Source organism: Phragmites australis, chromosome 1, assembly GCF_958298935.1.
Source record: "Phragmites australis chromosome 1, lpPhrAust1.1, whole genome shotgun sequence".
In the NCBI taxonomy this organism is placed as follows: Eukaryota; Viridiplantae; Streptophyta; class Magnoliopsida; order Poales; family Poaceae; genus Phragmites; species Phragmites australis.
Genome location: NC_084921.1, coordinates 19,302,605 through 19,374,392, shown reverse-complemented (window position 1 = coordinate 19,374,392; position 71,788 = coordinate 19,302,605). Strand labels below are relative to the sequence as shown.

General features: G+C 49.3%; 2 protein-coding genes across 3 annotated transcripts; both read right to left on the bottom strand.

Moving 5' to 3' along the window:
• Positions 1 to 13,888: 13,888 nt before the first annotated feature.
• On the bottom strand, positions 13,889 to 39,255 carry LOC133912226 (disease resistance protein Pik-2-like). Of its 2 annotated transcripts, none has more exons than XM_062354856.1 (3): positions 38,310 to 39,255; positions 14,467 to 16,468; positions 13,889 to 14,380 (listed from the first exon to the last, which is right to left on the bottom strand). In XM_062354856.1, the coding sequence occupies exons 1-2, from the start codon at positions 39,125 to 39,127 to the stop codon at positions 14,479 to 14,481; spliced, it is 2,808 nt and encodes a 935-aa protein (XP_062210840.1). In that variant the 5' UTR covers positions 39,128 to 39,255; the 3' UTR covers positions 13,889 to 14,380; positions 14,467 to 14,478. The 2 variants fall into 2 exon arrangements, with proteins under 2 accessions (XP_062210840.1, XP_062210850.1); XM_062354866.1 differs by lacking the exon at positions 13,889 to 14,380 and having other exon boundaries at positions 15,123 to 15,339; positions 15,450 to 16,468.
• A 17,415-nt stretch (positions 39,256 to 56,670) lies between these two features.
• On the bottom strand, positions 56,671 to 69,434 carry LOC133912221 (uncharacterized). The gene is made up of 2 exons (XM_062354843.1): positions 58,172 to 69,434; positions 56,671 to 58,085 (listed from the first exon to the last, which is right to left on the bottom strand). The coding sequence occupies exon 1, from the start codon at positions 64,576 to 64,578 to the stop codon at positions 63,595 to 63,597; it is 984 nt and encodes a 327-aa protein (XP_062210827.1). The 5' UTR covers positions 64,579 to 69,434; the 3' UTR covers positions 56,671 to 58,085; positions 58,172 to 63,594.
• Between the last annotated feature and the right edge of the window lie 2,354 nt (positions 69,435 to 71,788).

Below are 71,788 nucleotides of genomic sequence, written 5' to 3'. Positions count from 1 at the left end.
TAGATCCTCTGAGTGACTGTGGAGGTGAAGGCGGAGGCGGAGTTCCTCTAGGTACATCCGACGGCTTCAAACTAGACCCAGACTCATCTGTGTCTTTGCCAAACAGAATATCGCGCTTGCGCCACATGACGTAATGGCCTACGTTTTTCCAGAGCCTCTGTCGGTGATATGGGATTCGGGGACCACCTCCTCGAGGGCCCGAGGGAAGCCATGTCCAGGAGGGGATGCTCGGGGCCAAGAGCAGTTGGTCCCCGAGTACCCAGAGTTCCCCGAGGACCCGAGAAGAGCTAGGTCCGGGAGTGGGCGCTCGGGGCCAAGGGCAGTTGGTCCCCGAGCACCCAGAGTGCCCTGAGCACCCGGCAGGCCCCATGCCGGTGGACCCCGTAGGGACTCCATGATGAGGTGTCGATCGGTGGGAGACCCGATGCTGCATTTAACGGGGAGAGTGGACGGTCACATCCAACCACTCTCCCCCACACCTGTCGTATTGAATACGCCAGTCCCTGCCACCTCCTGGCAGGAAGGCGTGGGAATAATTAATGCAGCGGGTCCCATGACATGTCCCTTCGCGGGGCCCATGAAGAAAGATGGCTTAAAGATATCTTCGATGGGCTTGAGGCTTATCGCCTATCGCCCCGTTGCATCAGACCGCGTCAAACCTACTCTGACCAGACGGGCATGAGAGAGTACTCAGAGGCTGGCCGGTGGGCGCCCCTGCGCCTACCGAAGTTGGGACGTGAAGACCGGTGGCACTGTCCGAGGGATGCATTTTTAATCCTCTGTAACATCAACTGTAGACCCATGATGGTTGCTTTCCATTTATTGTTTATGAGAACTTGTGCCCTCGTTCTAGGCACTCCCTGGAGGGCCTCCCCCCGGTCGATAAAGGGGGGGGGGGGAGCACTTCGTAGAAGGGCACTGGATGGAAAAAAGGAAGCTCAAGACTTCATACAGCCGATAGAACTTCAGACAGTTGAAAGAGAGGCCCCAAACCTTGTAACACAGAGAAAAACGAGAGAGCTAGAGATCCAGAGAAAGGCATTCGAAGAGCATTGATAATATACTAGACACACAGGAGTAGGGTATTACGCCTCCGTGCGGCCTGAACCTGTATAAACCCTTAGTGCATTCATTACTACTAGCCGACAACGATTCATCCCGCCTACGTCCCACACGCATTAACCCCACGCATGAGGTAGATCCAGGACCAGCCCCCCGGCCAAATCTCAAAGGGGGTCCCTCAGGATCCCTGCTTGCGGTGTTCATCCACCGACAGCCTCATTTCCCCCGCCTCTCCAGGGTAAACCAGCTTGCTTTTATGGTACTTCTGTATTACAGTGTCTACATGTACCCTGGCATATCCCTGTGGTATCAGACTACCGTTGAAGAGGGGCCCTTCCACCCATTGCTCAGCCAGACCCCTAGCCACCGTGGTGGGAACACCCAAGACTGGCACGACAAGCTTGCATGGTGTGCTTTCTGTGATGTCGTCTAGGGTGACGGATTGAGGCTTCTCCTGGAAGCCCCGTGGACGCGCAGCTACTTCGGGGAGCACCAGGGCTCGGCACCAAAGCGTTCTTGCTGCATAGCTACTTCTATTTTCGCGTATGTCGTCCTTCTCTCCTCTGTAAGTTGTTCTTTTAGCATGGTCATCATTTCTAAAACATTTTGTTTTCTTCGTTTCTTGTAAGTGTCGGCATTTTCCTCGAATCCGACCTTCCAAGGCCTCAAACCCTTGCCGCGTGTGCGACTGGTGTGCTCCCCCAGTGCCAGTGTTAGCTCATCGTTCTCCCTGTCTACCCGGAAGGAGGCCTGGGAACACTGGGCGTGGGCATCTCTAATCTTCTGCGTGACTTCCATTTCTCGTTCGCTTTTGAAGCATAAGGATCCATCAGGCGCAATAGTCACCCCTCTCCCATACAGGTAGTTCTTCGCTCGAGGAATCAACTCAAACGCGGTAGGTGTGACACCGCTTTTAGTTACGTCTTCTTCCATCTACTCCCACTGGCCAAGTTTTCTAACGTACCCACGCGAGCCGGTTCTGTGAGGGTGTATGTTCTTCTGGGAGTTAGTCTTGTTTGCTTCACTTATCTTTTTTTCTTCCTCAGAATCCCTGTACCCCATGAAATCATTCCAAAAATCTTTCACTGTCGGATAATCATCCCAGTCCGGCGTTCGACCCTTCAAGTGATAATCTCTGTACAATTTACCCTTAAAATTCTTGAAAATTCTTCCCATTATGACTAGGGCTTGATGCATCGCTATGGCCATGTTGCATCCTTCAGGGTACTCGAACTTCTGCGACAACTTGCCCCATATGAAATCCTTGATCGTATCGGGAACCACCCACTTATCACCTCGTTTGCCTCTCCAAGTTCTGTAAGTGATTGCGACGTGGTCCCTTACGAGACACCCGCACGCTGTCTTGAATGGCCCGAGTACTTGTAGAGGCTTTATGGGCTCTCCGACTGAATCGACCTCCATGATGACAAAACGGCCTTCAGGCATCTTGCTGGGACCTCGACCACGCCTCGGTCCTTCGGACGACTGACCATCTAGCGCAGAATCAGTGGTCTGACCTTCCAGAGCATCAGTGGTTGGACCATCCTCACCAGCATCAGTGATCGCAACCTCCGGAGCATCATCATCACAGTGATTCAGATTGAGGTATGCACTTGGGCTTCCCTCCTGAGCATCAGTCGCGACTAGATCCTGGTTAGAGGAGGGGCCTTGTATCAGGGGGCACGTCCGTGGGCGACGACTTGATTTTGTACGAGCTATTCCTACATAAAAATTCCATCTATTCAGATTTCTTGCAACATCGACAAGTCATATCAAGTCATAAAATACTTTAACATGGTACTAGCAGCTCAGTAGTCAACAAAACCAAGTATCCATGTCCATTCAGTACTAGCAGCTCAATAGCACTTAATATAACAAGTTTTGACGACAAGCAACCCGATACAACATACTTTACAAATAGTTTGGGAACCACCAGTACTAGAAGTAATATAGACACAAACACATTCAAATTACTAATCAGATTCACTTGGCAACCACCAGTACTCATCGCTATCGTCACATGGCGTCGCACTCTCAGAACTAGTGTAGTCATAGGGAACAACGTCGTTCGGGTCTACACTAGTATGTGCATCCTCGCCCTCAAGGTGGCCAACATCTTGACGGTCCAGGAGCTCGGTTGATTGAATTGCCAACCTTTGAAGGCTTCTCACTACCTCCTCAAGTTGGAGTACAAGTCGGTTCGCATCCATGGAGCACTTGCACGAACATAGATCGAAGCTTTCGTTAGCTATCTTTCCTAGGTCTACAGCTATATCATCGATCTTTTCGATGGTCCACGCCCATCCATCAGTCATTGTGATAGAAAGAAAAGATATTCGGCAAAATATCTTTTAAATTACCTATCCTATCAGCCTTCCAAACGAAACCACAGAACCTGCGAAAAAGATATAGGTACGATGATTAGTGAAATGTATGTCTAAATTCACAAGTATAGCTTAGTGGATGGCAATTCTACCCGCTAGTCGCAAGCGGACGTGGCAGTATTCTAGAATCTTGCTCCTTGTAAGTAGGCTAATACCTAAGTTCACTTAGAGATAACAAGTGATGCAACGATGCGAAGTTGCAAACTATTCTTCACAGCATAGCAAAACAGCAGGGGGGGGGGGGGGTCATGACATCTGAGAAATGTGGACACCAAAGCTCCAAGACTATTAAAGAACAGATGGAATTCAGAACAGACAATCTCAACTCTTTGAAAGCTGTTTGTATTACTATATGCGACAATGCTTTCATTCACGAACGAGCACATGTAGATGTCGTCCACAGCGCTAAGTGAGACACAATAATGTCACGAGGGACCAAAGGCAAAATGACAAGGCTACAGGCAGATGAATACGAGAGACCGAATAATCAGCAAGCAGTTACGTAAACATTGTCATTATCAGGAACAACAATGAGATGGATTGATTAGCTACAAAGCTACAAATGCAGCTATACATAGCACTTTGTACTTCTCCTTACTAACATACAAATTATGTATTCTCATCTCTGCAATCATGAGGTTGGCCTACCTTATAAAGTGGTTTGGAAAACAGAGTTGCCATTGAAAATTAAAAAAATTATGTGGCTTGTTTACCAAGGGGCTATTCTCACTCAAGATAATCTCCTTAGAAGAAAAGGAAGGGTAGCCCTAAGTGTGCTTTCTGTGATGAAAAGGAGAGTATCCAACACCTTTTCTTTGGTTGCACTCTAGCCAATTAGGTATGGAGTTTGGTGGGATTGGTAATTGGAGCCAAATGCATGCATGCCGGAATCAATTGAGCATTACTTTGTGTGGGTTAAACATTTTCTGCCAACCATGCATAGCAGTCGTCCTCAAACAAAAGATTATTCAAGAATAGAACTAACTTGCCTTTGAGTTCTCTGTAAATTTTCCTAGGACTTCAATTGATGAACTGGAGGCTGCCAGCGTCAGGGTGGCGACGGGAGGAGACGGCGGCCGACTACGGGGCGGCATGTTGGGGCTTGGTCGACTACGGTGGCACGATTGGAGGAGGCCGCCGGCGTCGGGGTGGCGACGGGTGGAGGCGGCGGCCGACTACGGGGCGGCGCGTCGGGGACGAAACGGCGGGGCGGCACATCGGGACGATGGGCGGTGCGTCGGGGCTCGGCGGGGTGGTGTGTTGGCACAACGCAGAGGAGCGGCGGCGGCTGAACTGGTGAATGGTGCGAATGAGGATAGCGCACGGCTAAGTGTTCGACGTATATATGGTGGAGGAGTATCAGTGCCGGTTGTAGTTTCTAACCGGCACTGATACTAGTATCAGTGCTGGTTATATACCATAGCCGGCACTGATCAGCTCATATCAGTGCCGGTTTCTTATTCCAGCCAGTACTGAAACTTGGAGTATCAGTGCCGGTTGTAAACCTAAGCCGACACTGATAGTAGAAGATCAGTGCCGGTTCCTTCGTTCAATCGGCACTAATACTTATTTTTCCCCCTGCAGTCCAATAAATAGTTTTAATGTTATAAAATAAATGTTGTAATCTGGAAAATAGTTTTAGAAAATGCAATTTAATTCTGAAAATTATTTTAATTCTAGAAAATGCAAATAAATTTTATAAAACCGTTTTAACTTGTTTTATGTTAAAAAATCTGCTTTCTAATTAGCATTCTGATAATTATTTTAACAGTCAAAGCATACACTTTCTGATATTTAATTAGCTATCTAACGATGTTTGAGGCGGTCGTTGACTGTAGATCGATTTCGAGTGAAATAACACAAAACATCAACTTGTTACAAAATATCGGCCTTACTTTTTTACATCCCCTGATACAAATTACAGTGAATTCACTAATCTCTTTACGTTGGAGGAGTAACCGGTCGGAACTTTGATTCCATGTAAGCAACTGCACAGGCTCATCTTCTCTTCCTTGCTCAGGGTGTAGCAAGCCGTGGGAAGTTCGTTTGCCCCGTTGCCTATGATTTTAGGATGCAGAATTTTCCTTAGCTTCATATCTTTCAGGTCCAACCGTGCATTGAGTGTATCTTTTGTTTTGCTAGGTATGTCCAGTAAGGTACCAATCAAGCTACCAAACACATTCTTCTCCACATGCATGACGTCGATCGTGTGTCGGACCATCAAGTGCTTCTGATAAGGTAGGTTCCAAAAAATTGATCTCTTCTTAAACATAGGAGCGAGTTTTCCAGCTAGGAATTTTGTACTGCATTTCCCCTTTCCAAGGACAACTCTAAGATTCTTTACCATCTTATATACATGCTTCCCAGTGTGAAGTTTCATGTTGCCTATCACTGGTGAAGTCTCCCTCCGCATTGCGCAATATTTCGTGTAGGTCATCATCATCGTTGCTGACAAAAGTATTTTTGAATGCCGACATATTGATGTCTTCGTCTACCGTCATATCGTTTCCTCTATCTTCCTCGACTGTGGGCTGCTCTTCATGCACAACCTCCTCATGTTCACCGTCCGCGGTCCAGCAGATATAGCCAGGCTTGAAACCCCTGCGAAGCAAGTGTGCACGGATCTGCTCTATGTCTAAGAATTGCTTCTCATTTTTGCAATCACTGCAGGGACAACATATATAGTGATCATCACTCTTCTTTTTTGGCTTTCTGTACGCCGCGGCAGCCCTAAAAAAAGCATCCACACCATGAAAGAACTCTTGGCCGCGACGGTCAGAGTTGTACATCCATGTCTGGTCCATCTACAAATTTATGATTATCATTAGTTTTACCAATCAATAAAAAACCAAAGAAATGATAACCATGCAATATTTCAAAATGCAAATCTAATTTATTGAATTACCTCGCATCTTGATTGCTCCATGTCAGATGACCCATCACCTTTCGGCACTTGGTCTCGGTCGGAGGACACACCTTCTAAATACTACCGCGTTCGCTTGCGACTAGCGGGTGGATTTGCCATCCCTACAGCACAATATTCATATTCAATATGTTAATCTTTTTTTTTTACTAATTCACTACTAGAAAATTTTAGCTAGGTTTTAATCTATTTAGAGGTGATTTAAATATTCTTTTTCTTAAATCACTACTAGAAAATTGGAGCTAGGTTTTAATCTATCTAGAGTAGTCTTAACACAATGTTTTTTCATTTTATGTGTTTTTAAATTAATGAAACGTAAATAGTTAGTAAAACATTAACCAAGAAATTATGTTAATAAACTGTTTCATGACTTGATGATGTTTTTCTGTACAGAGGATGATAAAAGAAGCTTAACAAAGTTGGTGGCATCATTTTTGAATTTCTCCTTAATTAGTTATGGAATTAATAATTTGCAGCACAATTAATGGAATAAAAGAATTTCAGTACACTTTTCAAGTGTGCTTGTATTTTTAACATGTATATTACATCAATGTGAACACAACAAAATTAGTTTCACCCTTTTCCGAGCTCTAACTATTTTTCTACGTATTTTATAATCTTAACAAATTTAGTTTCACTCTTTTACAAACACAACAAAATTAGTTCTACTCATTTTATTACAATCTAAGTGAACCAGCGAGGAATAGAGAGAAGTGAGGAGAGCATGAGCTACTTAAGAAGGAGGGGGATGTCACCATACCTTCAGCCTGGTCAGAGAGTAGCCGGAGGTGGTTGCAGTCGGCGTGGAGGCAAAGGAGAGCTCGTGAAGTGCCCGGCCGGTCAAAGAAGAAGGATGGAGAGGGTGCGGCTGAGCTCCTTGTCAGCCTTCCGCCTAAGGGAGGGGTCCACGGCGACGTGAGCCGCAGCCCCTCGTCCGGCTGACCCCAAGCGCAAGTAGAGCTCCAACAAATTGCGGGAGAGCTTTTTGCTGGCGGGAGAAGAAGGCGCGAGCCTTTAATAGACGTATAATTATTAGCACTGGCCGTAAAACGAATCGACACAGAAGTATGAGCTGGAACTGATGCTTCATCAGTGCCGGTTTGTGCCTAACCGGCACTAATGAGGCGGCATGAATGACCATTTCTATTGTAGTGAACAGGGAAAAAAATTCTCGTGACACTTGCTCAATAATGGAGCATGTAGGTTGTCAGCTGACAGGAGCAACAGAGTTTTATCGGTTTTTTCTATAAAGGAAAAAAGAATTTGTGTACCACTTGCAGGTGGCATCTTCTATCTTTCATCAGAACGGCGAAAGATTCCTCGTGGCACTTGGTCAATAATGGAGCATATAGGTTGTTAGCTGATGGGAACAAAAATCTTTTATCAGTTTTTTCTGTAAGGAAAGAATTTTTCCACATCTTGCAAGCGACATATTGTGTCTTTATCAGCAGGACGAAAGATTCCTCGTGAATTTTATCATGATTTCAAACAAATGATTTAGTATATTGAAGTTTTCAGTACAATGTTATATTATTGGCCCGTGCTGGCGATGGTGTCCACATGCAAGACCCTTCCCCCTGTATCAATCCCCAAATAAAGTAGTGTAAGCTTAGATGAACAAATTAACATTAATTGCATATCCTAATTACATGAATGCGCAATATTATTGCAGAATTAGGTACATTGATTTGGCGACGCCATCAGCGAGAACCTCGGTCGCTTTGGGAGGAATAGTGACAAGGATCAGTACGTTGACGTAGCTGCTCGTTGGGATTGTCGGTGATCGTTGGAGAGGTAGCCGGTGAAGTTGCTCACGACATGTTAGCGTTGATGATGGCCTTCGGGTCACAATAGTGCCACTTAGGATCGGTGTTCTTAGGTTTTTTGAATGTTTGGTGAGTCTCACCTCATGAATGATCAAGTCAGATCGTGGGTGGCCTCCTCGCCCCTTTTATTTGGTACTAGCGACTCGAGACCAAAACTGATTTTGGTTTCTGCCTTCGATCAAGGCGCGTAGGTTAGTAAGTCTTGGTTAGGTTAGTTAAGACATGATCATGTCAAGATCAATTTAACATTGTCCCACTTGATCAAATGGTTGATCATCATTACTCCACAATCAATAAAATAGTTATTGGTGATATGCCTAGAGGCAATCATAGAGATGATTATATTACATCAATGTTCATGTATTTTTGAATAATATGTTATTCGGTTCATTGGATAATTATCAATTACATTGATTAGTAAGTATGTGACTAGTTTGTGAAACTCTTTTGTTTTATTATGATGTTATTCTAAATGATCCCTAGTCTTATATTATTATGAAGGATAATAATGATTCACAGACTAGCACATGTATTGATCGATGATCGTGTTTCACAGATCATAGATATAGAGATATCAAATCAATAATATGGATACATGTTAGAGAACATAGTATTGGATATACCTATATTGAGATACTGCTGGGATTGTTATATGATGTTCCATCAGTTGTTATCGAAAGTGTATAAGTGTTTGATCAACATGGGCAAAATATATAACCATGACTTGTGGGTAAATTGTATGACCTCTGCAAAGTGTAAAACTGATTAATCAACCATGCACATGATCAAAAGTGGCAAGGAATCCTCATGTGATTTGAACTTAATGGTTTGGTTGGTTTTGGTCTACTGTTGTGTGGGATCCATAGTTGAAGATGTTGGTTCTGGTCAACTTTTGTCGTGGGAGCAAAGGTTGAGGTATCAGATGGATAGTTAAGTCAAGATGTGGAAAATGTTGAGGTTACTTTTTTTTATTGTTCACTTAATTTATTACTCGCTTTTAGTTGTTTTAAACTAAATGTTGTTTTCATGCAAAAGAGTCATGTTAGCCATATTGTTGTTTAAGCCTTCATATGCATATTTTCCTCACAACTTGCGAAGTACGACATATGCTCACATTTGCTATATCCAAACACACTCAGTTGGAGAGGACTTTCTAGAGTTCATAGAATATGGAGTATTCGAAAGTGGTTCTCTGTCAATTTGCCTATGGAGTCGTCAAGAGGAATAAAAACTACGTTTAGATCCGCTACAGTTTTATTTATTTCTTTGACCCTCGAAGGTCACTTTTATAAGATAATTTCTTTGACCCTCAAAAGATGGATATTATTTTCATTATCATCTATGAAGTCACTATGTATTGCGATTGATTCCTGGATCAACACGTAGCTGAGATTGCTCAGTTTTTTGGACTTGTATCGATACATATGGATATACAACATCAATAACAGAAAATAAAAGAAAAAACAAAAAGGGAAGCTGAGTGGGTTGACATGTGGCTCTAGGGCTGATGTGGCGATGATGTGGCTGCTGAGATGGCTTTGAGGTGGTAGCTGATTGGCTTTGGTGACTGGACTGCCATGTAAGCATCAGTGGCTGACGTGGCAGGGTGAGTAGGCGACACATGAGTTAGCAGAGTTGACATGGTGCCTACATGGAGACGAGGTCGCAATGACATGGTTTGGCTAACTAGATTAAAGGTTATTTAAATATGGACCCTTGATTTTTGATCAGGCAGTGGGGATATTTCCGATCGAACTGGTATGTCATCTTCTAATCTGAGTCGTATAAGTTGCATCGGATGATTAGGAGATCACCTACCTTTACTTTGGCGACACCGAGATGACGTCGATGGCTCCTGTAGTGGTGACTCATCGGAGCTATCTCGACCTGGCGCTCCAATGGCCACTTGCTCCATTGAGCGGCATAAAACAAAGAGAGGGTTCTCGTGTACTCAATTGTCAACTAGCTGGATGTCACGAGGCCTCACAGAGCTATGGCAATGGAGAGGGCCTTCGGTGTAGCATCGATGACGCGGAAGAGCTCTCGGCGACAAGATTTTTGTATCTCTTTTGTTGAGGAGGAGGGCGGTGTCATCCTAGGAGGGGCTAGGGGTCCGATATGTATAGACTAGGGTCAAGGTAGATTACGGCCAAGTCAATTAGGGTTTCATGGCGGCGGAGTCTATCTCCAGTTCGATTCCTTCATTTAAAAAGCCCTTGGTCATGAGTTGATAACCCTGAGGTCGCATCATTGGTCTGGAAGACGCAGTGTGTTGATGGCACAAATCCCCGTGAGAGCATGTAACGATATTTTCACTACCCCATCATCGTTGGCAACATCTTCCTAAGGCTCGTAAAGTTCCAATAAATAGATTCCTTCCATAGAACATTGCCCCACAGGCTCCTTTTAAAAAAATTCTAGGCAATTGAAGCATAATCCTTTAGCATGCGTATCATCCATCTCTTCAGCCATAAGACGTCGTAATTTGTTACTTGGTTTGGCTGGAGGTGAGGCGACCAGAGTTGATAACCCTGAGGTCGCATCATTGGTCTGAACAACACTAAAACGAGGTTTGCCAATCTGCTAAGAATAGATTTTCCAACAGCTGGTGGAATACTACCACTGACGTCCTCCTCAAGATGTTTCTCATAAGCACGAGCAAGGCTCGTGGCCACTTCAAGATTAGATGGGTTATGAAGTTCAACATCTATGCTAAGAGGTTTGCCAAGTCCCACAGTGAATAGGCTAATCTGTTGTTTGGGAAAAAGAGATGGAGTGACTCGAACAAGAAGAGCAAGAAAGTTCTTTTGATCTTCCTCCACTGATCCTGTTATGTGAAGAGAAGCCAATTCACCCAAAGAATTATTGTGGATGGGAGGAGCAAACTGCATGTCGATATAATGCACAAAACTACCCAATTAACAATGCATTCACTACTACAAAAACTATTTTTAGAGGCGGGTAGCAACCCATTTACACAGGTGTTTAGCCACCCGCCTTTGGTCGAAGGCTTGTGGAAATGGAAGATTTTCACAGAGGCAAAAGAGACTGCCTATAAAAACCGATTACTATAGGCGGTTCACTTAAGGAACCGTCTATAGTGATTCTCATTTCCATAGATAGTTCCTTAAGCGGACCGCATTTGATAATCGGTCCCCGAATCGATATTTTTTGGTTCGAAAAAAGTGATTTTTTTGCCCTACCAGGCAACCCCTGCGATCGCGTCGTCACAAGTCACAAGTCACACGATTTTTCACGCGAAATATGTGCGCGTGCGGTTCTTGGCACTCGAACCCGGGACCTCTCATCTCGTTCGAACCTCCTTACCATCCCACCACAGAAATACTAGTGGTACTAAAAGCATATGCAATCCTTTTGATCTCTCATATCAAAAACTTCAAATGATTATTTGGACATCTAAATTACTTCAAATGAAAAAGTTTTCAACTACAAAGTTGTGGATCACATCAAAAATTTCATATAAAGTTTGTCCTCATTTTATTTCATATGAAAAAATTATGAATTTTTGCAATCTATTACCAGAGGTGGTTCACATAAGGAACCACCTCTGAAAATGACCATCTACACCGTATCTGAAAATGACCATTTACGTAGATTAGCGGCGGTGCAGATTAGCGGAATTGATAGGGTAGGCAGCGGCTGCGGTATCATCCATTTCCTGAGGCGGTTCACATAAGGAACCACTTTTGAAAATGACTATTTACACCGTATCTGAAAATGACCATTTACACAGACTGTTCATATAAAGAACCGCCTATGGTAATAATCCCATTTGCACAAGCGGCTGTCATAAGCAGCTGCCTGTGCAAATTTGTTTCCACATGCGGCCAGAAACCACATGGATCTGTTTAGGTGGTTTGTCATTTGAGCCGCCTGTGGAAATGACCCCTGTGTGTTCCAAAAAATAGTTTTTGTAGTAGTGATTGATCCCTTTCAAACTGCATGTACCACTGCTAAGCATCTTCCCATCATGTGGTATGAGGCTAACCAAACCTTATCATCCTCAATTGTGTGATGTCTGTGAAAGAATTGCTCACACCGGTTAAGGCCTACGTTATGAGTTGGGGGTGCACAGGACACCGGGTAATTTTTCGTTTTTCAATGATCTATCATATGTACTAAACCCATATGACACCACCTAACCTAATAAGTGGGACACCCGGACCTCTATCCCAACAAGTGGGACACTCGGCTATTTTTGTTCTAGGTCCGCCACGTATTAAGCCATGGCAGGGGTCTTCGAAAAGGTCAGCTTGTGGAAGTGAGGAACAGTACAATCTTCATCTGAGTTCAAAGCTTTGCCCTTGATGTACCCACAGGTGGATGAATTAGTCACTCCCTAATTGCCAAGATTCTCCTCCCATTCATCCTAGCGAGCTTCCATGGTGTTAACCTTCTCCAACAGCAATTCCATTATCTTGCCCAATTCAGGCAAAGTGTAATTATCTTCACCCATTGAAGGACCTGACTTTCAACAGATGGGGAGCAACGATGGCTGTGGTAGAGCAAAGCAGCTGCTGCGGATGATGCAGAGCTATTGTGGCAGCAGTGGTGTAGAATAGCGGCGGCGGTGGTGCAGATTAGCGGAATTGATAGGGTAGGCAGTGGCGGCAGTATTGTGCAGGAGGCAGTGGTGGCGGCGGTGAGGGAACCCAAGGCAAGAGCGACAAATCTGATACCAAATATTGAGATAACTAGATCGCCCTGCTTAGCAGGCTCTGATCTTTTATTTGATTAAAAATTCTCCCCTATTACAAACTATACTCCCTCTATATATATATAGATGCTAAGGAATTCCTGTTTTGGACAGTCCAAACAAGGAAACTTATTTCTATAGAATGACTAGCAATAAAAGGAAGACTAATACTATAGATGAACTTTAGAGTCCGAATTCTAGTAGGAAACTACAACTGATCTTTCCCAATCTGCTTCCTGTGCCTTTGGTAAACAATAATCCCAAAGCGTGGATCCATAACAATACCATGATTACACATCTGTTTGCCGGCATAGCCACAAAGGGTTAAACAAGTCGAACAGAATAACGAGGTAAGCCTTCCGGATAATATTTTACCTCAACACAGCAGACTTCAGTGAACGCTATCCGCCTTCACTGCCTAGCTTGCCAAGATAACCAGCACAAAACCTGTAATTCGCAGTAGAATTGTTGGGATGCATGGCTATAGAGTCCTTGATTGCATTTGTTACAACCTTGTTGGACATCATGGGGACTGATGTATAGATTTCAACTAGGAAATACTTGAGATTATGTAGGTGTTCAGTGCTAATGTGTGCTATATGATACTAGTTCACAAGCAATGAACATCAACTCTAGGGTATATAGCTTCGTCATGTACCCTTCTCCAGGGCCGAGCATGACAATTTTGAACCCAGAACACAGGCGCGACTACTTTGAACTAGATCCTCCTATTAAATTAGAGTTCCTTTGCATGCACATGACAAATGGGAACTAAGGGAGCTCTTCTTGCAATTCAAGGAGGCCGAAACTTTCAAAGAAAAATAAAAGAAAGCCTACCAACAGTTCCAGATCCCAGGTTACAAGTGTTCAGATACTATATCTATACCTCAGGAGTAGAGACTAAAAAAAGATCCCAGGTTACAAGGTTGTGCCTGCAGGTATCCCCTATGGCCCCATCAAAGCTAACAGTTGGAACATGTGGTTGAGGGGCGAAATCAGGCCTTAATGAGCTTATTGAAGTTTGATGGAATAACAGAATTGAACAATGGCCAAATAAATATGAGAAAGTCAATGCTCTAAAAAGATTAGGACAAACGGGACCAAATTCAGGTTGATTAATCCAAAGGTTCATACCGTTATTTGAGTTCAAGAGAGGAAACAGTTGAAAATAACATTAGAGATGAAAGCACTCTAACAATAGCCTTTACAATTCAAAATAGCTATCCAGACTCGATGCAGTAACACTCAACAATTTGTACCATATTGGGATCCCTACCATTCACCCCAGTTGTGAACAGTAAAATTGTTTTGACGCAAGGGTAACAACTTCTTTCAAAGTTGAAACTTCCTTCTGACGCTTGGAATGTCGTGGAGATATCTTTGCATTCATTCATTGTTTCTCATGACATTTTAGTTGATTCGCTGCAAGAACTTGCACTGACCACCATCTGATAGTAACTAGTTCCCACTGGATGTTATCAAAAGAATGCGATTAAATTGTGTCTTTAAAGACTCGATTAAATGAACGGAAACGAGCATCGTTAGAACTGTTACCTCATTTGAGTGTCAGCAATCACCACCCTCAGATTCAAGCGCAGGGAGAACTTCGCCGTCATTCATCACCTCCCCATAGTAGCCGTAGATACCAGTAACAATATTTGTCTTGAGATTGTTCAGGTGCTTAGCGACGGCGATCTTGATTTTACGCTCTGCAGCCACAATGTTTGATTTTGTGGCACCATCCATAAAAATTTCAACTTGGACATGCTTAAGACTCTGGAGGTGCTCAATGCCAGAGTGTGTTCTTCCATATGATTTTGCCCCGCAGGCACTGAAAAACAACTCAAGGGTTTCGAGCTTTGGCATGGACCTTTCTTCGAAAGTCAAGCATGGTAATCCTGACCAGAAGCGGAATGCCAAAAGGCTTCGGAAACCTGTTCCCTTAACGACAATCCTCTCTTTACGGAGAGGGACCACCCAGAGCTGAAGATTCTGTAGAGCTGGGAGCTCTCCAAGAACGTGCAGATCTTCGTTCTCTAGTTCCCACACATCAAGTTTTAACTCTGCAAGATTATTGAGTGGTGCTATCCACTTGGGGCACCTCTGAAAATAAGAGTTCCACATCCAGAATTTTTGAAGGAGGTAGGGCGGTGACAGAGATGCCAAAAAATCAACAGGGATAACTGCTTCACTCTCAATGTTTAGCGATCGGAGGCTGTGGCGGCCTAATTTGGCGAGAGAATATAAGAAGTACTCCTTGTATCTTGCATCGCTTGGTTCAGCCAGATTCCATGATACAGAGAGCTCTCTCAAGTTCTTCAATTTGCCAAGTTCAAGCACTGCAGTTATTGAACTGTCACAAATATTGAAACGTGAGAGTGTCTGGAGCGCTTGCATGCTCCCGACACCTTCTGGTAACTTCCCATCCTGTTCAACAAGAAGATGCTTTAGATGTTGTAGCCGAGTAACTCCTTGGGGCAGCAACATTCCCCATGAGTACATAGTCCATTCTAGTGTCTCCAGACATTGCAACTCACCAATTTGTGCAGGAAGCTTAGAGGCATTTAGTCTCAAATATTTGAGCTGCTGTAGCTTGCAAATCATCTTCAAATCATCCACATCATACAACACACAGTCAAGATTCAGGACCCGTAAAACCCTTAAATCAGCAAATGACAGTGTGTGTTTGTGGCAGTTACCAAAGACGCTCAGTGATCTAACATGGGATAACGATGGCATTTCTTGTGGTGCCAACTGACCATGATATTGAATTGAGAGCCGGCGAACAACACCTTCTGGTTTTGATGACATTGTATTAGGACCAACGATCATGACAAAATTCTCCTCGATTGCCTTTGAAGTGATAAATTCCAGCATCATATCGTGCAGACTACAAGCCTTTACTCCATTATAGCCAATGTCCACTGGTAGGATCATACTCCTGTTAATGAGCTCGTTGAAATAGCTTTCAGCAACATCCTCCACAGTTTGCCCACGTTCTTCATTGATGAATCCTTCAGCTATCCATCTTCTTACCAAAGTATCTCTTTCAATGTACTCGTCCTCAGGAAATATACACAAATAGAGTAAACAAGTTTTGAGATGGTGGGGAAGATCATTATAACTGAGAGACAATATAGTTTTCATGCCCTCGAGATCAGGATCTTTTCCTAACGCAGATCCTATAGACGAACTGACTTTCTCCCATTGATCCTTCGTCTTGATCAACTTGCTAGCCAATAAGCTGGCTATGCTAACTATAGCAAAGGGGAGGCCACCGCATTTTTGTAGGATTTCAGCTGAAGCATGCTCAAGTTGAACAGGGCATCCATCCTCAGAGCCAAAAATTCTTTTGATAAATAGACTTGTTGAGTGGAAGTCACTAAGTGGTTCAACTTTGTAGCATCGATCACCAGGAAGAGAGCAACACGCATTGGCTACAGACTCGATGCGTGTTGTAGTAATTACTCTGCTACCATTATCATTCTCCGGTAGGGCGCATTTCAGTTGATCCCATGCAGCGATAGACCACACGTCATCAATTGTGATGAGGTACCTGTTCAATAGTATGTGAAAGAAAAAGGTTTACCATAGCTCTTGAAAAGAACAAGACAAGGCATGCATTGTCAAGTGAATCCATTAGATGGAAACATTTGTGTAATAAGAATTGATAGAATATCAATGCTATTAGAGTCCCATATAAAAATGTTTGTGGAAAGTTTAAGTCCCTGTCAAGACAAGTCTTTTTATGGTTTGTTGACGATTAGTAAACCACTGATCTTATGAATACAAGATTAGAGTAGGGGATACTCTCTTCTGCCGAATCATGCACCGGAAAATAGAGATTTATATAGGTTCTAGCCTCCCGAAGGATAATAGCCCTACACCTTATGTTCTTATATTAATCTTCGAGACAGATTACAAGTGGAGTCTTGGCTAGCCTAGATAGGATCTAAACCTAACCAGCTCCTCGTTTGTAGTCTCGATGAGATGTTGATGTAGATCGCGATTACAGAAGTCGTTGGAGGCTTGTGAAGCGCTTGTGGCTTCTGTTTGGGTTGTTTTTTTCTTTCGGCTTATGGCTTCTGGTTTCTGGCTTGTAGCTTATCCTCTGCAGGGTCCTCTAGCTCTGTATATATATGGAAGTTTTCGTGTATCCTTCGAACTTCTTTCCGAGTAGGATTATGTTATCCTTAGAGATAGACTTTCTTGTTTACGGGATATCCCGGTACATGCGGGCAGTTTTCATAGGTTTAAGGATTAATTTCTCAGGCACGGACGTATGTGTCGGAGGGTTAACTCCTGTCGTAGGGATCCTGAGGGACCTCTTTTTAGAGATTCGGCCGGGGGATGATTCTGAATAAGTTTGCCGGAGAAATAAATGGATATGAATGCGATGGCTGGTGGGGTGGAATGATCTAGTGCGGAATGAAGTAAATGCACTGGGGGTTTGGACAGGTTCGGGCCGCACGGAGGCGTAACACCCTACTCCTGTATGGATGCTACAAATGTCCTGAGAATGTCTCTCAGGAATGTGCTTGTTACAAGAATGTTTGTCTATCCTAGAGCCTGGGGCTCCTAGTTCTTCGGTCTGTGTGTATCTGTTGGCTTTGGGTGCTCTTGGACTTCTCGATCTTCTCTACTTCCTTAACTTCTTCAATCGTGCAGAGCTTGCCGGGCTTTTTCAGCTCGAGTGCTTCAACTTCCTTCGCTTGTTCAGAGATTTTTTTACTTCTCCGACTTTTTCTTCTTAGACTTGTTTTTGTCCGTGCTGTCGGCTGCTTTAAATACCCGCCGGTAGTAGCGTGCCCCGAATGGGAGGGCACGAGTTCCAAGGCACCATAAATGGAAAGGGCATCATCATAGCCTCTGTGCAAAGTGACGGGGTTGAAAATGCGCCCCGCACTTGGTCATCAGTCGCCATAATGGCACTGGCAACGGGCGCCGTAGAGAGGGCCCACCGGGCAGCCACAGAACGGCCCGTCGTGCCCGTCCTATCTTGTTCTCCTGCCACAGCAGCGCGGTAGATGGAACGCCTCGGCCCTTGCAACGTTATCCCGAGGCGCGCCGGATGGCACGGGATGGGACCCGTGCATTTAATGTCCCCACGCCCTTTTGCCAGAATATGGCAGGAGCTGACACCGAGCGTGGTGGGAGCAGTTGGAGGTGACAGGCCACGCGTGCTCTTAAATGCGGCCTCGGGCCTTTCACCTACTGACACCTCATCGCTGGACCCCTGTGGGGGCCACTGACGGAGGGGCTTCCTGGGTCGTCGCAGCCCCGAGCACTCTCTCCCGGAACTTCCTTCAGTGGGCTCTCGGGGTACTCGGGTGCCCGGGGGGCTACTGCTCGCAGCCCCGGGCACACGCCTCCCGGTACTTGGTTCTCCTGGTCGTCGGGGGACTTGGGCGCTCGGGGGTCGCCATTTACCTCCCCGAGCACTTTCTTCCTATCACTTAGTCTTCGCAGATCGTCGGGGAACCTGGGTACTCGGGGACCACTGACTGTGGCCCCGAGCGCCCTCTCCTGGGACTTAGTCTTTTTTACCTTGCGGAGGTGACCCCGCGGGATGGCGCCACATGGCGGATTGCTAGCCTGGCCTCGGGATTCGGGGATCCCTGGTTCCTGATTCACCGACAACAGCCCCTGGGCCCATTGGCAGGCGATGGCCCAGAGACTGCGGATGGGCCCTTCGTCGTCAACGAGGCTGAACCCAGCACCGACGCCACGCGGCGCACTCTTAGGCGCTGGCCCTTCCGGTCCGGGCTTCTGGTACGGCCCAGCGGGGAGCCGAACGGACGTGCGTCCAGCTGACTCCCGAGGTGCGTGATAACGAGGCGGGCGGCTGGCAACCGCTGACAACCGTGCGGCCCGAGGGAGATTCGCCTGACGGTTGCGCTGGTCGAGGCAGGCGACGTTTGAATTTCCCTGGAGTATAAAAGGAGGAGGGGAGCGAACCGCCCCCCTCTTTACGCCATCTTTGCGATCAAATCTTCATCTTCCTTGCGCTCCTGAGCCCTCATCCTCCCTTAGGCGATTAGAGCACCACTTTTCCCCCACCGTTCCAAATCATCCCCCACCCTGACAAGATGACGAGAGCGGGAGGAAGCCGCCGCGACAAGACACCTGACAGCATACTGCCAGTCTCGGCTCGTGAACGAGGAGGCGGCGGACAAAGTGCGGAAGTTGATGGTGCCTGAAGGCCAGCGGGAGGCCGCGGTGGTGACGCCGGCGAGCTTCCTGCCGGTGACGGACCGGCGGGAGCGCATCGTCCTCTTCACCTCCTTCATGGCGGCTAGGCTGGTGCCGCCGTTCTCAACCTTCTTCCTCTAGATCCTCGACACGTTCGGGATCCAGCTGGTGCATCTCAGCCCGAACTCCGTCGTCATCTTGGCGGTCTTCGCCCACCTCTGCGAGATGTTCGTGGGGGTGCCACCGTTGGTGTCGCTCTTCCGACACTTCTTCATGCTGCGGCCGGCCGGGAAGAAGAGGGGCTTCTCCACTGCTGACGTCGCTGGCTGCTGCAATTTTCAGTTGCGGGACGGCCTGGGGGAGCAGTACATTCCCCAGGTGCTGTGGAGCAAATGGGACGACTGGCGGCGCTACTGGTTCTATGTCGACATCTGCCCCCATGACCGCCTGACGCTGCCGGAGAGGGCAGCGGAGAAGAAGCCAACCTGGGAGGCGATGCCGCCGGCGTACGAGCGGATGGAGCCGGTCCTGGACCGCATTGACTTCCTGCGCTAGGTCGGGCTCACTTCGGTGATGGTGGTGGCGGACTATCTGTGCCGCCGCCCGGTGCCTCTGCGGGAGCGGGCCCGGCCCTGCTGGGTGTACACGGGCCCCTAGGACATCACCAGGACCCAGATCGGCGCGGAGTGAGACCTCGACGATGTGGCGTTGAGGGGCCTGCTCTGGGTGGTAACCGGAGTGGATGACCTGGGCCGGGCGGAGCTTCCATGGAAGGAGCTGGCACTCTGCGTCGACCCGAACCGGGTGGCGCTGCAAGCGACGCTGCCGGAGTTTGACGCCCAGGGGCTGGTCGACCGGCCAGGGCGCCGGAACCCCGGGACCATTCAGATTCCCAGGGTGGATGAGGCAACCGGCCGCGCTCCGAGCAGCCCCGACGGGGACGCCGCCAGAAGCAGGCCGCAGATGAGCGACGAGGGGGCCACAGATGAGAGACGAGGGGGCCGCAGGCGGCCCGACGCAGACCGGCAGCCCGGGCGCCGCTGGTGGCGGGCCGCAGGCCAGCCGTGGGGCTGCTGCAGGCAGCAGCCGCCAGGCCGGTGGAGGAGGCACCGCTGGCATCGGGGCGGCGACAGCGCTGGGGGACAAAGGGAAGCGCCCCCGGACTTTCATTCCTACGCCGACGTCCTCGTCGTCGCCGTCACCTGGCGCGAAGGAGGGAGGCCAGGGCGGCCAATCGTCCGGCGCGGGGCTGGCGACAGAGGCGGCATCTGCGGTTCTGGAACCAGACCTTGATCTGCTTGGGCTTGGTCTGGAACCTGGAGACCGCGCTGCGGCCCCACAGAGCCCCTCGCAGAAGAGGAGGAGGGGGGATTCCGGGCCAAACCGTCGGGCCCGGAATACAGGATCCTGGAATCAAGATGGCAATACTGAAGACCCAAAACTGCGTAAGTTTCTCCCCTTTTCCCTTAGCATGCCTTGCCCGAAGTGAGTTCGGAGACTGACCTTATTTTCCTTTTCAAGCCGCCTACGGACGCCGCTGGAGACCAAGGACGGCCGGAGGTGCCAAGGCCAGCTCCAGCCCCCGAGTCGAGTGTGCCTGAGCCGAGCGCGCCGATGGAGCCGTAGCCGCTGAGCATGCCGAAGGAGCTGGAGCCGCAGAGCGCGTCGGTCAAAGCAGATCCACAGGTGCCGCCCTGCCCCGAGCCGATGGCAGAGGCCGCGCTCGAGCAACCGGCACCGGCGGAGCTCGCCCCGAGCACATCGAGTGCGGGGCGGATGGCCTCGTTGATGGCGGTGCCTGCGTGACAGTATTCGGGGACCCCGAGCCCCTCGGAGGGGGCTCGCAGGGGACCCAGCGCCCAGCCGTCGCCCAGCCGGCCTGCAGAACCCCTCCCAGACGTGCTAGGAAGCGCCCGGGAGGTGATCAAGCGGTTGGAGGCAGCCGTGGCGGGGGAGAAGATGCAGCTTGAGGCGGGCCGCACTGCCCTTCTTGAGGAGAGGGAGCGGCTGGCCGAGGGCAGACGCCTTTTTGAGGGCCGCGTCGCCGCGGCGCACGCCATCAACGAGAATGAGCGGCGTGCGATAGAGGCGGAGTGGGAGGCCCTGGAGGGCATACGCACGGAGGCCGTGCAGGAGCAAGAAGAAGCCGCCCGCCTGGCCGAGACATCGCGGCAGCTGGCCGCTGAGGTACTCGCCAAGGAGAGGATGGTGGAGGCCTCCCTGGAGGACTTGGCCCGCCAGAAAGGTGAGGTTGAGTAGAGCCGCACCGAACTCCAGCGTCGGGAGGAGGAGCTCCAGCACCGGGAGGAGGACGTCGCGATCCGTGAGACCGACATCGGCATCACGGCGACGGATCTGGACGCCCGGGAGGAGCTGCTGATCCACCGGGAGACGGAGGCTGCCGAGGCGTTGGTGGCCTTAGCTGCTCGGGAGGAGCGGGCCGCCATGTGGGAGTCAGAGCTGACTGCCCGTGAGCAGGCCCTCTCTGCCCTTGCCGAGCAGGTGAAGCAGGCCGAAGCCCCGGTGCCCGGCGCCGCCTCGACCAACACGGCTGAGGGACTGAGCCTCGAGGAGCGGCTGTAGAACATGAAGGACGAGCTCGAGACCGCCAGGGCCGAACGGACCAATGTGAAGCTGATGATGGAAGACATCCTTCGGCAAGCACGGAGGTCCGTGAGGGTGGCTGGGCTCGGGCGAGTCCACGTGGGAGCGAAGGGGACGGGTATCGGCCACATCGCCCTTGGCTTCAAGAAAATCAGCCAGCGACTCGAGGCGCTTCCCTAGGCCACGCAGGAGCTAGCCGCCTGGGAAGGGCGTGGCTTGGCCCAAGCGGTGGCCGAGCACGTCCTGGCCTGCTACCGGAGCCGGGATCTGAACTTCTCGCTGGAACCAGCTCGGGAAGGGGTGGTCGAGGCTGAGGAGGAGGTCGCCCGGGAAGCAGTCTGGAGCGTCGCCGCCGAGGTGGCAGCTTGCTTCACGCGGGAGGCGCCGCCGACTCCGGACCCGGGGAGCAGCGGCGAGGAGGCCCCGCTATCTTCCGAGCTCGACGGCTCTGACTTAGATTAGGGTTTTGTAATTTTCTTTTTCTTTGACTTGATGTAAATATGGGAGTGATCCCTCAGAATAGCTGTCCTTTCTTGTGAATATAACGGAAGCCTTTCTTTGGGGTCGCAACTCCAGTGTTCTTTCAACTGCTTGATGAAGTCTCTGTTCTTTTCACTTGATGTCCCGGGGAGTACTTAGTCAGACCGAGCCCGACCTTTCCCTCCCCGAGAACGAAGTTGCCCCGACCACTCGTCGCCCGAGCAGTGAGGCCTTCTTTGCGCGTTCAGCCTTCGAGCCCTCGTGAGTCCGCAGCGGCTAAGTCAAAAGACAAAGGCACGAACTTCCTTGCTCGGGAGATAGGTCGATCCAGCACGGAGCACGCCAGGACCAATGAACACTTTCCCATTTTGCGACCACTCAAACAAGTAGACTGGAGACACGTGCGGGCGGAAATGCGACCAAGAGTCCCCACGGTTTGGTGGTGCCCGGGCTAGGACGGACCGGACTGAGCACCGACAGCCCGCCCCAGGGTCTAGGCTCCCGACCGCTCTTTGCTCGAGCAGTGAGATGACCCGAGAACCCTAGAGGCTTGGTAGTGCCCGAGGCCTTTTAAGCGGACCGAACACCACGACCACCATGAAGGACTTCGGTCAGACATCGCCGTTCGTACGGTACACCTTTCTATTATCTGTTCTATCGTTCCGAGAAAAGCGGACACGTGGCAGGGTTTTGTGCGTGAGGAGACCATCTCGCCGAACAGATTAGAATACGAGGGCCCCAAGGATAACTCGGGAACAATATATTTAATGACTGTAGATTCGTATGAATTTAACCACTCACCGGACAGCTGTCAGCTTTTCGGCCGACTGATCTAGGAGAGGTATGTGCCCCGAGCTCGGGGTGCCCCGGAACTTGGTTCCTTCGGCTGGAACACCCGAGCACTGGGGAGCGTGATGGGGAGCCCGGGACCAGGTGATCCCGAGCACTCACGCCTGAGCAGTAGGACCACCTGAGGACCCCTAGGCCCGAGCAGCGACCTGGGCAACGAGGCCCGAGCGGTCGAGCTGCTTTTGCTTTTGATTGTTGATCTGTGATTCGAGAAAAATAGAAAGATTCTTTGCTTGGTGCGCTCTGTTAGTGCGGTACTCATTATAGGCTGCTCTTGTTTTCGACCCGGGACCTCTCGAATACCCAGACCGGTGGACTATACATGCAGAGGCATAACCCAGAGGTCCTATGGTTCGGTGGCGCCCGGGTATGACAGACCAGACCGAGCACCGACAGCTCGATCCTGGGAACTAGGCTCCGGACTACTCTTTGCTCGAGCGATAGGATTACCTGAGAATCCCAGGGACTCAGTGATGCCTGGGGGACTGCCACGACACCGAACACCACAGCCTACCACGACAGACATAAGTCAGCAGCAACTGCTCGCGCGCATACCGATCGGGATTCTTTTATCAACGGGGAAAATGAGAGAGCAAATTTTTTCTCGCACAATCGAGCATCTCACCTGACAGATTAAACATATGGTTTCCAGAAAAATAAAATTTGACATAAGAACTGCACATTGATGACATATATATTGTATTGACAATTTTTACAAGACTGGGTGATTTACCCGGTTAGTGGTAGCCCCCGGTCAACTTGGGCGCGGGGGGGGGGGGGGGGGGGCTGGTTGACCTGAGCACGCATACATGCCATCTACGGGAAGAATTTGCGCAGATGCTCGATGTTCCACGCGTTGGGGAGCGGTTGCCCATCCTCTGCAGCCAGTCGAAAGGAGCCTTCTCGCGGGACACCGATCACGGTAAAGGGGCCTTCCCACATAGGGGACAGTTTATTCCTTCCTTCACGCGATTGGACACGTCGGAGAACTAGATCCTCCACCTCGAGAGACCGGGCCCGGATGTGACGCTGATGATAGCGCCGTAGGCTTTGCTGGTAGCGGGCTGCTCGGACGGCGGCACGCCGCCGGCGCTCTTCCAAGTAGTCAACGTCGTCGCGCCTTCGCTGTTCCTGTTCGCCTTCAGAGTAGGCTAGCACCCTAGGGGAGCCTAGAGTGAGCTCGGAGGAGAGGACCGCCTCAGCGCTATACACAAGGAAGAAAGGAGTCTCCCCGGTAGCGCGACTTGGCGTGGTCCGATTGGCCCATAGCACGGCAGGCAGCTTGTCGATCCACCCTTTCCCGTGTTTTGTGAGCACGTTGTAGGTCCGGGTTTTGAGCCCCTTCAGTATCTCCGCGTTGGCGCACTCGACCTACCCATTGCTCCGAGGATGAGCGACAGAGGAGAAGCAGAGCTTAATGCCGAGGTCCTCGCAGTAGTCCCCGAATAGGGCACTTGTGAACTGAGTGCCATTGTCGGTGATGATCCGGTTCGGAACACCGAAGCGACTGGTGATACCGCAGATAAACTGGAGCGCCGTGTTCTTGGTCACCTTGATAACTGGAACTACCTTCGGCCACTTGGTAAACTTGTCGATGGCGACATAGAGGTACTCATAGCCCCCGATTGCTCGGGCGAAAGGCCATGATAGGGGGATGGTTTGAAGAGCCTGAGCTGGCTGGTGAATCTGCTTTGCGTGGAACTGGCACGCCCTCCAGCACCGAACCAGCTTGGAAGCATCCTGGAGGGCTATAGGCCAGTAGAAACCTTGCCCGAAGGCCTTCCCGACCAACGTGCAGAATGATGCATGGCCACCGCACTCGCCCTTGTGGACCTCAGCGAGAGCTCGCCGCCTTCTGCCCGGGTGATGCATTTCAGGAGGACGCCGCCTGCGCCACGCCGGTAGAGATCCCCATCTACTATGGCATAGTGTTTGGACTGCCGAGCAACTCTTTCAGCAGAGGCATCATCCTCGGGGAGGAACTTTTCTTTCAAGTACCCTTGGATCTCGTCCATCCACGAGGCATCCTGAGAATAGCCAGCAAGCACAGCGCACTCGCCGGGCGGCAGCACACTGTCGGCGCTTCCCACTGAGGGCTCCGCCGGGGTCCCCTGAATTGAGCTCGAGGTTTCCCCTTCGTCTTGTTCGGCAGGCAGGACGGAAGGCCGTGTGAGTCTTTCTTCAAAGACTCTGACAGGGACGCGCGCATGGGAGGAGGCCAGGCGAGAAAGGTCATCGGCCAGAGCGTTGTCGCGGTGAGAGATGTATCGCAGCTCCAGGCTGTCGAAGTGCCTCTCCAGCTTCCTGACTACCGCCACGTACGCCGCTATTTGAGGATCCGTGCACTGGTATTCTTTCGATACCTAGTTGACCACCAGCTGGGAGTCTCCCTTGACCAGGAGGCGATGAATCCCGAGGCCCACTGTGGCTCGGAGGCTAGCGATGAGGCCCTCATATTCCGCCATGTTGTTGGTTGCTCGGAACTACAGTTGCACGACGTACTGGAGTTCTTCACCCGTCGGGGAGGTGAGAACCACTCTGGCCCCCGTGCCTTTCAGCGTGAGGGAACCGTCGAAGTGCATAATCCAGTACCTGGGCGCATTGTGCCCGGGATATGTGGAAATTTCTTCTTGATCGACATCGGGGACGAGCGTCCACTCTGCCACGAAGTCGGAGAGCGCCTGGCTTTTGATCGCCTGGCGGCAGACAAAGTGCAGGTCGAACTCCGCCAGCTCCACTGCCCACTTGACGACGTGCCCGGTGCCTTCTCGGTTCCGGAGGATGGGCCCCAGTGGGTACGTGGTAACCACCAAGACCTTGTGCGCCTGGAAGTAGTGGCGCAGCTTCCGGGAAGCAACGAGCACGGCGTAGAGCAGCTTCTGGGCTTGGGGGTATCTTGTCTTGGCATCCCGGAGGACTTCACTGACGAAGTACACCGGTCGCTGTACGCGGCGGGCCCGGACTGCGGCTTCACCCGAGGGCCTGTCACAGCCCCCGAGCTCGGCGATGTGGTCGGGACTGGCCGGGTGCTCGGGCTCGACTCCCTGGTCGGGAGGAGCCAAGTGCTCGGGCTCGACCCCCTGCTCATGGGGAGCCAAGTGGACGGGAGGAGCCGAGAGTACATGGGAGTGCTTGGGGGCGGCCGGGAGCTGGGACCCAGCATCTTGCCCCAAGCACTCATCGCGCTCCACCACCAGTACCATGCTCATGACCTGAGGAGTGGCCGACACGTAGAGCAGTAGTGGCTCACCCTCAGAGGGGGCCACCAGTACGGGCGGTGAGGTGAGGTACTTCTTCAGATTGTGGAAGGTCTGCTCAGCCTCCAGCGTCCAGTCAAAACGACTGGTCTTCTTCAAAAGCTTGAAGAGGGGGAGTCCTCGCTCCCCAAGTTTGGAGATGAAGCGCCCGAGGGCCGCCATGCAGCCGGCGAGACGCTGCACCTCCTTGAGTCGAGCCAGGGGTCGCATCTGCTCGATGGCCTAGATCTTCTCTGGGTTAGCCTCGATCCCTCGGTTGGAGACCAAGAAACCAAGGAGCTTGCCCGCAGGCACCCCGAAGACGCACTTCTCGGGGTTGAGCTTCAGGCGGGTAGTGCGGAGACTGTTGAAAGTCTCAGCAAGATCTTCGAGTAGGGTGACGCGGTCTCGGGATTTGACTACGAGATCGTCGATGTAGGCCTCGACGTTGCGGCCAGCCTGCGAGTCAAGGGTGATGCGGATAGCGCGCTGGAAAGAAGACCCAGCGTTGCGCAAACCAAAAGGCATCGATACATAGCAATAAGTCCCCACCGGAGTGGTAAAAGAAGTTTTTTCTTCATCCTCTATGGCCATACGAATCTGGTGATAACAAGAGTTTGCATCTAGAAAACACAAAAGATCACATCCCGCGGTTGCATCTACAATCTGATCTATGTGGGGTAAAGGAAAAGGATCTTTTGGGCAAGCCTTGTTTAGATTGGTGTAGTCCACGCACATGCGGAGCTTGCCGTTGGCCTTCAGGACGATGACTGGGTTCACCAGCCACTCAGGGTGGAGGACTTCTCGAATGAATCCGGCGTCAAGGAGCTTACTGACTCGCTCCCGGATGAACTCCTGGCGCTCGGGCGCCTGCCGCTGGACTTTCTGCTTCACCGGGCGTGTGTCTGGGCGCACAGCCAGGTGGTGCTCGATCACCTCCCTAGGGATCCCGGGCATATCGGACGGCTGCCATGCAAACACGTTGACGTTAGCCCGGAGGAAGGTGACGAGCGCGCTTTCCTATTCGCTGCCCAGGTCACCGCTGATTCGGACGACCTGGAAGCGTCTTCGCCCACCACGACCTCCTTAGTAGAAACGGAGGCGTCGCCAGCGAGTTGGGGTTTGGATGAAGAGGGTCCCAGGCCCCTGGACAACCTTCGACCTCGGCCCGAGCTGAGACCATGGCCGAGTATAACTGCTCAGTGCAGGAGATGGCGCTGCTGGTCTCGGCGGACACGGAGATGGGGCCCGCTGGGCCCGGCATCTTAACTGTGAGGTACGCGTAGTGTGTGGCCACCATGAACCCAGCGAGCGCCGGGCGCCTGAGGATGGCGTTGTAGGGGAGGGGGAGCACCATGATGTCGAAGATGACATTCTCCGTTCGGAAATTGTCCCGGCTCCCGAATGTCACGGGCAGCTCGACCTGCCCGAGGGGCAGGGAGTGCCCAGGTGTCACCCCGTAAAAGGGGAGCGACAGCTTTAGGCACTTGGAGGGCACCTGTAGCTTCTCGAAAGCCTCCGTCGATCAGCACTCTGCTGACCTTCACATTGCAGATGGTGGGGGACACTACCAGGGGTAGTTGCCCCACGCCTGCAGTACTGGCGGGGTGGTCGGCCATGCTGAACGTGATTGGGGCATCCGACCACTTCAGGGGCCATGCGGCCTCTTGACACTGCGGCGGGAGGAGGGCGTGTACGCGCCTCCATCGATGAAGGCGACGGTGTGCTCTGGTTCCTAGAAGCTGAGCTCTGGGTTGTTGGGGACGGCTCCTTCGTCGCCGCCCCTACAGGGCTCCTCGCGGTCCCTCTGGCGGTGCTCGATGAGGCCCTTGACCGTGCGGCACTCCATGAGGTCATGCCACCTGGTCTGGTGGATCGAGCACCACTTCCCCAGCTTGGGCCCCGCGGGAGCGGGGGCCCTTGCCGGAGTGGAAGCCCTTGCGGGAGCTGGAGCCTTAGGAGGGGCTCGGGCGAGAGCCCTCATGGTCGCATGCCATCTGTCGGCGGTCGCCCGGCGCGCTTGCCTGTGGTCGGGTTCCTGGGCTGGCCCACGGGCGGGGCCCTGGCCTGGCTTGACGGGGACAGCCTCGCGCCTCCTTCTCTTTTTCTTTTCTCGCCAGTCGGAGCGGGAAGGACCTGGCTGATCGGCGGCGGGGTGCTCAGGGCGTGGAACATGCCATGCCTGAGCTTCCGCCGCCTTGGCGCACTTGTCGGCCAGCGTGAAAAGCTCCACGGTGGTTTTGACATCGTGCGTGCCTAGCTTCTCGAGCATCCGCTCGTCGCGGATGCCCTGCCGAAACACGACAATGATAGCGTGGGGGGTTATCCGCGGGATGGTGTTGCGGACCTGGCTGAAGCGCTGAATAAAGCATGGCAGCGTCTCCCCCTCCTGCTGCTTGACGGTGTGGAGGTCGCACTCCAGGCCAGGGCGCGTAAATGTGCCCTGAAAGTTAGCCACAAACTGGTGGCAAAGATCATCCCAGGAGCTCATAGATCCTGGGGGTAAGTTCATAAGCCAAGAGCGGGCAAAGCCCCTTAAGGCGACATGAAAGTAGTTGGCCATCACCTTCTCACTGCCGCCAGCTGCTTGGACAGCGGTGGTGTATATCTGGAGGAACTCGACGGGATCGATGGACCCTTCGTACTTCTTCGGCAGTTCGAGGCAGAACTTGGTGGGCCATTTGACCCGGCGGAGCTCACTGGTGAAGGCTCGGCAACCGGTGCCATTCCCTGCGGCGCGGGCAGCGCCCTTGGGCGGTGAACGCCGGTGAGGCGGGGAGCCCTGACGATCATGGGCCAGCAAAAGGAGGCCTGGTCCTCGGCTTCAGCCTCATGCCGGGTCTCCCGCTAGCGCTCGAGGGTGACGCGCGCATCTTCGATGCCCCTCCGCTCGTTGAGGTGCAAGCGGAGGTCCTGGGCTCCGGTAGTGGTCAGGGGGGCAGCGCTCTGCTTGGAGGCCCCCCGGCTAGTGCGACCGCCACCTGATGATGGGCCGGTCTTAGCTACGCCAAGGTGTGAGGTAGCGCGGGAACTTTCGGCCAGCACCTGGTGGTGGGCTGTGCCGACTAAGGCGGCTACTTCCTGGAGCCAACGGCCTTCCGGGGTTTCCCCTGCCGCCTGGACTGGCGGGTGCCTATGGATTGCTTGCGCCGCAAGCAGCGCGCTCCCGGGACTGGCCTCACCAAAGGCGAGCCTACGCCGCAGCGACGCTCGGCGCTGTCCACACGCGGACCTGGCGGCAGGAGTTTCTGCCACCTGCTGGGGGTTGGATGGTGCACCGAGGACGGCGGCGGCGGCCCTGCTAGGCCCAGCGCCATGGTCCTCCTGAGAGAGGAACATCGTGCGTGCAGATCGTGGCTGCTGCTGGGACGCAACAGCGACTGGGGCCTCCAGAGCGCCGGAGACGATGACCACCAGCCATTTTTTCTGCAGGAGAAAACAAACAAACAAATTCAAGGATGCTTCCCCCCTACCTGACACGCCAGCTGTCGGAGGGTTAACTCCTGTCGCAGGGATCCTGAGGGACCCCTTTTTAGAGATTGGGCCGGGGGGATGATTCTGAATAAGTTTGCCTGAGAAATAAATGGATATGAATGCGATGGCTGGCAGGGTGGAATGATCTAGTGCGGAATGAAGTAAATGCGCTGGGGGTTTGGACAGGTTCGGACCGTACGGAGGCGTAACACCCTACTCCTGTATGGATGCTATAAATGTCCTGAGAATGTCTCTGAGGAATGTGCTAGTTACAAGAATGTTTGTCTATCCTAGAGCCTGGGGCTCCTAGTTCTTCAGTATATGTGTATCTGTTGGCTTTGGGTGCTCTTGGACTTCTCGATCTTCTCTACTTCCTTAACTTCTTCAACCGTGCAGAGCTTGCCGGGCTTTTTCAGCTCGAGCGCTTCAACATACTTCGCTTGTTCAGAGATTTTTTACTTCTCCGACTTTTTCTTCTTAGACTTGTTTTTGTCCGTGCTGCCGGCTGCTTTAAATACCCGCCGGTAGTAGCGTGCCCCGAATGGGAGGGCACAAGTTCCAAGGCACCATAAATAGAAAGGGCGTCATCATAGCCTCTGTGCGAAGTGACGAGGTTGAAAACGCGCCCCGCGCCCGGTCATCAGTCGCCATAATGGCACTGGCAACGGGCACCGTGGAGAGGAACCACCGGGCAGCCACAAAACGGCCCGGCGTGCCCGCCCTGTCTTATTCTCCTGCCACAGCAGCGCGACAGACGGAACGCCTCGTCCCTTGTGACGTTATCCCGAGGCGCGCCAGATGGCACGGGATGGGACCCGTGCGTTTAATGTCCCTACACCCTTCTGCTAGAATATGGCAGGAACTGACACCGAGCGTGGCAGGAGCAGTTGGAGGTGACAGGCCACGCGCGCTCTTAAATCCGACCTCAGGCCTTTCACCTGCTGACACCTCATCGCTGGACCCCTGTGGGGGCCACTGACGGAGGGGCTTCCTGGGTCGTCGGGGGACCGAGTGCTCGAGGGTCACTGTTCACCTCCCCGAGCACTCTCTCCCAAGAATGCCCTTCCTTGGTCGTCGGGGAATCGAGTGCTCGGGGGCTACTATTCACCTCCCCGAGCACTCTCTCCCGGGCATGTTTGTACGGATCCTCGGGGAACCGAGTGCTCAGGGGCCGCGGCTCGCAGCCCCGAGCCCTCTCTCCAGGAACTTCCTTCAGTGGGCCCTCGGGGTACTCGGGTGCCCCGGGGGCTACTGCTCGCAGGCCTGGGCACACCCCTCCTGGTACTTGGTTCTCCTGGTCGTCGGGGGACTTGGGCGCTCGGGGGTCGCCGTTTACCTCCCCGAGCACTTTCTTCCCGTCACTTAGTCTTCGCAGATCGTCGGGTAACCCGGGTACTCGGGGACCACTGACTGTGGCCCCGAGCACTCTCTCCTGGGACTTAGTCTTTTTTACCTTGCGGAGGTGACCCCGCGGGTTGGCGCCACGTGGCGGATTGCTGGCCTGGCCTCGGGATTCGGGGACCCCTGGTTCCTGATTCACCGACAGTATGCCTCGAGAATACAAGAAACCTTAGGGGATCTGTATAGGTATAGGACAATCGTATATGGTAGTTTTATACTAGCCATCGTGAAGGCCCTATCAGTATGTGAAATGAGTCTAAGACAGATCAAAAACATAGCCCAACAAAGAGAAAGATTATGACATGTTATTTCTTCAAGTGATAACTCGGGTCCCTGGATAGGGTTTTATGTGTAGTTCTCTAGATTCAGAATAACCCAGTGCTTGCATAGATTATTGAAGGTTTCTTGTAGGTTGGATTTGACGATAAGGTCATCGATGTAGGCTTTGACGTTTCAGCCAACTTGGTCATAAAGAGTTATTTGCATGTACTACTACAGAACACCACATATGTAACTTGGTCATAAAGAGTTATTTATATGAAAATTATAGCTCTCGATGAGATCTACAACTTTGTAATTGAAATCCTTTTAATTTGAGGTCATTTACATGCCCAAATAGTTATAACAAAGTTGCAGCAGTGGTTGATGATAACTCACATTAAAAAATTCATAAATTCAAAACTTTATATGAAAATTGTAGCTCTCAATGAGATCTACAACTTTATAGTTGAACACTTTTTTATATGAAGCAATATAGATGCACAAATAAACCAATAAAGACTGTCGAAGGAACCACACACAGGGTCACAAACTAAAGTGCTAGATCTAGTGTAAAACTAGTAGGAATCATTGAAAAGGCCACATATTTAACCATAAATATGAAATCTGTAACATTCAAAGATTTTTATCGTTAGTTTGGTAACTCGGATGGATGAAATGTTTACGCAGCACTAACTTTCAGATGAAACACTATGTCTCAAAAAATTTCCATGTAAATCGGAGAAGGTCATTTTTCGATGAAAAACTTCAGAGGCCCTATCGAGGGTGTTCTGAGCCTTTTTTATGGGGGGGGGGGGGTCAAGAAGTGTACAGGTCTAAAGACCTGTATTTGTTTTGGATGCGCCTCCATGTTAGCTAACAAAGTAGACGTCGAACATCGAAATCGGACTCCGTATGCAAAAGTTATGGTTGTTTGATTGAACACTACACGGATTGGACACAAACTTGAAATATGAAGTCAGATGGAGACAAACTTTATATGAATATTGTAGAAATCGACGAGATGTACAACTTTGTAGTTGATAACCTTTTCATTTGAGGTCATTTAGATGTCCAAATAGCCATTCAAACGTTCGGTCAGAAGATGTTAACTAGATTTATTTTGATACTATACTCACGAACGGACGATAGCTGACATGGTTAGAGGGTTCATGCGTGCGAATGTTGTGAGGTCATGAGTTCGAGTCCTGGTTGCCACATGAGAGAGAATATCACGTGATTTTGCGAATGTTGGGTGCAGTTGGGTGAGCAGCCTCTGGTCGCGAAATATATTTTTGAAGCTTTTTTGGCTCGAAAAATATTTAATCGAGACCGAATATCAGTGCCAGTTGGTGGCTCCGACCGGCACTGATAGTGATTTTCAGTGCCGGTTCCATACTCGGCACTGATAGTCAGTGACTATCAGTATCGAGCAATCAGTGTTGGTTCAAAACCCGCCACTGATGACGATTTGAACCGATACAGATGAGGGTTTCTACAGTAGTGATGCCACGCTAGTATGTAGCGTTGACGCTTATTAATCCGAAAGGTATCTTTACATAGCAAAATACCACAAAAAGGGTTATCAAGGAGGTTTTCTCCTCATCCTCTGGACACAAACTGATCTGGTGATAACCATAGTACTCATCAAGAAGGCTTAGATAGTCGCACCCGGAAGTAGAGTCAACTATATGATCTATTTGAGGTAGAGGGAAGTCATCCTTCAAGCAGACTTTGTTGAGGTTGGTAAAGTCCACACACATGCGTTACTTGACATTTGAATTTTTAACCATGATGGGGTTAGCAAGCCACTCGGGATGCTCCACCTCACTGATAAATCTTGCCTTCAAGAGACTCTGGATCTCCTCCTTAATTGCTTCCTTTCGGTCAGGTGTGAACCGCTAGAGCTTATGTTTGATGGTCTTGGCGTCAGGATGGACAACTAGCTTGTGCTCAATCACCTCCCTAGGGATAGCAGACATGTCGGACAGTTGCCATGCAAACACGTCGGTGTTTGCCCAAAGGAAGGTGATTAGCTTGAGTTCCAATTTCTATTTCAGGTTGGAGCTGACCCAGACAGTCTTGGATGGCTCCGCTAGGTTCAGAGGAATAATCTTGATGTTTCCATGAGACTTCACGGTCACTTTGGGCCTCGAGTTCCTAGTCTCCTTGTCGGGTTGGTGCTGTGCCGCCATATCAAGACTCCGCTTGTCGCAACGTAGACCTGTTTTGGTGCAGCCCCGGACGGTGATGACTCCCTCGGACCCTAGAATCTTCACACACTAGTAGGTGTAGTGCGCGACAGCTATAAATTTGGCAAAGGTTGGTCGCCCTAAGATGACACTGTATGCTGTCTCAAAATCGACCATGTTGAATAGAATTTTCTCCGTTCAGAAGTTGTCAGGCTTTCCAAAGGTGATGGGAAGTGTTATCTGGCCGATAGGCATGGTTAAAGATCCGAGTACTATGCCATTGAAGGCCTGAGTAACAGCTTGATGGCAGATCGAGAGATCTACATCACATCGAGTGCACCCATGGAGAGGATGTTGAGGGAACTTCCTCTGTCAATTAGCACTCCGGTAACCTTGGAATTGTTGATCATGGGCTTGACCACTATTAGGGAGCAGCCTGGTCATACGAAGTTCTCCGGGTAATCATCTTGGTCGAAGGAGATTTCGATGTTTGAGCACTTGACGGCCTGGCGATTCTTGGGGACAACTGCCAGTACTTCAAGGGCCACTGTCTTTTACTGTCTTTTAGATTCATAGAATGCCTAGCCATCGAACATGTGGTCGATGGTTCTGTCCCCTTCCTAGTAAGATAGCTGGTCCGAGTCCTTGCTGGAGCTGGAGTCCCTACTCTGGGTCGCGACTTGAGTCTCCTTCCACTTAACCTTGTTGACCTCAACCTTGACCAGCTTCTGGAAGATGCGGCATAGCTGCAGGCTGTGGCCGTCGGTTTGGTGGAAGTCGCACCAGGGCTTGCCAGAGCGTTCGCTAGTGCCCAGTTGATTGCTCTTGCCTCGGGATGAACCGGGACGCTTGTTGGGACGCGCATCAGGAAGATCTGCCAAAACTTTATCAGTTTTAGTTTTGTTACCTTTGCCTCCCTTCAAGGTTTTCTTCTTGCACTTGCCCCTCGATGAGTCATCATCTAGTCTAAGTTGAGGGTGTTGGATGCCTTGATCCCTTTCTTTGATGAACAGGAGAGCCTCCTCAGCGTTGGTAGTCTTGTTAACTATTTCCATTAGTTCCTGGATCATAGTAGGCTCTTCCATGGTGACATCTTTAGCACATCGATGGATCCTAATCTCTTGGATAAATTCCTAGATAACATCAGCATCGGTTCTTCTAGATGGTGTTCTGGGTGTTGCTGAAGCATCGGACGAACTCATGCAAGATTTCTTTCTCCGTCTAGGCAACACAAAAAAGGTCATTCTTCTTGCCGGGACGAACGTACGTGCCTTGGAAGTTAGCCAAAAAAGGTCACAAAGCTGCTCCCATGAGTATATCATTCCTAGTGGTAGGTTGGTTAGCTAGGTCCTTGTCGACCCTTCAAGAGCTGTGGGAAGGTAATTGACCATAACCCAACCGCTTGGATAGCTATAGTGGAGATTTTGAGGATCCCAACGGGATTGGTGGTCCTGTTGTACTTCTCAATTGACCCAGGTCAGAATTGAGCCGGCCAGTCAACCCTCTGAAGATCTGAAGAGAAGGTCTGGTACCCATTGATGGCACCCTGATTGATTCGGGTAATTACGGGTGGTCTGCCAGTAGGGGTAGGTTGGTAACAGGATGGTTTCTGATCAGTGAGGTCCTGCGGCGGTGATGAGCTCGATTTTCCTCCCGGCCTATTTGATTTCGAGGATTAAGTCTTTTAGGATCTGATTCATCACGAGAAGGACTGGCGTGAGACTTCCCCTGGGTAGAACTGTTAGCGGCCGCTGCTTGATGAGAGGTCTTAGCTGCTCCTATGCTTGCTCAACGAGATCGTCCATCAGGTTGAGCCAGTTCTTGCCCTTGGGGGTAGACAGATCTGTAGTGGGTAGTTGTCGAAGAGCATCTTGTAGACTTAGGAGCCTTTGAGCTACCCCAGATCTGAAACACCAGACACCTTGCTAATGGAGCAGAGTGGTAGGATCCGCATTCCCGGTAGGGTTCTGGATCTGGTCATGAGACATTGTTGTCAGTGGGGGTAGATTATTGTTTCCCCCAGCCGGATCAACGATATCTCATGAATTTGTCGGATTATCACCTAGATTAGATAGAGTGAAGCTTCCGTCCCCAATGGCGAAGACCTCTCGGGGGTATGCTTTGCTAGAGGAGGAGTCCACATCCACCATGGACTTGTCATAAGAGGATGCCTCCGGATAGGTTCTTCGACAATCCATGTTACCATAAGCTACGGGGGAAGATCCTGACTTGCGATGAACGTCGCTTGCACAATCGTTTTGGTCATTGACCGATTCGAGCTCAATGCCATAGTCTCAGGCACACTGATCCATAAAATGATTTACCTCCTCGATGGACTTGTCACCAGGAAGATCGTATCCTAGATCCACCCGATTGATCATCGGATTCTTGTCGGGCGAGAGGGCAAAGTTATCGTAGAACCCCTCGTCCGATAAACCTATTCTTGGTGTAGACATGGGTGGAGTTGGCGACATGTTGTGTGGAGAAGATTTGGCATCTTTGGTCATGATCCCCACGGATGGCACTAGCTGTTGACGATTAGTAAACCGCTGATCTTATGAATACAACATTAGAGTGTGGGATACTCCCTCCTGCCAAATCGTGCACCGAAAAATAGAGATTTACATAGGTTCAGGCCTCCCGAAGGATAACAGTCATACATTTTGTGTTCTTGTATTAATCTTCGAGACAGAATACAAGGGGGGTCTTGGCTAGTCTAGATGGGAGCTAAACCTAGTCGAGGGCTCCTCATGCGTAGTCTCGGCGATATGTTGATGTAGATCGTGATTACAAAGGCTTGGGGCTCTTGGAGTGCTTGTGGCTTCTGTTTGGCTTGCTCTTTTATTTCGGTTTATGGTTTCTGGCTAATCCTCCGTAGGGTCCCTTGGCTCCGTATATATATGGGGGTTGCCTTGTAGTCTCCAGACTCTTTTTTCAAGTAGGATTCTGTTATCCTTAGAGATAGACATTTTATTTTCGGGATACTTCGGTACCTGCGGATAGTTTCCATACATCTAAATATTCCTTTTCCTGACACGAACATATGCCCCGAGAATATAAGAAACCTTTGAGGATCTGTATATGTACAGAACAATCGTATACGGTAATTTTATACTACCTATCGTCATGGTTGGTGCTCAAAAAGAGCATTCTGACCAAAGATAATTTGATTAGAAGAGGTTGGAAGAAAGGAAATGATAAGCGTCAGTTCTGTGGGGATAAAGAAAGCATTGATCATTTATGCTTTCAGTGTCCTTTAGCCAGATTCATTTGGAATGTGGTCAAAGTGGCTTTTGGTTTTGAACACCAACCGATTTCTTTCTCTTAATTAACTTTGTAGTAGCTGGATAAAGAAATTCAAAGGTGAAATCAAATTGCTAAGACCATCCTCAACTATATACCCTTCATTTCGTTTCCCTTTCTGATTCCCCTCTCCGTTCTCGTTCCCTTCCTAATGGTTGGGGTTGTTGCGGTTTTCTGGTCCATATGGAAGACAAGGAATGTAGCATGTTTCAAGAATAATTTGCCAACTGACCCAACAGATATATTGTTTTACTTGTGTCATTGGCTATAAACATGGTCAATATTGCAATAAAAGCACAAAACAAAGAGCTTCTGGGGTGGGAGGCAAGTTTGCTCGGACAAGTCGCGGGTGAGGTTTTTGCTGCCAGCAAAGGATGGAGACCGGTGGTGATGCGGATTCAGGACTGAGAAAAGAAGAAAAAAAGAGCAAGTCTTATCTTCGGAGCTTTCTTGCTGCAAATGAAGTCTGACTGGAAATATATATGCGAAACTGTATGCAAACAGGGTTATGTTTTTCATTATCTCAGGTTGTAAACCTGGGTGATCGCTGATACTTCGCTCTTAGGCTAGGGGTGGTTGTGATTGCTCCCCGGTTTGGGGTAGCAGCTTGTGTTGTGAGAGTGTTTAAAAGTTCGGTTGTTTATTCCTTTTCGTTTCTGTACCAACTTGTGGTTTCTGATAATAGAAATCGGAAGGGACTGTTCCCCTTGATTTGTTTAAAAAAATCTTCATGGTGATACTTGTCACTAGGCTCTTCAACATGAAGAATTCCGTCGGCCATTAAACCTGGTCAATTGTGCCATAATTTCAATGGTTACGATGCTCTTTAGTAAATTTTAGGCATGAGAGTACAATAGGAACTAAAAAACTATTTGGATAAATTGTTAGGGTCACCCATGATGCAATTTTTAATAATATTCAGTTCTCTTTAATTTCTAACCCAATAGAATTTAGTAGGATAATAAGGTTAACGTCATTCTTTAGATATATAATGAAATGTAGTGAAAATTATCATTTACTACCCCAATTATACAGTTTGTCCACTTAACCCCATACAAAATTTCATCAACTATAAAAACTAGGCAGTTCAACCAATAATGAAATTTGTCTTTTTTTGGTTCAAATTTTGTGGGATGATACATGATATTATACCCTATGTTATAAAAATAGTTTGGAAGCACATGCTTTAGTCAGCCATGTCCCACGGCAAATCCAGTCATGCAAAGAAAAGGGTCATAATAATGCTGGTTTAGCACTGTAGCAAATATTCATATAACTAACTAGCTTATGCAGCACAATGCAACAAACGCAAACCAGCCCTTGCTATCACAACACTGGTGTTATATATGTTAGGATTGATATACTCATAATATGACAATATGCAGGAGCTTAGATATCATATAAGTACCTCTTATGCTGTAGGATTTCTCTGATCTTTTCAATAAGCCTTCTCTCATCCCATGTTTCTGTCTCTTTGATAACATCATCTTTCTTATTTATGCCACGGAGTATATCCCAGAGAATTTTCTTGAAATCCGGCTTCTGGGAAACAGGAACAAGAACTTGACAGTCGAACTGCTTTTCAATCTTGCGGCGGATCTCGTTGGCAAGTGTGGTCTTGCCCAAACCGCCAAAGCCGAAGATGGACAGCACCTTGCGACGCCTTATGCTCCCAGTGTCACCCTCCACTAGCCAGCTCACTAGGTCGTCCCTTGGTCCATCAATGCCTACGAGATGATCCTCCTCCACAAAAAGAGCGCAGAGGCGAGGATCTCTCGGCAAACTGCTGGAACTACTGGAAGCAACATCATCAAGCTTGTATCTCTCACGCCGCTCCCGCACCTCGATGACACGGGCCTTCAGTTCTTGGATCTGGTTCGCGATGTGGTGCTTAGCGCGCAGCGTCTTCAGACGCCAGGCGCATTGGCGTAAGAACCCTTTGATACCTCCCAGGCCATGGTGCTCGCCGGTGCCGACTTTGTGGACATACTTGTCCACGCAGTCCTCTATGTCGTATGCGAGCTCCCTCACCTCCTTTGTCCAGGCCTTCACTTGGATGTCAGGATGCTCCATTGCGGTGCACTTCTGGAGCAGTGCTTGCATGTTGTTCATCTCGGACCGGAGGAAGCGGATCTCGCGGCGGACTCCTTTAAGACGACCACACTCGTCGGCGAGCAGATCAGCGAGCTTCGTCAAGAGGGAGCCCATGGCACCTTGAGCCTCCATCTCTCTCTCTCTCTCTCTAAGCTCAGTAGTGGAGCGTATAGAGAAGTCAGCTCACAGGAAGAACGATGTAGAAAAAGCACACTTGCTCAATAATGAAGCGTGTAGGTTGTCAGCTAACAGAAGCAACAAACTTTTATCAGCAGGGCGAAAAAACGATTTTTGTACCTCCTACAAGCGACATCTTCTGTCCTTTATCAGCAGGGCGAAAGATTCCTCGTGGCACTTGCTCAATAATGGAGCGTATAGGTTGGCAACCGACAGGAACAACAAACTTTTATCAGTTTTTTCTAGAAGGAAATATTCCTTCCGATCATAATACATGTCATTTTGAATTAGAGATCTTAAATAAGATATGATCTCTAATGTATTGCTTTGATCACTATTATCTATTATAATATATCTATAAAATCTATTGCGTTTATGATATTATAAAAATATTTTTTCAAAACAAATCTACACGTATTATTTTAAGGTTTTCAAACTAAATATTTTGAAAGCTAGTGTTAGTTAAAAGTTTAAAAGTTTAATCGAATATTTTTCAAAATGACATGTATGTATGATCGGAGGGAGTATAATTTGGCTAGCTCTTGCAAGCGACACCTATCTTCTATCTTTTATCAACAGGGAAAAAAATTCTGATGGCACTTGCTCAATAATGGAGCGTGTAGGTTGTCAGCTGACAGGAGCAACAGAGTTTTATCGGTTTTTTCCATAAGGAAAAAAGAATTTGTGTACCACTTGCAAGCGGCATCTTCTGTCTTTCATCAGAACGGGGAAAGATTCCTCGTGGCACTTGGTCAATAATGGAGCATATAGGTTGTTAGCTGACGGGAACAAAAATCTTTTATCAGTTTTTTCCGTAAGGAAAGAATTTTTCCACATCTTGCAAGCGACATATTCTGTCTTTTTCAGCAGGACGAAAGATTCCTCGTGAATTTTATCATGATTTTTCAAACAAATGATTTAGTATATTGAAATTTGCAGTACAATGTTATATTATTGGCCCGTGCTGGCGTTCGATGGTGTCCACATGTAAGACCCTGCCCCCTGTATCAATCCCCAAATAAAGTAGTGTAAGCTTAGATGAACAAATTAACATTAATTGCATAGCCTAATTACATGAATGCGCAATATTAATGTAGAATTAGGTACATTGATTTGGGGGACGCATTAGTGAGAACCTCGGTCGCTTGGGGAGGAATAGTGATAAGGATCAGTACGTTGACGTAGCTGCTCGTTGGTATTGTCGGTGATCGCTGGAGAGGTAGCCGGTGAAGTTGCTGACGACATGTTAGCGTTGATGATAGCCTTCGGGTCACAATAGTGCCACTTAGGATCGGTGTTCTTAGGTTTTTTAATGTTTGGTGAGTCTCACCTCATGAACGAAAGTCAGATCGTGGGTGGCCTCCTCGCGCCTTTTATTTGGCACTAGCGACTCGAGACCAAAACTGATTTTGGTTTCCGTCTTCGATCAAGGCGCGTAGGTTAATAAATCTTGGTTAGGTTAGTTAAGACGTAATCATGTCGAGATCAATCTAACATTCTTCTACTTAATCAAATGGTTGATCATCATTACTCCACAATCAATAAAATAGTTTTTGGTGATACGCCCTAGAAGCAATCATAGAGATTATTATATTACATCTATGTTTATGTATTTTTGAATAATATGTTATTCGATTCATTAGATAATTATCATTTAAATTGATTAGTAAGTATGTGACTAGTTTGTGAAACTCTTTATTTTATTGTGATGTTATTCTAAATGATCCCTAGTCTTATATCATTATAAAGGATAATAATGATTCACAGACTAGCACATATATTGATCGATGATCGTGTTTCACAGATCATAGATATAGAGATATCAAATCAATAATGTGGACACATGTTAGAAAACATAGTATTGGATATACCCATATTGAGATACTGCTGGGATTGTTATATGATGTCCTATCAGTTATTATCGAAAGGAACAACAAACGTTTATCAGTTTTTGCTAAAAGGAAATATTCCTTCGGATCACAATACATGTCATTTTGAATTAGAGATCTTGAATAAGACATGATCTCTAATGTATTGTTTTGATCACTATTATTTATTATAATATATCTATAAAATCCATTGAGTTTGTGGTATTATGAAAACATTTTTTCAAAAAAATCTACACGTTTGATTTTAAGGTTTTGAAACTAAATATTTTGAAAGCTAGTGTTAGTCAAAGGTTTAAAAGTTTAACCGAACATTTTTCAAAATAACATGTATTTATGATCGGAGGGAGTATAATTTGCCTAGCTCTTGCAAGCGACATCTATCTTCTATCTTTTATCAACCATTGCAACAGAAATGGTCATCAGTGCCGGCTCAAAAGCGCCATCAGTGGCGGTTTTTGAACCGGCACTGATTACTCGGCACTGATAGTCATGGGCTATCAGTGCTGGTTTTTGAGCACTGAAGAATAAAACCCGGCACTGATACAAAGAATATCAGTGCCGGTTCTTAGTAATAGCCGTATCAGTGCCAGTTTTTTATGTTGAGCTAGCACTGATAGACCATCACCCCAAAAATGTAGCCATTGCAAATGTCACAGAAAGCACATGTACATATAATAATCTCAACACATAATGTATCACACACATACATAATTCATTCTCATCTCATCTCATTCATGCATACGTAATCATGTTATTTCACATGTCATTGACTACAGATTATAACTAATAATAGTTTACAACAATAGCTCATAATTAACAGAAGTATACAAGAAAAGGGTAAGAAACGATGTCATTCAATTGTTCTTATTGATCGAGGACCCTGGACTACGTTTTTTGCCTTTTGAAGAATCAGGTAACGAACTCCACGAGTCTTTTGAAGGGCCGGATCCGTCAATACAGCATTTGAGAATATGGTACCACCCCAACTCTGGAATGATTTGGTCATTGATGAACCCGCGGAGTTGTTTCTAAATTGCGTTGATTCTCCACGGCGTGAGGATACCTGTTTCCAGCTGGAGGTCTTGCAAGTACCAGAATTGAAGAAATCAATCTATTTGAACACTAGTAGGAACTAAAAATTAAACATCAATATCTATACCACTTACCTCAGCTTTTTCTATTTGACTATAATTGCTTTCGGTCCATCCAGGCATGAAATCACATACATAGTAGCTACATAAATTGTTGCCCTGGATCTGAAGCCTACAAGGAAAGTCTGTTCCGATTCTCCATTCCTTTCGGAACGAAAAATGACGTCCTTTCCTCTTGACATAGCGCGTGTACACCCTGTACGAGTGTGATTATTGACCGTAACAAGACTTAGATTCAATCAATTCCAAGTTTACTAGAGCATGAATGAAATAATTAATTTACCGTTGTAGCAAGTCTATGATAGGTTGGTATTCGGTGGCTGGATTTCTTTTCCCGTCGAGGACAATGATACAGCTGTAGTTAGTCTGGATGACAAAGAGGGCCCAGTGAAATCGACACATATGTCACCATAGTTAATTAGTCATAAGTCCTAACGTCGTGATGGTCAAAAAGAGTAGTACAAACATGGAGAAAAATACGTACCCAAAGTTGTAAGGTAGAAGTATGTATCGCTTTAATTGGTGTGTTTGAATAGCTTCAAGTGCATAATCCGTGGTTGCCTGTGGATCGGTGGCGACCGTCGTCTGGTTTATGTTCATTGGGTCGAGGAATGCTACATGAGTGATTCCCTTTTGACCGCATGTATGTATCTCCATTCTACATACACAAGAAGTTAAGACATTCAGTCTAATGGCACAAGAATATATACTGTGAATTATACATGTAAGACACTTACAGAGTCCACAAACTCATGATTTGAACGCCGAGGGTGTCTTGGTGGTACAATTGATACATTTCGTCGAAATGAATCCAATATTCGCCGTCCCCATGGAGGAAATCACAATGTCTGTATTTGTACGCGAACATACATCTACCAGCCTTCGACTGTTCCAAGTACCAGGCATGGAATCTCCGTATTTGGGTTGTTAGCTCTGAGAGGTGCTTGACCATTGGTTCGCCAAGCTTAAATTTCCTTACAATTTTTCCCGTTTCAGCCTTGGACTCATCATAAAGCGCTTCTTGTCAATCCAGATGACAGTAGGAAGTCTCTTTCTAATTCTTCCTGTTGTTTTTTTACCTCATTGATTGACGTCTTCTTTAACTACCTTTTACCCATGATGCACGCGTAGTTAGATTTTTGCGGTGGAGGCCCAGGTCTTCTCATCAAAGAGTCAAGAAACTTGTCGACCACTGCTGGATCCAAAGGAATCTTCTCTGGCTCCTTACGTTTGAAGTGTGCAGTGACTTCACCGTGCACTATTCTTTTGGTTTCCTCCTTAGTTCTTTCATAAGGCAGAGGAGATGCCGGCTTCTTAGATGCTGATTGCTGCTTCTTAGCTGCTTCTCGTTGCTGTGACGAGGTTGATTTCTGAGATGACATCGATTTCTGAAGTTTTGCAGGTGCTACCAGCTTCTGCAGCGGGAAAGGCTGTGGTGACGAAGGGGTTGGAGATGTTCTTGGTGGCTGTGGAGGTGAAGGTGGAGGAGGCAGAGGTCCTCTGAGTGGTTGGGGAGGTGAAAGCGGCGGAGGCGTAGATCCTCTAAGTGGCTGTGGAGGCGAAGGCAGAGGCGGAGTTCCTCTAGGTACATCCGACGGCTCTGAACTAGACCCAGACTCATCTGTGTCTTCGCCAAACAGAATATCGCGCTTGCGCCACAGGACGTAATGGCCTACGTTTTTCCAGAGCCTCTGTCGGTGATATGGGATTCGGGGGTCCCCGAGTCCCGAGGCCAGGACAGCGCAGTGCCACATGGCGCCTTCCCTCACGGACCACCTCCCCGAGGGCCCGAGGGAAGCCAGGTCCAGGAGGGGGTGCTCGGGGCCAAGAGCAGTTGGTCCCCGAGTACCCAGAGTTCCCCGAGGACTCGAGAAGAGCTAGGTCCGGGAGTGGGCGCTCAGGGCCAAGCGCAGTTGGTCCCCGAGTACCCAGAGTGCCCCGAGGACCCGAGAAGAGCCAGATCCGGGAGTGGGCACTCAGGGCCAAGGGCAGTTGGTCCCCGAGCACCCAGAGTGCCTTGAGCACCCGGTAGGCCCCATGCCGGTGGACCCCGTAGGGACTCCATAATGAGGTGTCGATCGGTGGGAGACCCGATGCTGCATTTAATGGGGAGCGTGGGCGGTCACATCCAACCACTCTCCCTCACACCTATCGTATTGAATACGTCAGTCCCTGCCACCGCCTGGCAGGAAGGCGTGGGAACAATTAATGCGGTGGGTCCCATCGCATGTCCCTTCGCGGGGCCCATGAAGAAAGACGGCTTAAAGATATCTTCGATGGGCTTGAGGCTTATCGCCTATTGCCCCGTTGCATCAGACCATGTCAGACCTACTCTGACCAGACGGGCATGAGAGAGTACTCAGAGGCTGGCCGGTGGGCGCCCCTGCGCCTACCGAAGTTGGGACGTGAAGACCGGTGGCACTGTCCGAGGGATGCATTTTCAATCCTCTGTAACATCAACTGTAGACCCATGATGGTTGCTTTCCATTTATTGTTTACGAGAACTTGTGCCCTCGTTCTGGGCACTCCCTGGAGGGCCTCCCCCCCGGTAGATAAAAAGGGGGGGGAGCACTTCGTAGAAGGGCATTGGATGGAAAAAAGGAAGCTCAAGACTTCACACAGCCGATAGAACTTCAGACAGCCGAAAGAGAGGCCCCAAACCTTGTAACACAGAGAAAAATGAGAGAGCTAGAGATCCAGAGAAAGGCATTCGAAGATCATTGATAATATACTAGACACACAGGAGTAGGGTATTACGCCTCCGTGCAGCCTGAACCTGTATAAACCCTTGGTGCATTCATTACTACTAGCCGACAATGATTCATCCCGCCTACGTCCCACACGCATTAACCCCACGCATGAGGTAGATCCAGGACTAGCCTCCTGGCCAAATCTCAAAGGGGGTCCCTTAGGATCCGTGGGCGACGACTTGATTTTGTACGAGCCATTCCTACATAAAAATTACATCTATTTAGATTTCTTGCAACATCGACAAGTCATATCAAGTCATAAAATACTTTAACATGGTACTAGCAGCTCAGTAGTCAACAAAACCAAGTATCCATGTCCATTCAGTACTAGCAGCTCAATAGCACTTAATATAACAAGTTTTGACGACAAGCAACCCGATACAACATACTTTACAAATAGTTTGGGAACCACCAGTACTAGAAGTAATATAGACACAAACACATTCAAATTACTAATCAGATTCACTTGGCAACCACCAGTACTCATCGCTATCGTCACATGGCGTCGCACTCTCAGAACTAGTGTAGTCATAGGGAACAACGTCGTTCGGGTCTACACTAGTATGTGCATCCTCGCCCTCAAGGTGGCCAACATCTTGACGGTCCAGGAGCTCGGTTGATTGAATTGCCAACCTTTGAAGGCTTCTCACTACCACCTCAAGTTGGAGTACAAGCCGGTTCGCATCCATGGAGCACTTGCACGAACATAGATCGAAGCTTTCGTTAGCTATCTTTCCTAGGTCTACAGCTATATCATCGATCTTTTCGATGGTCCACGCCCATCAATCAGTCATTGTGATAGAAAGAAAAGATATTCGGCAAAATATCTTTTAAATTACCTATCCTATCAGCCTTCCAAACGAAACCACAGAACCTGCGAAAAAGATATAGGTACGATGATTAGTGAAATGTATGTCTGAATTCACAAGTATAGCTTAGTGGATGGCAATTCTACCCGCTAGTCGCAAGCGGACGTGGCAGTATTCTAGAATCTTGCTCCTTGTAAGTAGGCTAATACCTAAGTTCACTTAGAGATAACAAGTGATGCAACGATGCGAAGTTGCAAACTATTCTTCACAGCATAGCAAAACAGCAGGGGGGGGGGGGGTCATGACATCTGAGAAATGTGGACACCAAAGCTCCAAGACTATTAAAGAACAGATGGAATTCAGAACAGACAATCTCAACTCTTTGAAAGCTGTTTGTATTACTATATGCGACAATGCTTTCATTCACGAACGAGCACATGTAGATGTCGTCCACAGCGCTAAGTGAGACACAATAATGTCACGAGGGACCAAAGGCAAAATGACAAGGCTACAGGCAGATGAATACGAGAGACCGAATAATCAGCAAGCAGTTACGTAAACATTGTCATTATCAGGAACAACAATGAGATGGATTGATTAGCTACAAAGCTACAAATGCAGCTATACATAGCACTTTGTACTTCTCCTTACTAACATACAAATTATGTATTCTCATCTCTGCAATCATGAGGTTGGCCTACCTTATAAAGTGGTTTGGAAAACAGAGTTGCCATTGAAAATTAAAAAAATTATGTGGCTTGTTTACCAAGGGGCTATTCTCACTCAAGATAATCTCCTTAGAAGAAAAGGAAGGGTAGCCCTAAGTGTGCTTTCTGTGATGAAAAGGAGAGTATCCAACACCTTTTCTTTGGTTGCACTCTAGCCAATTAGGTATGGAGTTTGGTGGGATTGGTAATTGGAGCCAAATGCATGCATGCCGGAATCAATTGAGCATTACTTTGTGTGGGTTAAACATTTTCTGCCAACCATGCATAGCATTCGTCATCAAACAAAAGATTATTCAAGAATAGAACTAACTTGCCTTTGAGTTCTCTGTAAATTTTCCTAGGACTTCAATTGATGAACTGGAGGCTGCCAGCGTCGGGGTGGCGACGGGAGGAGGCGGCGGCCGACTACGGGGCGGCACGTTGGGGCTCGGCCGACTACGGTGGCGCGTCTGGAGGAGGCCGCCGGCGTCAGGGTGGCGACGGGTGGAGGCGGCGGCCGACTACGGGGCGGCGCGTTGGTGACGAAACGGCGGGGCGGCGCGTCGGGGACGAAACGGCGGTGCGGCACGTCGGGACGATGGGCGGTGCGTCGGGGCTCGGCAGGGTGGCGCGTTGGCACAACGCAGAGGAGCGGCGGCGGCTGAACTGGTGAATGGTGCGAATGAGGATAGCGCACGGCTAGTATCAGTGTTGGTTAGAAACTACAACCGGTACTGATACTAGTATCAGTGCTGGTTATATACCACAGCCAGCACTGATCAGCTCATATCAGTGCCGGTTTCTTGTTCCAGCCGGCACTGAAACTTGGAGTATCAGTGCCGGTTGTAAACCTAAGCCGGCACTGATAGTAGAAGATCAGTGCTGGTTCCTTCGTTCAATCGGCACTAATACTTATTTTTCCCCTTACAGTCAAATAAATAGTTTTAATGTTATAAAATAAATGTTGTAATCTGGAAAATAGTTTTAGAAAATGCAATTTAATTCTGAAAATTATTTTAATTCTAGAAAATGCAAATAAATTTTATAAAACCGTTTAAACTTGTTTTATGTTAAAAAATCTGCTTTCTAATTAGCTTTTTGATAATTATTTTAACAGTCAAAGTATACACTTTCTGATATTTAATTAGCTATCTAACGATGTTTGAGGCGGTCGTTGACTGTAGATCGATTTCAAGTGAAATAACACAAAACATCAACTTGTTACAAAATATCGGCCTTACTTTTTTACATCCCCTGATACAAATTATAGCGAATCCTAAATTAATTATTACATCAAAGCTGCTTTCATTTAACGATTATAGCTTCGTTATGATCACGGTGTATGTATGTAGGTTCCTCAGTGTCATCAATTAGAGGCAGGTCGACATTCTCTTTGAAAGGAGGCAGGTCGTCAAATTGATTGTAGTCTTCCTCGTCGACGACATCGTCAACACCGACAATCTTTCTTTTTGCTTGTAGAACCATATGACGTTCCTCCTTGTTAACTGGGTCTGTGTCCTTTACATAGAAGACTTGAGTAACATCATTGTCAAGCACGAATGGTTGTTCTCTGTATTCGATGAGTTTGAGGTTGACGGTAGTCATACCGTACTTGTCAGTATTCACTCCAACTGGGAGACTAACCCATTGGCACCGGAACAGGGGGACCTTCAACTGTTCTCCATATTGAAGCTCCTAAATCTCCACAATGAATCCATAGTAGGTCTCCTTGTTGCCACCGCGGTCGTACGCATCAATACGGACACCGCTATTTTGGTTAGTGCTCTTGTTGTCTTGTGCTCCCGTATAAAATGTATAGACGTTAATGTCGTATGCGTTGTATGTATGAATTGTAGTTGACGGCCCATTAGCCAGTATTTCCATCATGTGTCTACGTAACCAACTACCGAAATTATCTCTGTGCACTCTTGCAATCCAATCGTCTGACCTTGTTGGATTTGTGGACTGTAGTATTTGCACATGCGCTGGAACATACGGGTCCACTACATTTGCTTGTTGCAAAACTGTGAAATGTGCTTGGGTGAATGAAACATAATCGTCGAAACGGACTGAATTGTGACCTAGCGTCCCTTTCCCCCTTAAGCCTTCCCTCATGGTGAGATACAGGCTTACCAATTGCTTTCAGATCCATGTAGTTGACGGCGAACTCAACAACCTCCTCCGTTCCCCAGCCTTGGGCCATGCAACCTTCCAGCCGACCTCGGTTACGAACATATTTCTTTAGAACTGACATGAACCTTTCGAAAGGATACATCTGATGCAGAAACATGGGGCCAAAGTACTTTATCTCATGCACAATGTGAACAATGAGATGGGGCATTACATCAAAAAACGATGGAGGGAAAATACTCTCAAGCTGGCATATAGTATGGACCACGTCTTCCTGCAGCTTTGTTAGTTTGGTCGGATCGATGACCTTATGTGAAATTGCATTGAAAAACAAACACAACTTTATGATTGGGTCTCGGACCTTTTGAATACCTCTAATTGCAACAGCAAGCAACTGTATCATCATCATGTGACAATCATGTGACTTCATGCCAACTAACTTCAAAGTTTTCATGTTCACTAATCTCTTTACGTTGGAGGAGTAACCGGTCAGAACTTTGATTCCATGTAAGCAACTGCACAGGCTCATCTTCTCTTCCTTGCTCAGGGTGTAGCAAGCCGTGGGAAGTTCGTTTGCCCCGTTGCCTATGATTTTAGGATGCAGAATTTTTCTTAGCTTCATATCTTTCAGGTCCAACCGTGCATTGAGTGTATCTTTTGTTTTGCTAGGTATGTCCAGTAAGGTACCAATCAAGCTGCCAAACACATTCTTCTCCACATGCATGACGTCGATTGCGTGTCGGACCATCAAGTGCTTCCAATAAGGTAGGTTCCAAAAAATTGATCTCTTCTTAAACATAGGAGCGAGTTTTCCAGCTGGGAATTTTGTACTGCATTTCCCCTTTCCAAGGACAACTCTAAGATTCTTTACCATCTTATATACATGCTTCCCAGTGTGAAGTTTCGTGTTGCCTATCACTGGTGAAGTCTCCCTCCGCATTACGCAACATTTCGTGTAGGTCATCATCATCGTTGCTGACAAAAGTATTTTTGAATGCCGATATATCGATGTCTTTGTCTACCGTCATATCGTTGCCTCTATCTTCCTCGACTGTGGGTTGCTCTTCATGCACAACCTCCTCATGTTCACCGTCCGCGGTCCAGCGGATATAGCCAGGCTTGAAACCCCTGCGGAGCAAGTGTGCACGGATCTGCTCTATGTCTGAGAACTGCTTCTCATTTTTGCAATCACTGCAGGGACAACATATATAGTGATCATCACTCTTCTTTTTTGACTTTCTGTACGCCCCGGCAGCCCTCAAAAAAGCATCCACGCTATGAAAGAACTCTTGGCCGTGACGGTCAGAGTTGTACATCCATGTCTGGTCCATCTACAAATTTATGATTATCATTAGTTTTACCAATCAATAAAAAACCAAAGAAATGATAACCATGCAATATTTCAAAATGCAAATCTAATTTATTGAATTACCTCGCATCTTGATTGCTCCATGTCAGATGACCCATCACCTTTCGGCACTTGGTCTCGGTCGGAGGACACACCTTCTAAATACTACCGCGTCCGCTTGCGACTAGCGGGTGGATTTGCCATCCCTACAGCATAATATTCATATTCAATATGTTAATCTTTTTTTTTACTAATTCACTACTAGAAAATTTGAGCTAGGTTTTAATCTATTTAGAGGTGATTTAAATATTCTTTTTCTTAAATCACTACTAGAAAATTGGAGCTAGGTTTTAATCTATCTAGAGTAGTCTTAAGAACAATGTTTTTTCATTTTATGTGTTTTTAAATTAATGAAACGTAAATGGTTAGTAAAACATTAACCAAGAAATTATGTTAATAAACTGTTTCATGACTTGATGATGTTTTTCTATACAGAGGATGATAAAAGAAGCTTAACAAAGTTGGTGTCATCATTTTTTAATTTCTCCTTAATTAGTTATGGAATTAATAATTTATAGCACAATTAATGGAATAAAGGAATTTCAGTACACTTTTCAAGTGTGCTTGTATTTTTAACATGTATATTACATCAATGTGAACACAACAAAATTAGTTTCACCCTTTTCCGAGCTCTAACTATTTTTCTACGTATTTTATAATCTTAACAAATTTAGTTTCACTCTTTTACAAACACAACAAAATTAGTTCTACTCATTTTATTACAATCTAAGTGAACCAGCGAGGAATAAAGAGAAGTGAGGAGAGCATGAGCTACTTAAGAAGGAGGGGGATGTCACCATACCTTCAGCCTGGTCAAAGAGTAGCCGGAGGTGGCTGCAGTCGGCGTGGAGGCCAAGGAGAGCTCGTGAGGTGCCCGGCCGGTCAAAGAAGAAGGATGGAGAGGGTGCGGCTGAGCTCCTTGTCAGCCTTCCGCCTAAGGGAGGGGTCCACAGCGACATGAGCCGCAACCCCTCGTCCGACTGACCCCAAGCGCAAATAGAGCTCCAACAAATAGCGGGAGAGCTTTCTGCTGGCGGGAGAAGAAGGCGCGAGCCTTTAATAGACGTATAATTATTAGTGCTGGCCGTAAAACGAATCGACACTGAAGTATGAGCTGGAACTGATGCTTCATCAGTGCCGGTTTGTGCCTAACCGGCATTGATGAGGCGGCACGAATGACCATTTTGTTGTAGTGAACAGAGAAAAAAATTCTCGTGGCACTTGCTCAATAATGGAGCATGTAGGTTGTCAGCTGACAGGAGCAAAAGAGTTTTATCGGTTTTTTCTATAAAGGAAAAAAGAATTTGTGTACCACTTGCAGGTGGCATCTTCTGTCTTTCATCAGAACGGCGAAAGATTCCTCGTGGCACTTGGTCAATAATGGAGCACATAGGTTGTTAGCTGATGGGAACAAATATCTTTTATCAGTTTTTTCCGTAAGGAAAGAATTTTTCCACATCTTGCAAGCGACATATTCTGTCTTTATCAGCAGGACGAAAGATTCCTCGTGAATTTTATCATGATTTTCAAACAAATGATTCAGTATATTGAAATTTGCAGTACAATGTAATATTATTGGCCCGTGCTGGCGTTCGATGGTGTCCACATGTAAGACCCTGCCCCCTGTATCAATCCCCAAATAAAGTAGTGTAAGCTTAGATGAACAAATTAACATTAATTGCATATCCTAATTACATGAATGCGCAATATTATTGCAGAATTAGGTACATTGATTTGGGGACGCCATCAGCGAGAACCTCGGTCGCTTGGGGAGGAATAGTGACAAGGATCAGTACGTTGACGTAGCTGCTCGTTGGGATTGTCGGTGATCGTTGGAGAGGTAGCCGGTGAAGTTGCTGACGACATGTTAGCGTTGATGATGGCCTTCGGGTCACAATAGTGCCACTTAGGATCGGTGTTCTTAGGTTTTTTGAATGTTTGGTGAGTCTCACCTCATGAATTATCAAGTCAGATCGTGGGTGGCCTCCTCGCCCCTTTTATTTGGCACTAGCGACTCGAGACCAAAACTGATTTTGGTTTCTGCCTTCGATCAAGGCGCGTAGGTTATTAAGTCTTGGTTAGGTTAGTTAAGACGTGATCATGTCAAGATCAATTTAACATTCTCCCACTTGATCAAATGGTTGATCATCATTACTCCACAATCAATAAAATAGTTATTAGTGATATGCCTAGAGGCAATCATAGAGATGATTATATTGCATCAATGTTCATGTATTTTTGAATAATATGTTATTCGGTTTATTGGATAATTATCAATTACATTGATTAGTAAGTATGTGACTAGTTTGTGAAACTCTTTTGTTTTATTATGATGTTATTCTAAATGATCCCTAGTCTTATATCATTATGAAGGATAATAATGATTCACAGACTAGCACATGTATTGATCGATGATCGTGTTTCACAGATCATAGATATAGAGATATCAAATCAATAATATGGATACATGTTAGAGAACATAGTATTGGATATACCCATATTGAGATACTGCTGGGATTGTTATATGATGTTCCATCAGTTGTTATCAAAAGTGTGTAAATGTTTGATCAACATGGGCAAAATATATAACCATGACTTGTGGGTAAAGTGTATGACCTCTGCAAAGTGTAAAACTGATTAATCTGCCATGCACATGATCAAAAGTGGCAAGGAATCCTCATGTGATTTGAACTTAATGGTTTGGTTGGTTTTGGTCAACTGTTGTGTGGGATCCGTAGTTGGAGATGTTGGTTCTGGTCAATTTTGGTCGTGGGAGCAAAGGTTGAGGTATCAGATGGACAGTTAAGTCAAGATGTGGAAAATGTTGAGGTTACTTTTTTTATTGTTCACTTAATTTATTACTCGCTTTTAGCTGTTTTAAAGTAAATGTTGTTTTCATGCAAAAGAGTCATGTTAGCCATATTGTTGTTTAAGCCTTCATATGCATATTTTCCTCACAACTTGCGAAGTACGACATATGCTCACACTTCCTATATCCAAACACACTCAGTTGGAGAGGACTTTCTAGAGTACATAGAATATGGAGTGTTCGAAAGTGGTTCTCTGTCAATTTGCCTATGGAGTCGTCAAGAGGAATAAAAACTACGTTTAGATCCGCTACAGTTTTATTTATTTCTTTGACCCTCGAAGTTCACTTTTATAAGATAATTTCTTTGACCCTCGAAAGATGGATATTATTTTCATTATCATCTATGAAGTCACTATGTATTGCGATTGATTCCTAGATCAACACGTAGCTGAGATTGCTCAGTTTTTTGGACTTGTATCGATACATATGGATATACAACATCAACAACAGAAAATAAAAGAAAACCAAAAAGGGAAGCTGAGTGGGTTGACATGTGGCTCTAGGGCTGATGTGGCGATGATGTGGCTGCTGAGATGGCTTTGAGGTGGTAGCTGATTGGCTTTGGTGACTAGACTGCCATGTAAGCATCAGTGGCTTACGTGGCAGGGTGAGTAGGCGACACATGAGTTAGCAGAGTTGACATGGTGCCTACATGGAGACGAGGTCGCAATGACATGGTTTGGCTAACTGGATTAAAGGTTATTTAAATATGGACCCTTGATTTTTGATCAGGCAGTGAGGATATTTCCGATCGAACCGGTATGTCATCTTCTAATCTGAGTCGTACAAGTTGCATCGGATGATTAGGAGATCACCTACCTTTACTCTGGCGACACCGAGATGACGTCGATGGCTCCCGTAGTGGTGACTCATCGGAGCTAGCTCGACCTGGCGCTCCAATGGCCACTTGCTCCATTGAGCGGCATAAAATAAAGAGAGGGTTCTCGCGTACTCGATTGTCAACTAGCTGGATGTCGCGAGGCCTCACAGAGCTATGGCAATGGAGAGGGCCTTCGGTGTAGCATCGATGACGCGGAAGAGCTCTCGGCGACAAGATTTTTGTATCTCTTTTGTTGAGGAGGAGGGCGGTGTCATCCTTGGAGGGGCTAGGGGTCTGATATGTATAGCCTAGGGTCAAGGTAGATTACGGCCAAGTCAATTAGGGTTTCATGGCGGCGGAGTCTATCTCCAGTTCGATTCCTTCATTTAAAAAGCCCTTGTTCATGAGTTGATAACCCTGAGGTCGCATCATTGGTCTGGAAGACGCATTGTGTTGATGGCACAAATCCCTGTGAGAGCATGTAACGATATTTTCACTACCCCATCATCGTTGGCAACATCTTCCTAAGGCTCGTAAAGTTCCAATAAATAGATTCCTTCCATAGAACATTGCCCCACAGGCTCCTTTGAAAAAAATTCTAGGCAATTGAAGCATAATCCTTTAGCATGCGTATCATCCATCTCTTCAGCCGTAAGACGACGTAATTTGTTACTTGGTTTGGCTGGAGGTGAGGCGACCAGAGTTGATAACCCTGAGGTCGCATCATTGGTCTGAACAACACTAAAACGAGGTTTGCCAATCTGCTAAGAACAGATTTTCCAACAGCTGGTGGAATACTACCACTGACGTCCTCCTCAAGATGTTTCTCATAAGCACGAGCAAGGCTCGTGGCCACTTCAAGATTAGATGGGTTATGAAGTTCAACATCTATGCTAAGAGGTTTGCCAAGTCCCAGAGTGAATAGGCTAATCTGTTGTTTGGGAAAAAGAGATGGAGTGACTCGAACGAGAAGAGCAAGAAAGTTCTTTTGATCTTCCTCCACTGATCCTGTTATGTGAAGAGAAGCCAATTCACCCAAAGAATTATTGTGGATAGGAGGAGCAAACTGCATGTTGATATAATGCACAAAAACTACCCAATTAACAATGCATTCACTACTACAAAAACTATTTTTAGAGACGGGTAGCAACCCATTTACACAGGTGTTTAGCCACCCGCCTTTGGTCGAAGGCTTGTGGAAATGGAAGATTTTCACAGAGGCAAAAGAGACTGCCTGTAGAAACCGATTACTATAGGCAGTTCACTTAAGGAACCGTCTATAGTGATTCTCATTTCCATAGATAGTTCCTTAAGCGGACCGCATTTGATAATCGGTCCCCGAATCGATATTTTTTGGTTCGAAAAAAGTGATTTTTTTGCCCTACCAGGCAACCCCTGCGATCGCGTCGTCACAAGTCACAAGTCACATGATTTTTCACGCGAAATATGTGCGCGTGCGGTTCTTGGCACTCGAACCCGGGATCTCTCATCTCGTTCGAACCTCCTTACCATCCCACCACAGAAATACTAGTGGTACTAAAAGCATATGCAATCCTTTTGATCTCTCATATCAAAAACTTCAAATGATTATTTGGACATCTAAATTACTTCAAATGAAAAAGTTTTCAACTACAAAGTTGTGGATCTCATCAAAAATTTCATATAAAGTTTGTCCTCATTTTATTTCATATGAAAAAATTATGAATTTTTGCAATCTATTACCAGAGGTGGTTCACATAAGGAACCACCTCTGAAAATGACCATCTACACCGTATCTGAAAATGACCATTTACATAGATTAGCGGCGGTGCAGATTAGCGGAATTGACAGGGTAGGCAGCGGCTGCGGTATCATCCATTTCCTGAGGCGGTTCACATAAGGAACCACTTCTGAAAATGACTATTTACACCGTATCTGAAAAATGACCATTTACACAGACTGTTCACATAAAGAACCGCCTATGGTAATAATGCCATTTGCACAAGCGGCTGTCATAAGCAGCTGCCTGTGCAAATTTGTTTCCACATGCGGCCAGAAACCACATGGGTCTGTTTAGGTGGTTTGTCATTTGAGCCGCCTGTGGAAATGACCTCTGTGTGTCCCAAAAAATAGTTTTTGTAGTAGTGATTGATCCCTTTCAAACTGCATGTACCACTGCTAAGCATCTTCCCATCATGTGGTATGAGGCTAACCAAACCTTATCATCCTCAATTGTGTGATGTCCGTGAAAGAATTGCTCACACCGGTTAAGCTAGGGGTGGACCTACGTTATGAGTTGGGGGTGCACAGGACACCGGGTAATTTTTCGTTTTTCAATGATCCATCATATGTACTAAACCCATATGACACCACCTAACCTAACAAGTGGGACACCCGGACCTCTATCCCAACAAGTGGGACACTCGGCTATTTTTGTTCTAGGTCCGCCACGTATTAAGCCATGGCAGGGGCCTTCGAAAAGGTCAGCTTGTGGAAGTGAGGAACAGTACAATCTTCGTCTGAGTTCAAAGCTTTGCCCTTGATGTACCCACAGGTGGATGAATTAGTCACTCCCTAATTGCCAAGATTCTCCTCCCATTCATCCTAGCGAGCTTCCATGGTGTTAACCTTCTCCAACAGCAATTCCATTATCTTGCCCAATTCAGGCAAAGTGTAATTATCTTCACCCATTGAAGGACCTGACTTTCAACAGATGGGGAGCAACGATGGCTGTGGTAGAGCAAAGCAGCTGCTGCGGATGATGCAGAGCTGTTGTGGCAGCAGTGGTGTAGAATAGCGGCGGCGGTGGTGCAGATTAGCGGAATTGACAGGGTTAGGCAGTGGCGGCGGTATTGTGCAGGAGGCAGTGGTGGCGGCGGTGAGCGAACCCAAGGCAGGAGCGACAAATCTGATACCAAATATTGAGATAACTAGATCGCCCTGCTTAGCATGCTCTGATCTTTGATTTGATTAAAAATTCTCCCCTATTACAAACTATACTCCCTCTATATATATATAGATGCTAAGGAATTCCTGTTTTTGGACAGTCCAAACAAGGAAACTTATTTCTATAGAATGACTAGCAATAAAAGGAAGACTAATACTATAGATGAACTTTAGAGTCCGAACTCTAGTAGGAAACTACTACTGATCTTTCCCAATCTGCTTCCTGTTCCTTTGGTAAACAATAATCCCAAAGCGTGGATCCATAACAATACCATGATTACACATCTGTTTGCCGGCTTAGCCACAAAGGGTTAAACAAGTCGAACAGAATAATGAGGTAAGCCTTCCGGATAAGATTTTACCTCAACACAATAGACTTCAGTGAACGCTATCCGCCTTCACTGCCTAGCTTGCCAAGATAACCAGCACAAAACCTGTAATTCGCAGTAGAATTGTTGGGATGCATGGCAATAGAGTCCTTGATTGCATTTGTTACAACCTTGTTGGACATCATGGGGACTGATGTATAGATTTCAACTAGGAAATACTTGAGATTATGTAGGTGTTCAGTGCTAATGTGTGCTATATGATACTAGTTCACAAGCAATGAACATCAACTCTAGGGTATATAGCTTCGTCATGTACCCTTCTCCAGGGTCGAGCATGACAATTTTGAACCCAGAACACAGGCGCGACTACTTTGAACTAGATCCTCCTATTAAATTGGAGTTCCTTTGCATGCACATGACAAATGGGAACTAAGGGAGCTCTTCTTGCAATTCAAGGAGGCCGAAGGTTTCAAAGAAAAATAAAAGAAAGCCTACCAACAGTTCCAGATCCCAGGTTACAAGTGTTCAGATACTATATCTATACCTCAGGAGTAGAGACTAAAAAAAGATCCCAAGTTACAAGGTTGTGCCTGCAGGTATCCCCTATGGCCCCATCAAAGCTAACAGTTGGAACATGTGGTTGAGGGGCGAAATCAGGCCTTAATGAGCTTATTGAAGTTTGATGGAATAACAGAATTGAACAATGGCCAAATAAATATGAGAAAGTCAATGCTCTAAAAAGATTAGGACAAACGGGACCAAATTCAGGTTGATTAATCCAAAGGTTCATACCGTTATTTGAGTTCAAGAGAGGAAACAGTTGAAAATAACATTAGAGATGAAAGCACTCTAACAATAGCCTTTACAATTCAAAATAGCTATCCAGACTCGATGCAGTAACACTCAACAATTTGTACCATATTGGGATCCCTACCATTCACCCCAGTTGTGAACAGTAAAATTATTTTGACGCAAGGGTAACAACTTCTTTCAAAGTTGAAACTTCCTTCTGACGCTTGGAATGTCGTGGAGATATCTATGCATTCATTCATAGATTCTCATGACATTTTAGTTGATTCGCTGCAAGAACTTGCACTGACCACCATCTGATAGTAACTAGTTCCCACTGGATGTCATCAAAAGATTGCGATTAACTTATGTCTTTAAAGACTCGATTAAATGAACGGAAACGAGCATCGTTAGAACTGTTACCTCATTTGAGTGTCAGCAATCACCACCCTCAGATTCAAGCGCAGGGAGAACTTCGCCGTCATTCATCACCTCCCCGCAGTAGCCGTAGGTACTGGTACTAACAATATTCATCTTGAGATTGTTCATGTGCTTAGTGACGGTGTTCTCGCCGACGTCCTCATCGTCGCCGTCACCTGGCGCAAAGGAGGGAGGCCAGGGCGGCCAATCGTCCGACGCGGGGCTGGCGACGGAGGCGGCATCTGCGGTTCTGGAACCAGACCTTGATCTGCTTGGGCTTGGTTTGGAGCCTGGAGACCACGCTGCGGCCCCGCAGAGCCCCTCGCAGAAGAGGAGGAGGGGGGATTCCGGGCCAAACCGTCGGGCCCGGAATACAGGATCCCGGAATCAAGATGGCAATACCGAAGACCCAAAACTGCGTAAGGTTCTCCCCTTTTCCCTTAGCATGCCTTGCCCGAAGTGAGTTCGGAGACTGACCTTATTTTCCTTTTCAAGCCGCCTACGGACGCCGCTGGAGACCAAGGATGGTCGGAGGTGCCGAGGCCGGCTCCAGCCCCCGAGCCGAGCGTGCCTGAGCCGAGCGCGCTGATGGAGCCGTAGCCGCTGAGCGTGCCGAAGGAGCTGGAGCTGTAGAGCGCGTCGGTCGAAGCAGAGCCACAGGCGCCGCCCTGCCCCGAGCCGATGGCAGAGTCCGCGCTCGAGCAACCGGTGCCGGCGGAGCCCGCCCCGAGAATATCGAGTGCGGGGCGGATGGCCTCGTTGATGGCGGTGCCTGCGTGACAGTATTCAGGGACCCCGAGCCCCTCAGAGGGGGCTCGCAGGGGACCCAGCGCTCGGCCGTCGCCCAGCCGGCCTGCAGAACCCCTCCCAGACGTGCTAGGAAGCGCCCGGGAGGTGATCAAACGGTTGGAGGCGGCCGAGGCGGGGGAGAAGATGCAGCTTGAGGTGGACCGCACCGCCCTTCTTGAGGAGAGGGAGCGGCTGGCTGAGGGCAGATGCCTTTTTGAGGGCCGCGTCGCCGCGGCGCACGCCATCAACGAGAATGAGCGGCGAGCGATAGAGGCGGAGTGGGAGGCCCTGGAGGGCATACGCACGGAGGCCGTGCAGGAGCAAGAAGAAGCCGCCCGCCTGGCCGAGACATCGCGGCAGCGAGCCGCCGAGGTACTCGCCAGGGAGAGGATGGTGGAGGCCTCCCAGGCGGACTTGGCCCGCTAGAAAGGCGAGGTTGAGCAGAGCCGCACCGAACTCCAGCGTCGGGAGGAGGAGCTCCAGCATCGGGAGGAGGACGTCGCGATCCGTGAGACCAACATCGGCATCACGGCGACGGATCTGGACGCCCGGGAGGAGCTGCTGATCCGCCGGGAGACGGAGGCTGCCGAGGCGTTGGTGGCCTTAGCTGCTCGAGAGGAGCGGGTCGCCATGTGGGAGTCAGAGCTGACTGCCTGTGAGCAGGCCCTCTCTGCCCTTGCCGAGCAGGTGAAGCAGGCCGAAGCCCCGGTGCCCGGCGCCGCCTCGACCAGCACGGCCGAGGGGCTAAGCCTCGAGGAGCGGCTACAGAACATGAAGGACGAGCTCGAGACCGCCAAGGCCGAACAGACCAATGTGAAGCTGATGATGGAAGACATCCTTCGGCAAGCACGGAGGTCCGTGAGGGTGGCCGGGCTCGGGCGAGTCCACGTGGGAGCGAAGGGGACGGGTATCGGCCACATCGCCCTTAGCTTCAAGAAAATCAGCCAGCGACTCGAGGCGCTTCCCCAGGCCACGCAGGAGCTAGCCGCCTGGGAAGGGCGTGGCTTGGCCCAAGCGGTGGCCGAGCACGTCCTGGCCTGCTACCGGAGCTGGGATCTGAACTTCTCACTGGAACCAGCTCGGGAAGGGGTGGTCGAGGCTGAGGAGGAGGCCGCCCAGGAAGCAGTCTGGAGCGTCGCCGCCGAGGTGGCAGCTTGCTTCACGTGGGAGGCGCCGCCGACTCCGGACCCGGGGAGCAGCGGCGAGGAGGCCCCGCTATCTTCCGAGCTCGACGGCTCTGACTTAGATTAGGGTTTTGTAATTTTCTTTTTCTTTGACTTGATGTAAATATGGGAGTGATCCCTCAGAATAGCTGTCCTTTCTTGTGAATATAACGGAAGCCTTTCTTTGGGGTCGCAACTCCAGTGTTCTTTCAACTGCTTGATGAAGTCTCTGTTCTTTTCACTTGATGTCCCGAGGAGTACTCAGTCAGACTGAGCCCGACCTTTCCCTCCTCGAGAACGAAGTTGCCCCGACCACTCGTCGCCCGAGAAGTGAGGCCTTCTTTGCGCGTTCAGCCTCCGAGCCCTCGTGAGTCCGCAGTGGCTAAGTCAAAAGACAAAGGCACGAACTTCCTTGCTCGGGAGATAGGTCGATCCAGCACGGAGCACACCAGGACCAGTGAACACTTTCCCATTTTGTGACCACTCAAACAGGTAGACTGGAGACACGTGCGGGCGGAAATGCGACCAAGAGTCCCCACGATTTGGTGGTGCCCGGGCTAGGACGGACCGGACTGAGCATCGACAGCCCGCCCCAGGGTCTAGGCTCCCGACCGCTCTTTGCTCGAGCGGTGAGATTACCCGAGAACCCTAGAGGCTCGGTAGTGCTCGGGGCCTTTTAAGCGGACCGAACACCACGACCACCATGAAGGACTTCGGTCAGACATCGCCGTTCGTACGGTACACCTTTCTACTGTCCGTTCTTTCGTTCCGGGAAAAGCGGACACGTGGCAGGGTTTTGTGCGCGAGGAGACCATCTCGCCGAATAGATTAGAATATGAGGGCCCCGAGGATAACTCGGGAACAATATATTTAAAGACTATAGATTCGTATGAATTTAACCACTCACCGGACAGCTGTCAGCTTTTCGGCCGACTGATCTAGGAGAGGTACGCGCCCCGAGCTCGGGGTGCCCGGGAACTTGGTTCCTTCAGCTGGAACACCCGAGCACTGGGGAGCGTGATGGGGAGCCCGGGACCAGGCGATCCCGACCACTCACGCCTGAGCAGTAGGACCACCTGAGGACCCCTAGGCCCGAGCAGTGACCTGGGCAGGCCCTCGCGGTCGAGCTGCTTTTGCTTTTGATTGTTGATCTGTGATTCGAGAAAAAAAGAAAGATTCTTTGCTTGGTGCGCTCTGTTAGTGCGGTACTCATTATAGGCTGCTCTTGTTTTCAACCCGGGACCTCTCAAATACCCAGACCGGTGGACTATACATGCAGAGGCATAACCCAGAGGTCCTATGGTTCGGTGGCGCCCGGGTATGACAGACCAGACCGAGCACCGACAGGTCCCTCCTGGGAACTAGGCTCCGGACTACTCTTTGCTCAAGCGATAGGATTACCTGAGAACCCCAGGGACTCGGTGATGCCTGGGGGACTGCCACGACACCGAACACCACAGCCTACCACGACAGACATAAGTCAGCAGCAACTGCCCGCGCGCATACCGATCGGGATTCTTTTATCAACGGGGAAAATGAGAGAGCAAATTTTTTCTCGCACAATCGAGCATCTCACCTGACAGATTAAACATATGGTTTCCAGAAAAATAAAATTTGACATAAGAACTGCACATTGATGACATATATATTGTATTGACAATTTTTACAAGACTGGGTGATTTACCCGGTTAGTGGTAGCCCCCGGTCAACTTGGGCGCGGGAGGGGGGGGGGGGAGCCCCCAGCCTGGTTGACCTGAGCACACATACATGCCATCTATGGGAAGAATTTGCGCAGATGCTCGATGTTCCACGCGTTGGGGAGCGGTTGTCCATCCTCTGCAGCCAGCCGAAAGGAGCCTTCTCGCGGGACACCGATCACGGTAAAGGGGCCTTCCCACATAGGGGACAGTTTATTCCTTCCTTCACACGATTGGACGTGTCAGAGAACTAGATCCCCCACCTCGAGAGACCGGGCCCGGATGTGACGCTGATGATAACGCTGCAGGCTTTGCTGGTAGCGGGCTGCTCGGACGGCGGCACGCCGCCGGCGTTCTTCCAAGTAGTCGACGTCGTCGCGCCTTCGCTGTTCCTGTTCGCCTTCAGAGTAGGCTTGCACCCTAGGGGAGCCTAGAGTGAGCTCGGAGGGGAGGACCGCCTCAGCGCCGTACATAAGGAAGAAAGGAGTCTCCCCGGTAGCGCGACTTGGCGTGGTCCGATTGGCTCATAGCACGGCAGACAGCTCGTCGATCCACCCTTTCCCGTGCTTTGTGAGAACGTTGTAGGTCTGGGTTTTGAGCCCCTTCAGTATCTCCGCGTTGGCGCGCTCGACCTACCCATTGCTCCGAGGATGAGCGACAGAGGCGAAGCAGAGCTTAATGCCGAGGTCCTCGCAGTAGTCCCCGAACAGGGCACTTGTGAACTGAGTGCCATTGTCGGTGATGATCCGGTTCGGAACACCGAAGCAACTGGTGATACCGCGGATAAACTGGAGCGTCGTGTTCTTGGTCACCTTGATGACTAGAACCGCCTTCGGCCACTTGGTGAACTTGTCGATGGCGACATAGAGGTACTCATAGCCCCCGATTGCTCGGGGGAATGGACCCAGAATGTCCAGCCCCCTGACCGCAAAAATCCATGACAGGGGGATGGTTTGAAGAGCCTGAGCTGGCTGGTGAATCTGCTTTGCGTGGAACTGGCACGCCCTCCAGCGCCGAACCAGCTCGGAAGCATCCTGGAGGGCTGTAGGCCAGTAGAAACCTTGCCTGAAAGCCTTCCCGACCAATGTGCGGAATGATGCATGGCCACCGCACTCGCCCTTGTGGACCTCAGCGAGAGCTCGCCGCCTTCTGCCCTGGTGATGCATTTCAGGAGGACGCCGCCTGCGCCACGCCGGTAGAGATCCCCATCTACTATGGTATAGTGTTTGGACTGCCGAGCAACTCTTTCAGCAGAGGCATCATCCTCGGGGAGGAACTTTTCTTTCAAGTACCCTTGGATCTCGTCCATCCACGAGGCATCCTGAGAATAGCCAGCAAGCGCAGTGCACTCACCGGGCGGTGGCACACTGTCGGGGCTTCCCACTGAGGGCTCCGCCGGGGTCCCCTGAATTGAGCTCGAGGTTTCCCCTTCGTCTTGTTCGGTAGGCAGGACGGAAGGCTGTGTGAGTCTTTCTTCAAAGACTCCGGTAGGGACGCGCGCACGAGAGGAGGCCAGGCGAGAAAGGTCATCGGCCAGAGCGTTGTCACGGCGAGAGATGTATCGCCGCTCCCGGCCGTCGAAGTGCCTCTCTAGCTTCCTTACTACCGCCACGTACGCCGCTATTTGAGGATCCGTGCACTGGTATTCTTTCGATACCTGGTTGACCACCAGCTGGGAGTCTCCCTTCACCAGGAGGCGATGAATCCCGAGGCCCACTGCGGCTCGGAGGCCAGCGATGAGGTCCTCATATTCCGCCATGTTGTTGGTTGCTCGGAACTACAGTTGCACGAAGTACTGGAGTTCTTCACCCGTCGGGGAGGTGAGAACCACTCCGGCCCCCGTGCCTTTCAGCGTGAGGGAACCGTCGAAGTGCATAATCCAGTACCCGGGCGCATCGTGCCCGGGATATGTGGAAATTTCTTCTTGATCGACATCGGGGACGGGCGTCCACTCTGCCACGAAGTCGGAGAGCGCCTGGCTTTTGATCGCCTGGCGGCTGACAAAGTGCAGGTCGAACTCCGCCAGCTCCACCGCCCACTTGACGATGTGCCCGGTGCCTTCTCGGTTCCAGAGGATGGGCCCCAGTGGGTACGTGGTAACCACCGAGACCTTGTGCACCTGGAAGTAGTGGCGCAGCTTCCGGGAAGCAACTAGCACGGCGTAGAGCAGCTTCTGTGCTTGGGGGTATCTTGTCTTGGCATCCCGGAGGACAACACTGACGAAGTACACCAGTCGCTGTACGAGGTGGGCCCGGACTGCGGCTTCACCCGAGGGCCTGTCACAGCCCCCGAGCTCGGCGATGTGGTCGAGACTGGCTGGGTGCTCGGGCTCGACTCCCTGGTCGGGAGGAGCCAAGTGCTCGGGCTCGACCCCCTGCTCAGGGGGAGCCAAGTGGACGGGAGGAGCCGAGAGTACATGGGAGTGCTTGGGGGCGGCTGGGAGCTGGGACCCAGCATCTTGCCCCAAGCACTCATCGCGCTCCACCACCAGTACCATGCTCATGACCTGAGGAGTGGCCAACACATAGAGCAGTAGTGGCTCACCCTCAGAGGGGGCCACCAGTACGGGCGGTGAGGTGAGGTACTTCTTCAGATTGTGGAAGGCCTGCTCAGCCTCCGGCGTCCAGTCGAAACGACCGGTCTTCTTCAAAAGCTTGAAGAGGGGGAGTCCTCGCTCCCCAAGTTTGGAGATGAAGCACCTGAGGGCCGTCATGCAGCCGGCGAGACGCTGCACCTCCTTGAGTTGAGCCGGGGGTTGCATCTGCTCGATGGCCTAGATCTTCTCTGGGTTAGCCTCGATCCCTCGGCTGGAGACCAAGAAACCGAGGAGCTTGCCCGCAGGCACCCCGAAGACGCACTTCTCGTGGTTGAGCTTCAGGTGGGTAGTGCGGAGACTGTTGAAAGTCTCAGCAAGATCTTCGAGTAGGGTGGCGCGGTCTCGGGATTTGACCACGAGATCGTCGATGTAGGCCTCGACGTTGCGGCCAGCCTGCGAGTCAAGGGTGATGTGGATAGCGCGCTGGAAAGAAGACCCAGCGTTGCGCAAACCAAAAGGCATCGATACATAGCAATAAGTCCCCACCGGAGTGGTAAAAGAAGTTTTTTCTTCATCCTCTATGGCCATGCGAATCTGGTGATAACAAGAGTTTGCATCTAGAAAACACAAAAGATCACATCCCGCGGTTGCATCTACAATCTGATCTATGTGGGGTAAAGGAAAAGGATCTTTTGGGCAAGCCTTGTTTAGATCGGTGTAGTCCATGCACATGCGGAGCTTGCCGTTGGCCTTCGGGACGATGACTGGGTTCACCAGCCACTCGGGATGGAGGACTTCTCGAATGAATCCGGCATCAAGGAGCTTACTGACTCGCTCCCGGATGAACTCCTGGCGCTCGGGCGCCTGCCTCCGGACTTTCTGCTTCACCGGGCGTGCGTTCGGGCGCACAGCCAAGTGGTGCTCGATCACCTCCCTAGGGATCCCGGGCATATCGGACGGCTGCCATGCAAACACATTGACGTTAGCCCGGAGGAAGGCAACGAGCGCGCTTTCCTATTCGCGGCCCAGGTCACCGCTGATTCGGATGACCTGGAAGCGTCTTCGCCCACCACGACCTCCTTAGTAGAAACGGAGGCGTCGGCAGCGAGTTGGGGTTTGGATGAAGAGGGTCCCAGGCCCCCTGGACGACCTTCAACCTCGGCCCGAGCTGAGACCAAGGTCGAGTATAACTGCTCGGTGCAGGAGATGGCACTGCTGGTCTCGGCGGATACGGAGATGGGGCCCGCTGGGCCCAGCATCTTAACTGTGAGGTACGCGTAGTGCGTGGCCACCATGAACCGAGCGAGCGCCGGGCGCTTGAGGATGGCGTTGTAGGGGAGGGGGAGCTCCACGACGTCGAAGATGACATTCTTCGTCCGGAAATTGTCCCGGCTCCCGAATGTCACGGGAAGCTCGACCTGCCCGAGGGGCAGGGAGTGCCCAGGTGTCACCTCGTAAAAGGGGAGCGACAGCTTTAGGCACCTGGAGGGCACCTGTAGCTTCTCGAAAGCCTCTGTCGATCAGCACTCTGCTGACCTTCACATTGCAGATGGTGGGGGACACTACCAGGGGTAGTCGCCCCACGCCTGCAGTACTGGCGGGGTGGTCGGCCATGCTGAAGTGATTGGGGCATCCGACCACTTCAGGGGCCTTGCGGCCTCTTGACACTGGGGTGGGAGGAGGGCGTGTACGCGCCTCCATCGATGAAGGCGAAGGTGTGCTCTGGTTCCTGGAAGCTGAGCTCTGCGTTGTTGGGGACGGCTCCTTCGTCGCCGCCCCTGCGGGGCTCCTCGCGGTCCCTCTGGCGCTGCTCGATGAGGCCCTTGACCGTGCGGCACTCCATGAGGTCATGCCACCTGGTCTGGTGGATCGAGCACCACTTCCCCGGCTCGGGCCCCGCGGGAGCGGGGGCCCTTGCAGGAGCGGAAGCCCTTGCGGGAGCCGGAGCCTTAGGAGGGGCTCGGGCGGGAGCCCTCGCGGTCGCAGGCCATCTGTCGGCGGCCGCCCGGTGCGCTTGCCTGTGGTCGGGTTCTTGGGCCGGCCCATGGGCAGGACCCTGGCCTGGCTCGACGGGGACAGCCTCACGCCTCCTTCTCTTTTTCTTTTCCCGCCTGTCGGAGCGGGAAGGACCTGGCTGATCGGCGGCGGGGTGCTCAAGGCGTGGAACATGCCATGCCCGAGCTTCCGCCGCCTTGGCGCACTTGTCGGCCAGCGCAAAAAGCTCCATGGTGGTTTCGACCTCGTGCGTGCCTAGCTTCTTGAGCATCCGCTCGTCGCGGATGCCCTGCCGAAACACGACAATGATAGCGTGGGGGGTTATCCGCGGGATGGTGTTGCGGACCTGGCTGAAGCGCTGATTAAAGCATGGCAGTGTCTCCCCCTCCTGCTGCTTGACGGCGTGGAGGTCGCCTCCAGGCCAAGGCGCGTAAATGTGCCCTGAAAGTTAGCCACAAACTGGTGGCAAAGATCATCCCAGGAGCTGATAGATCCTGGGGGTAAGTTCATAAGCCAAGAGCGGGCAGAGCCCCTCAAGGCGACATGAAAGTAGTTGGCCATCACCTTCTCACTGCCACCAGCTGCTTGGACAGCGGTGGTGTATATCTGGAGGAACTCGACAGGATCGATGGACCCGTCATACTTCTCCGGCAGTTCAGGGCGGAACTTGGTGGGCCATTTGACCCGGCGGAGCTCACTGGTGAAGGCTCGGCAACCGGTGCCGTACCCTGCGGTGCGGGCAGCGCTCTTGGGCGGTGAACGCCGGCGAGGCGGGGAGCCCTGACGATCATGGGCCGGAAAAGAGGAGACCTGGTCCTCGGCTTCAGCCTCATGCCGGGTCTCCCGCTAGCGCTCGAGGGTGACGCGCGCATCTTCGATGCCCCTCCTTTCGTTGAGGTGCAAGCAGAGGTCCTGGGCTTCGGTAGTGGCCAGGGGGGCAGCGCTCTGCTTGGAGGCCCCCCGGCCAGTGCGACCGCCACCTGATGATGGGCCGGTCTTAGCTACGCCGCGGTGTGTGGTAGCGCGGGAACTTTCGGCCAGCACCTGGTGGTGGGCCCTGCTGACTAAGGCGGCTACTTCCTGGAGCCAACGGCCTTCCGGGGTTTCCCCTGCAGCCTGGACTGGCGGGTGCCTGAGGAGAGCTTGCGCCGCAAGCAGCGCGCTCCCGGGACTGGCCTCGCCAAAGGCGAGCCTACGCTGCAGCGACGCCCGGTGCTGTCCACACGCGGACCTGGCGGCAGGAGTTTCTGCCACCTGCTGGGGGTTGGATGGTGCACCAGCGACGGCGGCGGCGGCCCTGCTAGGCCCAGCGCCATGGTCCTCCTGAGAGAGGAACGCCGTGCGTGCAGATCGTGGCTGCTGCTGGGACGCAGCAGCGACTGGGGCCTCCTGAGCGAGGGGCTCCATTTCCTCACTGGAGCTGGAGCCAGAGCGCCGGAGACAATGACCACCAGCCATTTTTTCTGCAGGAGAAAACAAACAAACAAATTCAGGGATGCTTCCCCCTACCTGACACGCCAGCTGTCGGAGGGTTAACTCCTATCGCAGGGATCCTGAGGGACCCCTTTTTAGAGATTAGGCCGGGGGGATGATTCTGAATAAGTTTGCCGGAGAAATAAATGGATATGAATGCGATGGCTGGCGGGGTGGAATGATCTAGTGCGGAATGAAGTAAATGCACTGGGGGTTTGGACAGGTTCGGGCCGTACAGAGGCGTAACACCCTACTCCTGTATGGATGCTATAAATGTCCTGAAAATGTCTCTCAGGAATGTGCTAGTTACAAGAATGTTTGTCTATCCTAGAGCCTGGGGCTCCTAGTTCTTCAGTATATGTGTATCTGTTGGCTTTGGGTGCTCTTGGACTTCTCGATCTTCTCTACTTCCTTAACTTCTTCAACCGTGCAGAGCTTGTTGGGCTTTTTCAGCTCGAGCGCTTCAACATACTTCGCTTGTTCAGAGATTTTTTACTTCTCCGACTTTTTCTTCTTAGACTTGTTTTTGTCCGTGCTGCCGGCTGCTTTAAATACCCGCCGGCAGTAGCGTGCCCCGAATGGGAGGGCACAAGTTCCAAGGCACCATAAATAGAAAGGGCGTCATCATAGCCTCTGTGCGAAGTGACGGGGTTGAAAACGCGCCCCGCGCCCGGTCATCAGTCGCCATAATGGCACTGGCAACGGGCGCCGTGGAGAGGAACCACCGGGCAGCCACAAAATGGCCCGGCGTGCCCGCCCTGTCTTGTTCTCCTGCCACAGCAGCGCGGCAGACGGAACGCCTTGGCCCTTGTGACGTTATCCCGAGGCGCGCCGGATGGCACGGGATGGGACTCGTGCATTTAATGTCCCCACACCCTTCTGCCAGAATATGGCAGGAACTGACACCGAGCGTGGCAGGAGCAGTTGGAGGTGACAGGCCATGCGCGCTCTTAAATGCGGCCTCGGGCCTTTCACCTGTTGTCACCTCATCGCTGGACCCCTGTGGGGGCCACTGACGGAGGGGCTTCCTGGGTCGTCGGGGGACCGAGTGCTCGAGGGTCACTGTTCACCTCCCCGAGCACTCTCTCCCGAGAATGCCCTTCCTTGGTCGTCGGGGAACCGAGTGCTCGGGGGCTACTATTCACCTCCCCGAGCACTCTCTCCCGGGCATGTTTGTACGGATCCTCGGGGAACCGAGTGCTCGGGGGCCGCGGCTCGCAGCCCCGAGCACTCTCTCCAGGAACTTCCTTCAGTGGGCCCTCGGGGTACTCGGGTGCCCGGGGGGCTACTACTTGCAGGCCTGGGCACACCCCTCCCGATACTTGGTTCTCCTGGTCGTCGGGGGACTTGGGCGCTCGGGGGTCGCCGTTTACCTCCTCGAGCACTTTCTTCCCGTCACTTAGTCTTCGCAGATCGTCGGGGAACCCGGGTACTCGGGGACCACTAACTGTGGCCCCGAGCGCTCTCTTCCGGGACTTAGTCTTTTTTACCTTGCGGAGGTGACCCCGCGGGATGGCGCCACGTGGCGGATTGCTGGCTTGGCCTCGGGATTCGGGGACCCCTGGTTCCTGATTCACCGACAGTATGCCTTGAGAATACAAGAAACCTTAGGGGATCTGTATAGGTATAGGACAATCGTATATGGTAGTTTTATACTAGCCATCGTGAAGGCCCTATCAGTATGTGAAATGAGTCTAAGACAGTTCAAAAACATAGCCCAACAAAGAGAAAGATTATGACATGTTACTTCTTCAAGTGATAACTCGGATCCCTGGATAGGGTTTTATGTGCAGTTCTCTAGATTCAGAATAACCCAGTGCTTGCATAGATTATTGAAGGTTTCTTGTAGGTTGGATTTGACGACAAGGTCATCGATGTAGGCTTTGACGTTTCAGCCAACTTGGTCATAAAGAGTTTTTTGCATGTACTACTACAGAACACCACATATGTAACATTCCATCAGTGCCGGTTCTTAAACTTCCGCACGCGAATAATGATTGAGGAGCTAAAAATCGGCACTGATAGTCACTATCAGTTTCGGTTCTTGGCTAAAATCAGTGCTGGTTCTAGCAATGAACCAGCACTGATAGTGACTGTAACAGTGCTAGTTGTAGTCAGGAGTCTACACTAATACATTTGTACCGGTTCTTGCCACGAACCGGCACTGATAATCAGTATCAGTGCCGGTTCTAGCCACGAACTACCACTGATGATTGCTACTGTCACATCTCATCTTAAAAAATTCATAATTTTTTCACACAAAGTCGGATGGGGAAGAACTTTATATGAAAATTATAGCTCTCGATGAGATCTACAACTTTGTAATTGAAATCCTTTTAATTTGAGGTCATTTACATGCCCAAATAGTTATAACAAAGTTGCAGCAGTGGTTGATGATAACTCACATTAAAAAAATTCATAAATTCAAAACTTTATATGAAAATTATAGCTCTCAACAAGATCTAAAACTTTATAGTTGAACACTTTTTTATATGAAGCAATATAGATGCACAAATAAACCAATAAAGACTGTCGAAGGAACCACACACAGGGTCACAAACTAAAGTGCTAGATCTAGTGTAAAACTAGTAGGAATCACTGAAAAGGCCACATATTTAACCATAAATATGAAATCTGTAACATTCAAAGATTTTTATCGTGAGTTTGGTAACTCGGATTGATGAAATGTTTGCGCAGCACTAACTTTCAGATGAAACACTATGTCTCAAAAAATTTCCATGTAAATCGGAGAAGGTCATTTTTCAATGAAAAACTTCAGAGGCCCTATCGAGGGTGTTCTGAGCCTTTTTTTTGGGGGGGGGGGGTCAAGAAGTGTACAGGTCTAAAGACCTGTATTTTTTTTGGATGCGCCTCCATGTTAGCTAACAAAGTAGACGTCGAACATCGAAATCGGACTCCGTATGCAAAAGTTATGGTTGTTTGATTGAACACTACACGGATTGGACACAAACTTGAAATATGAAGTCAGATGGAGACAAACTTTATATGAATATTGTAGAAATCGACGAGATGTACAACTTTGTAGTTGATAACCTTTTCATTTGAGGTCATTTAGATGTCCAAATAGCCATTCAAACGTTCGGTCAGAAGATGTTAACAAGATTTATTTTGATACTATACTCACGAACGGACGATAGCTGACATGGTTAGAGGGTTCATGCGCGCGAATGTTGTGAGGTCATGAGTTCGAGTCCTGGTTGCCGCATGAGAGAGAATATCACGTGATTTTGCGAATGTTGGGTGCAGTTGGGTGAGCAGCCTCTGGTCGCGAAATATATTTTTGAAGCTTTTTTGGCTCGAAAAATATTTAATCGAGACCGAATATCAGTGCCAGTTGGTGGCTCCGACCGGCACTGATAGTGATTTTCAGTGCCGGTTCCATACTCGGCACTGATAGTCTGTGACTATCAGTATCGAGCAATCAGTGTTGGTTCAAAACCCGCCACTGATGGCGATTTGAACCAATACAGATGAGGGTTTCTACAGTAGTGATGCCACGCTAGTATGTAGCGCTGACGCTTATTAATCCGAAAGGTATCTTTACATAGCAAAATACCACAAAAAGGGTTATCAAGGAGGTTTTCTCCTCATCCTCTGGACACAAACTGATCTGGTGATAACCATAGTACTCATCAAGAAGGCTTAGATAGTCGCACCCGGAAGTAGAGTCAACTATATGATCTATTTGAGGTAGAGGGAAGTCATCCTTCAAGCAGACTTTGTTGAGGTTGGTGAAGTCCACACACATGCGTTACTTGACATTTGAATTTTTAACCATGATGGGGTTAGCAAGCCACTCGGGATGCTCCACCTCACTGATAAATCCTGCCTTCAAGAGACTCTGGATCTCCTCCTTAATTGCTTCCTTTTGGTCAGGTGCGAACCGCTAGAGCTTATGTTTGATGGTCTTGGCGTCGGGATGGACAACTAGCTTGTGCTCAATCAC

Excerpts from the sequence above, each read along its gene's own strand:
- LOC133912221 (XM_062354843.1), bottom strand. The coding sequence starts at position 64,578 with ATGCAACCCCCGGCTCAACTCAAGGAGGTGCAGCGTCTCGCCGGCTGC.
- LOC133912226 (XM_062354856.1), bottom strand. The coding sequence starts at position 39,127 with ATGGAGGCTCAAGGTGCCATGGGCTCCCTCTTGACGAAGCTCGCTGAT. Across the intron at positions 16,469-38,309 it reads GAAATCCTACAGCATAAGAG|GTACCTCATCACAATTGATG; the intron begins GTACTTATATGA and ends ACTATTGAACAG.